The 72,089-nt window shown below is 45.7% G+C and overlaps 1 protein-coding gene across 3 annotated transcripts; it reads right to left on the reverse strand.

The window, feature by feature from the left end:
- Positions 1 to 3,448: 3,448 nt before the first annotated feature.
- Positions 3,449 to 51,497, reverse strand: NIPSNAP3A (nipsnap homolog 3A). Of its 3 annotated transcripts, none has more exons than XM_073542689.1 (6): positions 51,197 to 51,394; positions 42,759 to 42,966; positions 22,258 to 22,416; positions 17,176 to 17,325; positions 9,536 to 9,622; positions 3,449 to 3,739 (listed from the first exon to the last, which is right to left on the reverse strand). In XM_073542689.1, exons 1-6 carry the CDS (start codon positions 51,254 to 51,256, stop codon positions 3,663 to 3,665), a joined length of 741 nt encoding a protein of 246 aa, XP_073398790.1. In that variant the 5' UTR covers positions 51,257 to 51,394; the 3' UTR covers positions 3,449 to 3,662. The 3 variants fall into 3 exon arrangements, with proteins under 3 accessions (XP_073398790.1, XP_073398791.1, XP_073398788.1); XM_073542690.1 differs by having other exon boundaries at positions 51,154 to 51,278; XM_073542687.1 differs by lacking the exon at positions 42,759 to 42,966 and having other exon boundaries at positions 51,197 to 51,497.
- Positions 51,498 to 72,089: the final 20,592 nt, after the last annotated feature.

Genomic DNA, 72,089 nt, shown 5'->3' on the forward strand with positions numbered 1-72,089 from the left:
ACAGCTTGTGTCTGTGTAATTCTTCTCGACGGGGCAATCAATTAGAGACATGGTGTCCTACACCCAAGAACATCGGTCCTTTGGATGAAAGAAGTATCTGAGGGATCCCGACAACTGTGTTCACACTCTGTGCAGGCCGACTGCAATCACTGCGCTCACCGTTTGTGCAGGTCGTCTGCCATCTCTGCGTTCACCCCTTGTGCAGGCTGTGTTCATGGCATGCGCTGATTACTCACAAAGAAGGCACCTGCTCCTTGTGCTGGCTCCGTCCCTCTTTTGGGTCCATCTGCACAGATTTGAAAATCACATCCATTCCCTGTGCCGGCTACGCCCCCTCTGCTAAGCAGTGGCCGTGTAGACGTAGAATGCAACCAGTACTTAGTAGAGGAGGTGGCGCCAGAACAGGGGGTGGCTGCCATGTTATATTTTGAGCTCAGGCGCACACTTCACAACTGCTCCGACTGCCCCGTATGGAGAGCTGGTCGAAGCAGTGCTGAAGTGTGGCCTGACCTCTTTGGCTGTATATTATGACATGGCGGGCCTTGAGTTTGACACCTACGCTAGTACAGAGCAGACAAGTGCAGCTCTGAAGCTGGCTGGATGCTGCAGAGGCAAAGCTGCTTTTAATAGCAGCATCGGAGAGATAGCTGTTCAGGCCAGCAGCTCATTCATGCCAGTGTGAGGAGATTGACAGATGTAGTGACAGTCAAGAGGCAGATCAAGGGTTAACATTTTTTCCTTGACAGGATATAACTCCACGCAAGGAGAAAGGGAAAACGTGAGGTAAAATGCAGCAGTATAGGGAATACAGAGGTCTGGTTAGGGAAAAAATCAACGAAGAATAATAAAGCCGTTTTCAAAGAAGTTCACTTATCAATCGGACGTCTTCAGGACAGAAAAGTTCCCGGAGTAGATGACGGCGCCAACAGCCATCGGCACGACAAGGATCTGGTGTGATCCTGTAGGGGGCGACGGTACTTTCCCGGTCGGCATCGCTGAGTCTTTGAAGTGTCCTGTGAAGTCCTCAACACAGAGACGCCTGTGACCTGGCAGGGTACGGGCCCCTGTGCTGACAGAGTTAAGCGAGGCTCGACGATTATTCACCGAGGGTTCAAGAAACCATCCCCGGTAAAAGACATAGTCTCTATCAGGCATCAGGGAAGCACCCCTGACTGTAGCGGAGCAGTTGACACCTTGATAGGACGGAGTCAACCTGCACACAGCTGGCTTCTGGTCCGAGTCCCTGCGGTAAGTTCCTTTCACGGTCGGGCAAGAATCTGCGTCTAACGGTCTCTGAAGCAGGAGTTCTCACTCTCCTCAGCCGCACACTGCGCCTTCCCGCCAATTCTGTTTGTGCTTGCTTGCTGCGCTGCCCCTGGTAACGCTTAGCCACACCCCCTGTCAGCAAGTGTAAAGATCGGTCCAGATGCCTAAACTTTCCCCCGAACAACAGAGGAGACTGCCTCGACAGTTCCGGACCCGGCACAAGAAAGGCACCCCCAGCCCGGTTTCTCTTCTTACACCATCATCACAAAGTGTCAGTCAGCAGAATCACACCGCCCCCAAGCAAGCAGGATGGTGGAGGACTAGTGCGATACTGAGGATGAGATAAACCCTTTCAGAGGAGCCCTCATTTTGGCTACACACAAAGCAAACTTTTCCATTCTCATGTTACAAGCAGATCTGCAATGTAAAAAGTAATTAACTGATCTGTTCTAAATTAGGTATTCTGTAGAATGAAAAATCAGTCGCATGCCCTAAAATCAATTTTTTGCCGTGTCTGAATAGGTTTATATAAAAAACAATAGCACTGTACAGCAAAATGTGGCAGATTTTAGATTCATAATTATAGTCAAAGTCCATGACAAAATTTTCCAAACATCTTCATTTATTCAGTATTGAGTATGAGCACCACGCACAGAAGTACATGCACTTACACACCTTGGCTGGAGATATCAATGAGGTTATTAATGCTTGTCTCAGGAATGTTCTGCCACACTGAATGCACATGAGCACACAAATTATCAAGATCCACTGCTCGCAGCGCACTTTACAATCGCCGACAAATAACATCCAAGATGCTCAATGCGACACAAGTTAGGATAAGCTGCAAGCCATTGTTGCACATTTAGGCCACGCAGGCTGCTCACAATAGCACTGGCAATATGTGGCACTTGGCATTATCATGTTGAAAAATGGCTCCTGAGATACATTGAAGAAATGGCCATACCGCTGGTTCCACGATTGATTCATTTTGTACTGCAAGTGAAATTGGATGTCACATACCAAGCCTATGATGCCAAACAAGATCTACATAAACCATTAAAAGATATTTTCATGTGATTGGGCTATGAGCTATACGTCCTGCGTTAGTTGTTCTATTGACTTCATGCCACAGCTCTCGTAAACGATCATGGTGCAGAGCAAGATGGCAATTGAGGATGGAATGATGAAATATCCTTTTCAGTAACAAGGTTTGCTTTTGTATTGGACACGATAACAGCTGGAGATTAGTTTGGAGACCATGTGGGCGAGACCATGAAAAGGCCTTCACATGGCAACATCACCATTCATATGCCCGGGTTTACAACGTCAGATGAAAATGTACAGTGGCTGGACCCTTCTAGCCTTTATTCCAGGTAAACTAACGGCAAGCTGTTACATTGATTTGCTCATGGAAACAATGGTACAGCCATTTATCCAAAGTATAATAGGAACCACTATTCAACACGACAATGCCATATTGCACGTTGCTCGTGCTACTGTGAGCAGTCTATGTGGCCTAAAAGTGCTGCGATGGTCTACAGCATCTCCAGTTCTGGAATGTTATTGTTTGATAATTGCAAAAAGAACTGCCAGAAGTGGATCTTGATAATTTGTGTGCCCAAGTTCATTAAAAGTGGCAGAACATTGCTCAACCAGTAATGGCCTAATTGTTAATATACCTAGGTGTATAGGTTTGTGTATTTCTGCGTTCATACACAATACTGAATGAGGGTCTGAGCACATTGCAGATTTGTTACAAAACCTGAAGGGATTCCTGATGCCAGCAAAGTGAATGAGAATCCTGAAGTGTCATGCACACGCTGCTTATTTGTGAATTGAAGATTTGGTGCAGATTTAGAGCTGCAGAATCAATTTTTTCAGTGTCTTTTGCTGCAGATTTCTCTCATACTAATGTGTGAGGAAAAATCTGCACCAAAAACGCATGTAAAAAACACAACAAAAACATGTTTTATGAAGTTGTTTTCCTGCAAAGAAATGTAGAAATGGTGTCGAAATTTCTGCACATAACCCAATTCTGAAAATATATATATATATAGTGTACATAAACACACACACACTTGGATCTATTGAATTAAATCAGTTCCTGGAAAATACACCTTTTCTTCTGTATTTTTTTTTTTTTTTTTAAGTGATTGTAAAAAAATAAATAAATCAGCCAAAGTTCTACATTGTATAGTCTTTTTAATACAGAGATGCTTGTAAAGAATTGTAATATTGTACAGAGAGAGTATTTCAGATTTGCACAAATCGGTGACATAGATAAAATCTGGTATAAAAGTCGTAACAGACTTAAACGTGTACGCATTTGACAAGTGAAAAGTCCTTCATTGTGTTGTGGTCGACTACTTCAAAATATCAATGAGGAATGGCCAGCATCACTTCATTGGGGAGAATGGAGTTGGAACCATAAGGAAGTTTTGCTGTGACTCAAGAAAGGCCACGCTTTCCCTCACTGAAAAAGAAGGCAAAATATGTTTATTTTTTCACAAAGTTTGGATTAAAACATTTTACAAAGTGTTAAGTGTTTAGAACTGTAATGACCAATGAAAAGACAGTGACATACACAACTACCTCCGCTCCTGACATCTCATCACAAGCTTTAAGCTCCATGTTGACTAGGCAGCTTCTTTGGAGCTCAGGAGTCCTAGTCTGTTTTTTCTTTTTCTCCAAAAATGAGCATTAAATTCCCCTCTGTGCAACTATACAACATTAGTATCCATTCCTTGTTTTTTTTCTTTTTAGCTACAGTACCTACTCATAAACAAAATAGACTTCATCAAAGAAACATCAGGCCTCACCAAGACCTTTGCTTGTGAAGGATAACCCCTTTCTGATATCTGACGTACTATCCCGTCCAAGCCCGTATGCCCGGGGACGGGATAGTATGTCACCGCGATCAGCGGCGCTCACGGGGAGAGCGCCACTGATCGTGGCCGGGTGTCAGCTGATTATCACGACATGGTAAAACCAATGGTGTTGTTCAAAAAGTACAACTCGTCCTGGAAAAAAATAAGCACTCACATGGCCATATTGACAGAAAAATAAAAAAAGCTATGGCTCTGGGAAAAGGGGAGAAAAAAAAACGAAAACACAAAACCAAAAAAGCTTCGAGGGTTAAGGGGTTAAACACATCAGATTGTGGAAATTATTACAATTCAAAGATCTATTGATTAAAATGTACTTTATTCGTGGGAAAACCCCTTTAATGATCAAATAAGCACTTGTTAAAGGCCATTATATTTAGGTGCCAAGTGGTTTTTGCATCAAGTATACTTTTGAATTTCCTGTGAATCACTGGGGATATAGGGATGTAATCATCATCGCATGCGTGCCTATATTTTTGTTTAGTTTTTCCGATTTTAAGGCTATTTTTTTGTTTTGTGCTACAATCTTCTTTTATATTGCACCTAGTTTGATGTCTATTTTTTACTTGGTTATGGGAATAATTTTTAGAATTTTGATATTTGTAGCCAATTCATTATCAGCTATTTAAAAAGTCATAAAATTTTAAGACAAAATGCACTCTAGTACCCTCCTGGAGTGATTTTATTATACACCAGAATTTTTTTGCACAAATGTTAGAATTGTGTGAAACATATTAACGAATCATGTGACCTTTTGCTCTAAAAAAGGTGCCAAAAATGGTAAGAGACAAAAATAAAGAGCATTTTTATTTTGTGCAAAATTCATGAATAAACGTGTGCCATTTTGAAGTATTTGATGCAGCAAAGTATACCAGAAGTGAAAAAAGAAAAATATACTTAAAACTCCGTAAATGATGATGGATAAGGCCTATTTCACAGATCAGTTTTTTTGTTCAGTCAAAATCCGCTAAAATGGCGGATAGCGGATCCGTTCCTGTACTGACCACAACGTTTGGCACCGGACCGTTCTTTAACGGAAGAGAGAGAGAGAGAAAATTTTCAGCCCCCAGAACAGAGTTTAGGGTTAAATTTGCGGCTGAGTGAAGTCTTTCGGGCATGCGCAGTGGGAAATGCGGATCCTGCCGCCCGAAAAAACGTTGCATGGTCCGTTCGGGCATGTCGGCGGACGTCAAAATTTGGGCGGATCCGCAAAAAAACGGATCCAACGGATGGCCATCTGTCAAGATCCGCCGGTAATGCAACTCAATGGGAAAAAAGGCAGGTCTGTTTTTTCTGCAAAACGGCGGATTTTGACTGATGGACACAAACGGATGTGTGAAACAGGCCTTAGTCTTCTGGCTAGGTGACTATTGGCTGTTTTTCACATACTTAAAATTTTATCATTTATTACAACTTTCCCATTTTTTTCTCACTACCTTTTTACATCATATTATTTTTTTTTATAAATTACAAATTCTTCTAATATGTCAGAGCCCTCCATCCATCTTTAAAATGTAGCATGTTTTCTTGTCCACTACTTGAACAACCCACTCTCAATCACTACATCTCCTCCTTGCAAAATAACAGCTATGTGACGCGAACACTGCAGCCAATCAGAGGCCGCTTCATGCTCACCTCCTTTGGACAAACCGGACATCTGGAGGAAGTCAGATCTTGCTGCTGCTCTCACTTCTTCTGAAGGAAGTGGGAAGCAGAAGCAGAAGTCCTGCTCGCCCCCAGGGAGAAGAGGCGACAACATTGCTAGAACAGCACTTGCACCATATTACATGGGGCAAATATAGTGATTTAACTGAGCTATCATATCTAAACAACGGTCAATAGGATAAATCCAGAGGCTTTGTCACATGAACAGTTTCTACTGACGAGCATGTTATGTTAGGGGTCAATTCCTCTACTCCATGTTGGCGTCAGCATTATTCTCCAGAACAGCACATTGTAGGAATACACAATACCCTACCTTTTTCCACTTACTGCATAAGCTGAAAGTCATAGCTTCTTACGTTAACATCAGAAATGGCGGAAAAAAAAATGTGCCAGATTGCTGCACATACAAAATAAAATCTGTGATTGGTAGGCCACATGCACACTTTCAGTACTTGGTCAGTATTTTAAAACCAGGAGAGGAACAATCAGAGGAAAAGTATAATAGAAACCCGTCACCACTTCTGGATTTATCACCCACTTCTAGGCTTGGCTTACAGATACTGAGGTAAAATACCGACCAAATACTGAACGTGTGAACGTGGCCTTTCACTGTCTTTTCATTACACGTCTCCATAAATACCAATCCAAACAGATTGTATTGAACAGGGTTGTGCAACCTTTCCTTGTCTGAAGACCACAATCCCAAGGATTGCAAACAAAAATCTAAAGGTGTATTATCATCCAAAAGTATGAAAGATGCTGGTTGCACTTTCATGACTCCATCATATCCATAGAATAAAAATTACCTTTTCTCACATTTTTACTCCGGAAGCAAGAGACCATGCATGCAACTCTCCATTGTAGTGTATGGGATCAATGCACACGGTCACACTTCACTACTCCCAAAAACTTCAATAACAATAACTGCAAGCACAAAGGGCCACCTAGGCAGCTCATCTACAGTGCCTTGAAAAAGTATTCATGCCCTGTGAACTTTTCCACTTTTTTTTCGTTATACATGTATTTTATTGGGATCTTGTCATCAGCTCAGGTGGGACAATCTGTCGACAGGACAACTATTAGGGCTCGCTCACACTGGCGTATAACACGGAAGCGTACTATCCAATGTTTTATTGGATAGCTCTCGGACAGATGTTGTACTATGGAATCAATGGTGCTATATAAAAAAATAATAATAATGGGGTAGTGCAAATTTGTGATTTTTTTCTCGTGCCAATGGAGAAATTAAGATCTCCGTCTCCTCAGCGCCTCTGCTGTGATTCTTCCATGTGAGAAAATCAGATCAAAGTAAGAGGACAAACGGATCAATGTCTTGACAGAGTTTGAGCCAAGTGCCATTAGTATAATCAGCCCAATTTTCTTACATGAGAGTCCTTAGTCATATATTTCACAAATCTGGCCTTTATGGAAGAGTGGCAAGAAGAAAACCAGACATAGGGAAGATGGATGGAGCTAAATACAAGGCAATTCTGGTACAAAACCTTTTAGAGACTGCAAAAAACTTTATATTGAGGCTTTACGGTCATGTTCCAGCAGGACAACGACCCTAAACATACGGCCAGAGTTACAATGCAATGGTTTAGAACAAAGCATATTCGTGTGCTTGAGTGACCCAGTCACAGTCCAGTCGTAAATCCCACTGAGAATCTACAGCAAGACTTTGGAAATTGCTCATCACAGTCACACTATGTTAAAATCTCATTGAGATTTCAACATAGTGTGAAAAAGTGCAAAAAATGTCAGCCTCTAGGTGTGCAAATATGATAGAGATATACCCAAAAGGCTTACAGATGTAACTGCAGCAAAATGGTCAGGAGAGCTGAATACAAGTGCACGTCACAATTTTCAGGTCTATATTTTCATGTATCACTTCCTTTGTACTTCACAAATATTTGCTACTTTGTGTTGGTATACAACATAAAATCCTTCAAAAATACTTTAAGTTTGTGAAAGTAACGTAAAAAAAAAATCTGGAAAAGTTCACATTCAGGAAGCACATTTAGCTGAAGTGTATTGCGGTGCAGAGAGCCACCATTTCCCTGCACTATAATACACACCCCCGGCCAATCAGAGGCCGGCAGCTGATGTCATGCACCGCGCATGGCTGGCACACTTACATCAGCTGCAGGCTATCGAGGAGGAAGCCTTACGTTGTGTGGAGTGTTGGAGAATAAGAAGAATATATATTTTTTATGTGTTGGGAAAGAGCGGCAGAATGAACATTATACAAGGAAGGGGTCCATGACGGAGGCCATTGCTATAGGATGGGGCCCAGGGAGAGGGACATTATTACAAAAAAGAAGCACAAAACAGGGGACACTATTACAGGAAAGGGGCCAGGGCAGGGACATTATTACAAAAAGGTACCAGGACATGGACATTATTAAATGCAGGGTGAACACATGTCTTTATAGGAATTAGAGCACCACAAAGGCTAATACATCTGACCAACATGGAGGATGGGACTCAGGTCCAAATTTTGCATCGGGGTCCATTAGACGCTAGTTACGCCACTGAACATTAGTACTTACACGTCACTGCTCCTATACTAAGGGTCGCTCCTTTCTGACATAGAAAATGCAAGTGAGCAACCACCAAAAATTGATCAGAATATACAGAATCTGACCAGAAGGTACAGTTGCCAAGAATAGTCCTGCGGGCCAGAGGATGTGCACCCATGGTACAGAAGATGTGAAAGCTCAGAATGATTTTCAGCTTTGCCAATGCATCTTTTAGAGAGAGCACATTACTGCTGCTAATACTTGTCTTGACAGACAAAACCAAGATCTTCCAACAAAACTTAATTTTAGCGACCGGGCCAAATTTTTTAAAGGGACTCTGTCACCTCATTTTTCCCCTATGAGATGCGGCCACTGCCATCAGGGGCTTATCTACAGCATTCTGTAATGCTGTAGATAAGCCCCCTGATGTAACCTGAAAGATAAGGAAAACGAGTTATATTATACTCACCCGGGGGCAGTCCGGTCCGATGGGTGTCGCGGTTCAGGTCCGCTGCCTCCCATCTTCTAGCGATGACGTCCTCTTCCTTGCTTCTGTCGCGTTCCTGCGCAGGCATAATTCTCTGCCCTGTTGAGGGCAGAGTACTGCAGTGCGCAGGCGGCGGGAAAGGTCAGAGCGGTCCGGCGCCTGCGCATTCCACATACTGAAAACTTGTGTCAGCTAGTTTATTAACCCTTCAGGTGCTTTTCAGGAATTAATGCAAAGTGGCATAACAGGAACGAAAGATTATTTTTACCACCTAAATGTCACTAACATCTGAACAGGTGACTGTTGCCGGCAGACTGTAAGGCCGCTATTTGGTCATGAATTGCCATGGCAAACATCAGGAGCACACAATCATGATCTCAGGGTGCCTAAGGGGTTAAAGAGGGAGTCCCCACACTCTCTTAACCATTTATTTGATGTAGTCACTATTGACAGCAGCATCTAAGGGATTAAACAGATATGGACGGTGCCAACACTGATCTTTGCTGATGCAGCAAGTTGTCAGCTATAGTGTACAGCTATCAGCTGCTGGATTGTCACCTGTATGGGGATGCTATTCTTTTATATCTCAGGTCAGTAAAAAGACATATTGGCTGTCATTAAGGGGTTATATACATATATGATCCTTCCAAATGTAGAGAAGCCAATAACCCCCAAACCAGACATATACACGTATCACAAATGTAATTTACCTGCTGCCACTACCCTGGCATCTTCGTGAGCCACATGTCTTCCTGCAGCACGATTGTCAGAATTGTCATTCCACCACAAGACATGAACTGCGTACACACAAAACACAGTTGTTTCCTCACAACAACGCAATTTAAAACATTTTTCGCACAATTTTAAATTATATAATTAATTATATTAATCATATGAACAAGTGCTATTACAATAACAAACTTTCTGTCAGAGTGTGCATGAGGCAAGTATAAAGGGAAGACGGGGCCCATAATCAGCATTGGAGAAATCTAAGAAGTAATAGGCTGGTGTCACACTACTGTAGAATATGGCCAAGTGCTATGCGAGAAAACACCGTATAGCACTCTGCCCAGTGTTAATCTATGATGCAGCTCACATCAGCATTTATTTTCTCAGACGTATTGGATGTGCATGTGAAATCGAAACATACTGCAATTGGCACCGAGACTCGTCAATGTAAGCCTATGGGTGCGAGAAAAAAAAAAAAAAAAAAAATCGCACAACAAAAGGACCATGCGAGTGCTGTCCGATTTTTACGCAATTCATCTGCCGCATACAGTAAAATCACAGAGACATAACAGAATAGAATAAATATATGCACGTAGAAAACATAGATATATACATGCATTTCATTTTCTTAACCAGCAGAGGGAAAGCCGATGGCTGGGGGCAGATGTTTATAGCCTGGGAAGGGAGTAATACCCATGGAGCTTCCCAGGCTATTAGTATCAGCTCACAACTGTATACTTAGCTTTTACTGGCTGTTAAAATGGGGGACCCCCCAAAAAAATGACATAGGGTCTCCCTATAACTAATAATCAGACAGCTGTGGGCTGATATTGATAGCCTAGGAAGGGGCCAAGAATATTGGCCCCCTCAGGTTAAAAACATCAGCTCTCAGTGGCCCCAGAAAAGGCGCATCTCTAAGATGTGCCAATTCTGGCACTTAGCCTTGCTTTTCCTACTTGGCCTGTAGCAGTGGCAAGTGGGGTGATAGTAGAGGGGTTGATGTCACCTTTGTATTGTCAGGTGACATCAAGCCCCAAGGTTAGTAATGGAGAGGAGTCAATAAGACCCCCCCCCATTACTAATCACAGTCATATTTTATAAAAACACACACCCAGAAAAACGTCCTTTAATTAAAAGAATGACAGACTCCGTTAATAAAACGTAATTAAACCATACTTACAACATCGCCCATTCCACCAATGCCATTGTCTTCTGCAAAAGTTAAAATAACAAAGAACAATATTCCTTACCTTTCCGCAGAGAAGACGATAACCCATTTGTCCCACAACGGGTCTAGCTCTGCTACATCTAGATGGCAGGCTGCATGGTTGCATAATGCGACCATACAGCCTGCCATCTAGCAGAGACACTGAGCAGCGTCTGAGGCTGGAGTAGAATTTGGTAGCATAAATGTTGTCTGGAGAATCAAGGGAAAAGCTGCCTAGCAGAAGAATATCGATATTAAAAGAAAACTGATAAGCCGGGAAACATGGTGGATTTATCAGCTAAACACCAGGGTCCCGCATGGCATCAATATTAGACAGGATCTAATTTATCATTATGAATAAAAAAAAAAAAAAAAAAAAACCTATCTGATGTCATATGATTCCAGCCTATAAGGGGTTAATCGTCTATCAGGTTTCTCTACACAGCTGTCCCTATCAGGTAGCTGGATCTGGTGGGTGGGTTTGAACTGTGAACTAATCTAAAATGTTCAGTCTGCCACTAGATCTTTGTCAATGATCAATGATTAAGACACACGGTTTTGCGTTGAAACGCGTTTGATTTTAATGTCTGGACTATAACGTAATTGCTTTTATACTATTGGAAGTTATGGAATAAAAGAAAAATGTATTTTATGGACTTACAGCGCTAGACTGAATTTTTTCTAAGTTCTGAAAACTTGCCGCACAGCATGATCCGTGCGGTCCAGGAGGAGGTGAGCAGACACTAATCTTTTTTGTATATTTTCACCCTTGAAATTGCTCCAGAAAATGAAGTATTTCTCCCAGAAAATTACTGCAATCTTTTGTTATACACGTTTATTTCCTTTGTGTAAACAGAAAAAAGGCAAATTGAACATAATTTCACACAAAAATCCAAAAATGGGCAAGAAAAATGTTTTGGTAACCTCAGTTAAGCTCCTTCCCGACATGTACTGTATATATACGGTGCTGCATTCCCGAAAACCACTGTGCATATACACTGTGTGATGATGCTGTTGTCAAGCCCCCCCCCCCAAAAAAAAAGTACCCACTCAGGTCTGTCATCTATTAACGGAAATATAGGGGGCTACCACATTACTGGTAGTACAAAGGCTCTGGAAAAACTGGAAAAGTGCTATGGTTCCTGCCCCCCCCCCCCCAAAAGAAATTCAGCAAATTCTGCGCTACCAAATCCATATGGTCCCTCCTTTCTGAGCCTCACAGTATGCCTAAACCACATTTAGCGTCCACATGTTTAGCATTTCTGTAGCGATAACAGCCCACTTAATTTACAGGTGTATGTCTCCAGTAACATGAACTGGGCATTATAACGTATTGGGGACTACAACATACTGGCCACTACAATGTCAGTTTGCAGTTTTCACTCAGCAGCATCCACTCCTGCTTGTTTCTGGAAAACACCCATGGAGACAAAATTGCCACTACACCTGTAGATAAATACCCAAAGGGGGTTAATTTCCAAAATAGGGTCACTTGAGGGAGGATTCTGCCTTTCTACCTCTTAGGCGCTCTATATAGAGTCCGCAAACTACTCTAGGAATATCTGCACTCCAGTAGGCAAATAGCACTCTGTCCCTCCCAAATCTTGCCGTGTAGCTCAGGAGAACTTGCACAACAGATTTTGGGGTCCATTTTCGCCTGCAATCCTTGTGAAAATGAAAAAATGTGGGGCTAAAACTTAATTTTTTTGTGAGAAAAATAAGTTTTTTTCATTTTCAGAGATTAACATTGTAAAATTCTGTAAAGCACCTGTGGGTTTAGGCTGTGTGCACATGTTGTGGATTTTTATGTTTTTGCAGCGTTTTTGGACATGCGGAATTGCATCAAATACACAGTGTAGTGCACAAGCAATGTTAGTCAATGGGAATTACAGAATTGTTGTGCACATGCTGCAGAAAAATACGCATGGATTTGCAGTGTTTTATTTCCCACAGCATGTCAATTCTTTTTGCAGATCTGCAGTGTTTCTGCACCCATTGACTACCATTGAGTCAGGCAAATCCGCAGCAAAACCGCAGGTTTAAAAAGATCTGCGGTTTTGCTGTGGAGTTGCGTGCGAGAAACACTGTTGAAAGGAAGGAGGAAGAGTGTGTGGGCGGAGACTGTGTGTGTGGGTGGAGACTATGCGTGTGCGGTGAATATGTGCGGGTCTGTGTGTGTGTGTCTGCGGGTCTGTATGTAGAAACAGGCATCGTCCGATGGGACTACTAGTCCCATCCGGCTATGCCTGCTACAGTGACAGCTAGCCGATGATGGGACAGTAGTAGTCCCATCATCCGGCCAGTGTCTTCAAGTGTAAAAAAAAACGAAAAAAAAAAACAAAACACATACATACATATACAGCACATACTCACAATACAGCTAATCTCCGACACCCTCGATCACCTGTAAAAATAATAAAATAATAAAGCAATAGTATACTCCCTGTTCCGATGTAATCCATGTAATAATGATTGTCCCATGACGGTCTCCCGTGGAGAGCTGTCACATCAGCAGATGTGACTGCTTTCCAGGGACCTCCGGTGATACAATGACAGCAGGTATCCTCCCGCAGTATATCACTCTGCTGTATGGGAAAATTCTCATGCAGCAGTGCCGTAAAGTGAGAGCATGAACTCAAGTGGACCCTCAGTGATAACACTGCAGGAGCCATTACCTCCTGTCAGTGTGTCACTGTAGGCCTTGTAGAGAGGTCACATCGTGGAACATTAAACGGATTACGTGAGAACAGGGAGTATACTGTTGGTTTATTATTATTATTTTTTTTTTTTTTTTTTACAGGTGATCAATTAGGAAACGGATTAGTGTTTTATTTAATTAAAATACTTTATGCTGGCTGTGTGTTTATTTAACCCTTTATCAACTATAGGATTAGTAATGGATAGGTAGGTATCTTATTGACGCCTTTCCATTACTAAGCCGGGCTTGATGTCATCTTATAATCCCTTTTAGTAAATTGAGGTAAAAAACACCCCCTTAGTGCAATAACACAATTTACAAACTCTATACAATAATAACCTACAATAGCCCTACACTAGCCTGCTATCCCTTCCTGACAGTGGAAGAAGCCAATGCGAAACGTGCGTTGGGGCTGCGTGTTCCTGGATCCTGTATAGAGGGACTATGGGTAAGAGTGGCCCCTTTACTATGATTGATATTGTATGAAAGTTGTGGACATCTTGGTAGTGCCGCTAGCATTTATTTTAGCCATTAAGACCTGGTTACAAGTATCATTATTGGCCTCAGTGTTTTGGGGTTTTATTACCCTAACTACTTCTGCACTTTATCACCCTTTGGGTGAATTATTTATTGCTTACATTTTGTCATTTGTGCCTTTGCGCGGCAACCTTGATGGATTCTATTTAGATGAACTTTAGTCAGCACTCCCCCACCTTTGTATATATTTATTGTCAGTCCCGTTTGTACACATTTATTTGCTTATCCCTTTTCCCCTCTTATCTATGAACTCTGTAAATTACATGTTTATGTGATGGTATTTATATTCATTAAAATTTTGTAATTTTACCTATCATGGATTTACACTCTGTTCTTTCTGTAATGTGTGAAATGTTATTTATTAACTATTTTGTCTGACGTATTTATGATTTTAGGGCATAAAAATTAAAAATGGTAAAATTTTCACAATTTTTGCCAAATGTCCAATATTTTCACAAATAAATGCAAGTCGTATCTAAAAAATTTTACCACTTTACCACTATCATGAAGTACAATATGTAACAGGAAAACAGTCTCAGAATCACTAGGATACATTGAAGCGTTTCAGAGTTATTATTTCAAAGTGACACTAGTCAGAATTGAAAAAACTGGCCTGGTCAGGAAGGCGAAAACAGGCTTCGGGGTGAAGGGGTTAATATTAGGTTGCACACACTTTAGAATAAATAACTGAAATCATTACCTGATGAAGGCAGATTCACCGCCAAAAAGCTTTGTGAGGAGATAATGACCAAGTAAATAAGTTTATTTTCTATCTATAACAAGTGTCTGTCTTGGTCTGAGCGCCCTAATCAGCAATACTCTTCCTCCCTTACATTTTACACCCTTCTGGGTGAGCTGCTTGGTGCAGCACGGACCCAGTAGACTATCATTTGGAGCACTCTTTGGTAAACTGCTCCAGGTCTCTCATATTTAAACAGTGCCAACAACAATTTTAAGATCTCTCCACAGGTGTTCAATGGGATTAGATACAGACTCATTGTTGGCCACTTCAAAACTCTCCAGCAGTTTGTTTTCGTCCATTTCTGGGTGCTTCTTGGGATCATTGTCCTGCTGGAAGACTTATGAAGAAAACCCAGCTTTGTGACACTCGGCGCTACATTGCAACCAAAAGTCCTTAGGTAATCTTCAGATTTCATGATGCCTTGCACACAGTCAAGACACCTAATGCCAGAGGCAGCAAAACAACCCCAAACATTTTTGAACCTCCACAATACTTGACTGTAGGTCCGCTGTTCCTTTCTTTGTGGGCCTCATTTTGTTTTCAGTAAACAGTAGAATGATGTGATTTATCAAAAAGCTCTCTTGATTCCATCTGTCCACAAAATGCTTTCCCAGAAGGATTTTGGCTTACTTGCGTATATTTTAGCAAACTGCTTTCTAGCTTTTTTATGTCTTTGTGTCAGCAGTGGGGTCCTCCTGGGTCTCCTGCTGTAGACTTTCATTTCATTCAAACGTCGACTGATAGTTCACGTGGACACTGATGCACCCTCAGCCTACAGGACAGCTTGAATTTCTTTGGAACTTGATTGGGGCTGCTTATCCACCATCCGGACTATTCCAGGTTGCAATGTTTCATTAATTTTTCTCTGCCGTCCATGTCCTGGTTGATTAGCTACAGTGCTATGGGTTGTAAATGTCCTGATTATATTTCACATCATGGAACATCAAGATCTCTGGAAATGGACTTACAGTGCTCTTCTCCTCTTTCTGTTCTACATGCTTAATGTGCAAATTGTCTCTTCAGAGAGGAAGAGGACTAGAACTCTAGTGCCAACTATTGGAAGTAGCAATCCTAGAAGTCAATGTTGACCCTTTAACGAGCCTTGTTACATGACTTAGGATAAAAGCTAAGCCGGAATCTCAATTTGCTGACACTGCGTTTCGGGGCACTGCCCCTCGTCAGTGCAAAGTGTGAGATCTAGTTTGGCAGTGTGAGAGGCGTCTGACCGATATCCAAGTAGTATCATTTCTCCTTGCGGAGAATGACACACAGACACAGAATGCAAGTATTGAATAAACTTCTCCCCTTTTATTTGATTTCAGCTGTGATTTTCATATTACCCACACCTGTTACTTGCTATAGACGAGTTTGAATGAGCATCACTTGCTTGAAACAAAGCTGCTATTTTGGAAAGGTGACAACACATTTGTCCAGCCCATTTTTGAGAATTTGAGTGAAATGATGTCCAATTTGTATGTATTGGAACATAAAAAAACTGAGAAAAAAAGGCAAATTAAATAAACATGTATTTTTTGGACTATAAAACGCACCGGACCATAAGACGCACCTAGGTTTTGGAGGAGCAAAATAGAAAAAAAATGTGATCAAGACACACTGCTATAAAGAGGGGGGGGAATCTGCTGCTGACACTGTTATAGGGGTAATGTCCCCCAATTCTGTACCAATATCTCCCATCCTGGTATGTATATGTCTCAAATCCAGTTATACATGGCCCCCTCATGCCCATACTGGTATACATGGCCACCTCATCCCCATCCTGGAATACATGGCCTCCCCATCATCATCCTGATACACACAAAAAAAATTAAACCATTCTACTTACCTTCCCTGCGCTCCCTCGCAATGTCCTGTTCTGATGCCAGCAGCTGATTATAGCTTGTAAGCAGTGGTAGTGATGTCATGCACTGCTTACAAGCTGTCAAAATACTCACTACCACCCATGCCTAGGACTATGGGCGTGGGGAGCAGTGAATATTCATTCTCTTTAACAGCGGGCACACATGATCACCCAACTGCTGCAGAAAGATGTGCCTGCTATTAAAGATGAATACTGCTCCACAGCCAATAGTACCTCCCACCTCTTGGCGTATAGAGGTGGGAGGGACTAGGGTGTGGAGAGCAGTAAACATTTTGTTTTAACAGCGGGCACATGTATTAGCTGCAACAGCCGGCTCCTGCCTCCTGTGACTCATTCTTGCACCATTGCCGCTCCCCCATCCTCCACATCCATAGCAGGTACATCTGGACTATACAACGCACCCCGTATTTTCCTCCAAAATTTTGGAGGAAAAAAAAAAAAGCATATTATAGTCCAAAAAATATGGCAATTGCAATACTTTTCTGGGAGAAATATTTAGTTTTCTGGAACAATTTCAAGGGCTGTCATCACTGTTTTGAAGTAGGTTTAGTATATTACCTTGGTTAAGTAATCCATATTCAGTGTTAAAAACACCAACAAGTTTTGTGTAGCCACAATTAACGTGAGTGGAAATGGCAGCCCGAAATGATTTGCCCCAAACTGCTGGTCCTCCAGGCTTAAACTGAAAAGAGACCATTTCATAGACCCCTAGGATAAAGAATACACAGAATTATGCGTTACAATTATATCTTTTTATGTTTATTGTACCTAATGGGAGTAGATTATACAACATGATACTGCATTGATTGTTTGGTTTATCATTCTGTTCTTACTTTTAGAGGCTGAATCTATGCATCTATTGACATGCTAAATTTGTCTTCATTTACTTTACATTTTGTTAGTTGAGGAAGATTCTGCAGCATTTTTTCCACACCTGCTTAAAAATTTTTCATGCTGAACTGGACACAATGTAATAGTGGCTGCAGCGCAGAATAAAACAGGTTGCTTACCGTAAAATCTGTCTCTCGGAGCCTTCATTGGGGGACACAGGAACCATGGGTGTATGCTGCTGCCACTAGGAGGCTGACACTATGTAAATAAGAAAGTTAGCTCCTCCTCCGCAGTATACACCCCACCGACTGGCGCTCAATTACTCAGTTAGTGAGAAAGCAGTAGGAGAAGCAATAGATTATAGAGTAAACCAACAATTCAACTAGAACTATATTACATAGTACAAAGTACAGAAGTTGAAAACATGGGAGGGTGCTGTGTCCCCCAATGAAGGCTCCGAGACACAGATTTTACGGTAAGCAACCAAAAATCCTGTTTTCTCTATCGCTTCATTGGGGGACACAGGAACCATGGGACGTCTCAAAGCAGTCCCTGGGGTGGGAAACAAAACTTCCATCAGGTCAGCGGACTCACCACCGCCGCCTGCAAGATCCTTCTTCCTAGGCTGGCATCCACCGAAGTGTAGGTGTGGACATTGTAAAATTTTACAAAAGTGTGAACAGAGGACCAGGTTGCAGCTTTACAGATCTGCATCGCAGAAGCCCTGTGGTGCACCGCCCAGGATGTGCCTACTGCCCGAGTGGAGTGAGCCTTAATCCCAGAAGGGGGCACTCTGTTCTTTATCCGGTAAGCCTCTAAGATAGCCGATCTGATCCAGCGCGCAATAGTCGCCTTGGAGGCCGACAAGCCTTTTCGAGCCCCATCTGGGATGACGAAAAGCGAGTCTGTCTTCCGGAACGCATCGGTTCTAGCCAAGTAGACCTTCGTCACCCTGACCAGGTCTATTATGTTCAAGCAGCGTTCCCGGGGATGAACTGGAGCCGGACAGAAAGAAGGTAGAACGATGTCTTCATTCAAGTGGAAAGCAGATACCATCTTGGGAAGGAAGGACGGTGGAGGCCGTAGAACAACTTTATCTTGGTGAATCACTAAAAAAGGAGGTTGACAAGAAAGAGCTGCCAACTCCGAGACACGTCGGATGGAAGTAATGGCCACTAGAAAGGCCACTTTCCAAGAGAGAAGAGATAGAGAAACCAAACCTCCTTGAGAGGCTCAAAGGGGGAACCTTGTAGAGCCTCTAGGACTAAATTGAGATCCCAGGGATCCACTGGAGCCCGATACGGAGGAACTGCATGGGCCGCCCCTTGAAAAAAGGTCTTTACCTGCGGCCGAGAGGATAGCGTTTTCTGGAAAAGAATTGAAAGCGCCGAAACTTGCCCCTTTAGAGAACTAAGGGCCAGACCCCCGTCCAGGCCTACCTGGAGGAATGCTAGAATAGAAGGAAGCGAGAAAGACATTGGCGAAATGCGATTGGACTCACACCAACGAAAATATGCCTTCCATGTTCTATAGTATATTTTGGAAGACGAAGGCTTCCTAGCCCGGATCATTGTGTGAATTACCCGATCTGAAAACCCTGACTTTTTCAGTACCGCGGTCTCAATAGCCACGCCGTCAAATTGAGTGACCGAGAATTGGGGTGGTAAATCGGACCCTGAGACAGCAGATATGGTCTGTCTGGAAGTGTCCAAGGAGCGTCCGCGACAAGAGGTTGACGATGTCCGCGAACCAAGACCTTCTGGGCCAATCCGGCACGATGAGGATGACTGGTACCCCTTCTGCCTTGATCTTCTTCAACAGCTTGGGAAGAAGAGGAAGAGGAGGGAACAGATAGGGGAGCGCGAACTGTGACCAAGGAATGGTCAGAGCATCGGCTCCCACAGTGAGGGAATCGCGGGCCCTGGATACGAACTGTGGAACTTTCTTGTTCAGACGGGAAGCCATCAGATCCACGTCCAGAGTACCCGAACAAAGGCAAATCTGATGGAAGACTTCCTGATGCAAGGACCATTCCCCTGCCGCGAGGCCTTTGTGGCTGAGAAATTCGGCGGCCTCGTTTCCACACCCGGAATGTGTACGGCGAATATTGCTGGAACTGACATTTCTGCCCAATGAAGTATCTTGGATACCTCGGCCAGCGCCAGAGGAACTCTGAGTCCCTCCCTGGTGGTTGATATATGCCACCGCTGTGGCATTGTCAGTCTGAATCCGGATTGGCAGACCTCTGAGCAGCTTGTCCCAATGAATCAGGGACAGGAAAATAGCCTGTATCTCTAGGACGTTGATCGGAAGAGACGCTTCCTGCCTCGACCAACGGCCCTGTACTGTGAGATGGCGAAACACTGCACCCCAGACCAGGAGACTGTCGTCTGTCGTCACCACTTGCCAATGTACCGGAAGGAACGATAGGCCCTGGGCAATAAGAGATGTTAGCCACCAATTGAGGGACAGCTTGACCTGAAATGAGAGTCAGATTGGATGATCCAGTGAGGAGACAGACTTGTTCCACTGCGACAGAATGGCCCGCTGAAGCGGTCTTGAGTGGAATTGGGCGAAGGGAATCGCCTCCGACGTTGCAACCTTCCTCCCTAGAACTCTCATGGCTGATCGGAGGGAAATGATTCGGGGGCCCTGAAGCAAACGAACATCCCGCCGAAGAGTTACTCTCTTGTCGTCGGGAAGGAAGACCTTTGCCTGACGAGTGTCGAAAAGTATGCCTAGAAACACAAGGCGTTGTGTTGGAACTAGGCAGGACTTTTTTGTGCTGATGATCCACCCAAATCGAGCAAGAGTGTCACAGACAATGGTCAGACTTTCGAGAGCCTGGGGCAAGGATGTCGTCGAGGTACGGGAAGAGCACAAGACCTCTGATCCTTAAAACGGCCATCAACGCTGCCATGATCTTTGTAAAAACCCTGGGAGCGGTGGCGAGCCCGAACGGCAGGGCGACAAACTGAAAGTGATCCTGATGTATCGCGAAACGCAGGAACTTTTGATGACCCAGGAAGATTAGGACATGTTGATAGGCGTCTTGAATGTCTATGGAGCACAGGAATTCTTGTGCCTCCATGGAAGCGATTACTGAACGAAGGGACTCCATCCTGAAATGTCGCAGATGGACCCTTTTGTTCAGTAGTTTTAAGTCCAGAATGGGCCGAACCGTGCCTCCTTTTTTCGGCACTACAAACAGGTTCGAATAGAAACCTGTGAATCGCTCTTTTTCTGGTACTGGAACAATGACTCCTGACTTGAGAAGTCAATGGCTGTAAAGAAACCCGGCACCAAGGCGGGGTCTTTCGGGGGTTGGGATTCGAAGAATCGATCCCGAGGACGAGAAACAAATTCTATTTTTGTATCCTGAAGATACAACTTCCCTGACCCAAGCGTCTTCCACCAAGGCAAGCCAGACGTCCCTGAAGGCAAGACGACGGCCGCCCACCTGGGAGTATGCTCCGGTGTTCTGTTTCCAGTCATGCGGAGGAAGATCTTCCAGGTCTAGCTCTGGTAGATCTACCCTGGGACGAATGAGATCGCCAGGAAGGAGTGGTCCTAAAGGAGACTCTTTTTCTATCTTGGCACGGTTGAGGCTTCTGCTGGTGGGAAGACGTATCTGATCTCGTGAAGCGACGAAAAGACCAAAAGGGTTGATACTGACGTTTCGGAGGAGGCCGACGAGATTTTGACTGGGGAAGAAGGGAGCTTGTGCCCCCAGTGGCATCCTTAATGATCTGGTCCAGCCTATCGCCGAAAAGACGCGATCCCTGAAACTGTAAACTGGTGAGGGACTTTTTTGACGATAAGTCCGCTTGCCAAGCCTTAAGCCAAACTGTGCGTCGCGTCTAATAGCCACCAAGTTGCTTGATGCCTGAGCTGCGCAGGATGCGGCATCCAGGGAGGCCGAGACCAAATATTCGTCTGCATGCGAAATTTGGTCAGTGAGATCTGCCAGCTGCTCTGGCTGGTCTCCGGCCAAAATGCCTTGGCGAAGTTCCTTAGCCCATTTCGCTTTGGCCTTAGAAGCCCAAGTAGAAGCGAAGGCTGGGCTTAGAACAGAAGACGCCGCTTCGAAGGCTGACTTAGCAAAAGATTCTATGACTCTATCATTAGTGTCTCCTAGAGATGCTCCCCCAGAAATCGGAAGTCTTGAAAAAAATAGATAGTCTTGAAACCGGAGGGTCCACGGCCGGTGAAGCTGACCAGTCTGCAATGAGTTCCGTCGAAAAAGGATATAACACCCCAAGGCGTTTTCCTCTTTGAAAACGCCTGGTCGGATTTTCTCTCTCTCTGGAAAGAATTTTCAGAAAACTCCACTCACTCCTATAGGACGACTGGGAAGAGTGGGCAGGCCCATGCGACTAGCCCTCAGTGAAGCGATTTATGTAAAAAGAAATGAGAGGCGCAGATTGACACCTGAAGAGCCACAACTGCACAGACAGGCTAGCAAGATACTTCTTTAAAGGGCCCAAGGTGGGGTTAACAGTGATGTGCACTCTCTTCTGTGTCACCTGCTGGACTTGGGGTATCAACATTCAGAGATGGCATCTTGTGAACGCTGCAGTTAATGATCAGGTGACGTTTGGCTGCGAACATCACGTTCTGTAACCACTGATTGACTGCAATGGCCATGTGACGCCCCGAGTCTGGGGAGATGGAACACAGAAGAGAAACTGGAGGAGCGATGCTTGGAGTTGGGGGATAAGGATTTTTTGTTAGTACACCATTAACAATAACCTTTAATGTAATTCTATTTGCTTAGTTAGGAACGCATTAGAATGGAACGGTACTGACCTTCTTTTTCTGGTTTCTGAAGTTTACACCAAGGTACCAAATAAGCAACCTCATTGTCTTGCTTGTCCATCATGGGCAGTGCTTTAGATATGTAATTTTCCTTCCACGCTTTGTCTTGCGCAAGCTTGGAGCGTACTGCCGACCGATGTGCAAAGCTGTCTGTAGGAAGAGAAATAATTCGGTTAGTATAACAGATTAGAGGGTTGATCCTCTCGTTATTACATGGTCTCTGGCTGAGAATAAATGTATATAGCAGGGTGTATATACATGTATAATGTGACTACTACTATGACTACTACTACTTACATCCTATGGACACACGCTCAACTTTTATAACACACATGGTGAGGACAATTTCCTTACCATCTCTCACCTTAGTATGCTATTTATATTTTGTTCTATTATTTATTCTGTGACAAAGCTATCATATTCCTACATGGTGCTTTTAAAATTGTAAGGCATTGGTATCAATTTAGTCAGACTGCTGCTTTTAAGAAGCAGTCTCTGGCATATGGCATTGCCTGTTAACCAGTTGTCTTTGGTATATGGCATTGCCTGTTAAGTGGCTGTCTACGGTGTATGGCAATGCTTGTTAAGTAGTTTTCTTTGGTGTATGGCATTGTAGGGAGGAGGGCCCCCACAGAGTGTCCGGGCCGGAACCAAAGGGACCGCCATCTAGGTTCCTAAGGGAACTGTACCCGGGGAACGGAGGAGGAGTGTGGACTGCTGGGAGCGACAGGACAGCAAGGGGAGGGGCGAGTATTAAAGGGACAGGGAGCGCGCAGGGGAATCAGTTGGCGGAACGGCAGACACGAAGCAAGAGACTGGGGAAGTTTGAGAGAGCCAGGGTGACAGACGGAGACCAGGGGCAGAGGGGAGACTTACAGTGGCCTGCGGAGAGTAAGCGCCGAACTTACCAACAAGATACTGCCGCTTCACTCCAATCCGGGGTCACTACCTGCCCACGGTCGTACTCAGCTGTTACCGCTGTGCTCCAGCCTGTTGTGGCCTGTCCGCCACCTCTCGCAGCCGCTGCCGCTTCACTCCAGCCCACGGCTGCGGCCTGGCCGCTACCGCCCCGCTTCAACCCGCGGCTGCGGACTGTTCATCATCGCCCGCAGTTGACGTCACCCCGCTGCAGTCGGCAGTTGGGGCCTACTCCTCGCCTACAGAGAAACTCTTTGCCTAGGCCCAGGCCGTGCACGTGGCCTAACAACCGCCACTCCTGGGATCTGTGACACAACCCTGCTTGGGGACTGGAGTCTCATTGAACTCGCTTACGCTGGGGTGCCCGAAGACTACGACAGATCTTCAGCAGCTGGGCCCAGCGGCTGCAACACCAAAGCAGCCTCATCATAGACGCCGAGGGACGTCAGGACGGATAAGTGATACTATAGGAAATAATGACCCATAGTCGGACATATCGCGGCCCTATAGCAACCGGCCTTTGCCAAGTTAGTCGTGTTCTCTTTGAAAGTGTTTGTGCAGAAGTCCCTGCGAGGACAATAGCTGTAATTGTGCTTTGGTTGCTTAGCATAGCCCTAGCGGCTTAAATTTATAAAAGTTTTCATCTCAAGGTTCAGCTCAGTCTCGCGTCTCGTCACTGCATCCTGCGTACCTGCTGTTACCTACATTTGGCGTAGTCGACAGGATGCAGACTCCAAGCGCGGACAACGACGCCCTAGACCAGGGCAGGGCCGTAAACTCGACAGATAGCGAGGGCCCCAGCCTTTTGTTGGGGGCTATGCTGAGCAACCTGCCTAGGTTTTCTGGCTCTAATACCATGCTAGGGAGCTGGAAAGAACGGATGCGGGGGCTCTTTCGGATGCACCCGATGACTCCTGACCTGGAAGCCGAAGTAGCTCTCATGGCGTTAGACGGGGAGGCTCGGAATTCAGTAATGTTGAGGCCCCCGGGACACTGCAACACCTTTGATAAAGTTTTACAGATTTTAGAACAGACCCATGGGGACCCAACCAATGTGGGAGAGGGGGAGACCATCACCCAGTATATGAATGTCCTCCAAGAGTTGCATACGGCCATCGAAAGGAAGGACGGCGTAGGGGTAGGACCTATTGACATTACACTACACGACCTGTTGGTGACTGGACTGCGGGACCCGTTAATAAAGCAGGCATTACGGGAGCAGGTCAGAATGAATCCCCGTATAGACTTTTCAGAGGTGGGAAGTCAAGCACGCGCTCGAGAGCAGGAGCAGGTGATGGCGGTCCCCGTGGGGAAAGTCCGGAGTGTGGAGGCTTCCATGAATGCAGTTGAGGAGCCTCAATGGGTAGAGGCGATGAAACAAGAATTGAAGAACATCAAGGGCGAGTTGGCCTAAGTGAAGAGAAGGACTGAGTCTGGGACTGGACAGCCTAGTTTCAATCCCGGCCCCTGGGGGCCCCGCTCCACCCGGGGCGATCGGTCTTCGCAGACCCGGTGCTATGAATGTGGGGAGCCGGGCCACTTCGCCCGAGTGTCCACAGAGTGGGAAATACCCACCTCGGCTGCCATTAAACTAGAGGGCTCCGGGCTGGGGGGCCGCCACTCGGAGCCAGAAACCATGATTAGGGGTGGTGGAAGTCCGAAAGATTTGGTAGCAAAATGTCCGGTGGTAAGGGCAGAAGTAGAGGGCCATGCTGTCCAGTGCCTAGTGGACACGGGGTCACAAGTGACAACTATGCCTGCAACTTATTTCCGGCAGAATTTCCCCGAGGCAGCGAGACCCCAGTGGGGACCCATGATCAGACTAGTAGCCGCCAGTCAACTACCGGTCCCTGTTGCCGGGGTGGTGTGGGTACAGGTGACGCTGTGCGGTAAATCCCTCGGCTGCAGAGGAGTGGTTCTCACCCAAGGGGAAGCCGATAAGCAGCATCCAGTCATTCTGGGCATGAACATACTACGGGAGTTCGGCAAGCTGGTCCTCAATAATCCCACGCACAAGATCCTGAAGCAGTGGAGTTCCCGCACAGCCCAAGGACAGGTAGCCCAGCAGTTGGTGCGGGAAGCGCGAGTACATCAGGACTGCCGGGAGGGCGAGGCTCTGGGCAAAGTCATCGCGCCAGCGGCTCCCCTGCTTGTACTGCCCCCTGGGCAGACGGTGATGGCCCTGCCAATTCGAGCCTCGATACCCTTGGAGGGCGTAGAGATGCAGGTGGAGCCATGCTACTCGGAGCGCTTGCCTCTTGGCATACTGGTGGCCTGCTCCCTGACCACAGTGCAAAAGGGGACCATCCTGGTGCGCTGCATCAACCTTGAAGACCAAGACATCATACTGAAGCCCCAGACCGAACTGGCCAAGCTAGTAAAACCTTTGGAAGAAGTGCTGCCAGCCCCTGCAGTTCAATTGAGAGTGCAATCCGAGGACCCTTGGGAAGTAACTATCCGGACTCTACAGGCTACCGAAATCTCGACTCAGAAGGGTCGAAACATCCTGGAACAAATGCAGGCTGGGTTCTCCGGACTAACTTCAGCTCAGCTTTCCCAGATAAAAACACTGCTCGGACAGTACCACTAGGTATTTGCTAGTCATGAGGAAGTCATCAGGAAGATTTTGGATGTACCACCGCCATCACCCATGGAATTCCCTCAGCAGGAGTGGCCCCCATCCGCAAAAGATAGACAGATTCCGACACAGCTCTACCAAGAGGTGAAAACTTTGTGGGCCCAAATGCTACGGAAGGGAGTTATCCGAGAAAGCCAAAGCCCCTGGGCGGCTCCCATTGTGTTGGTCCGCAAAAAGGATGGCACCCTACGGTTCTGCGTGGACTATCGAAAGCTGAATGCTTGCACCATCAAAGACTCGTACCCACTACCCCGTATAGAAGAATCCTTGTCCACCTTGGCGAAGGCGACGTATTATTCGACTTTGGACCTGGCCAGTGGGTACTGGCAGGTGCCCATGTCAGAAGAAGACAGGGCTAAGACGGCGTTCATACTTCCTATGGGACTATTTTCTTTCAATCGAATGCCGTTCGGACTGGCCAATGCCCTGGGGACCTTTCAGCGGTTGATGGAGCGGTGTCTGGGAGATCTCAATTTCGAGGCCACGCTGATATACCTAGACGATATCATCATCTATGCTGCCACGTTCGAGGACCACCTGAAGCGGCTGGGGCAGGTACTCGGCCGGCTGCAAAAGTGCGGGTTGAAGGTAAAACCCCAAAAATGCCACCTATTTCGCACCCAGATCGAATATCTGGGCCATATCGTCTCGGCGGAGGGCATAAGGCCGTCCCGGGAAAAGGTTGCTGCCATTCAGGGATGGCCTACCCCCGAGACGATAAAAGACGTGCGGGCCTTCCAGGGGTTGGCCGGATACTACTGTCGCTTCGTAAAGTATTTTGCATGTCGAGCTCGAGCCATGCACGACCTGCTGAAGGGGGCTCCCGCTGGGGCAAATGGATGGAAAATCCAGTGGCTACAACCCCAAGAAGAGGTCTTCCAAGACCTTAAGGCTGCGCTCTCGGATGCCCCGGTGTTAGCTTATGCGGATTTCTTGCAACCGTTCATCCTGCACACTGACGGGAGTCTTCACGGGCTGGGGGCTGTGTTGTCACAAGTTCAAGACGGCCGGGAGAGAGTGATCGCGTATGGAAGCCGCTCACTTCATGATTCCGAGCGCAACCCTGACAATTACAACTCCTTTAAGCTCGAGCTCCTCGCAGTAGTGTGGGCCATGACAGAGCAGTTCGCAGAGTACCTGGTAGGCTCCGAAGTAGTGGTGTGGACCGACAATAACCCGCTGGCTCATTTGGAGAACGCCAAGCTGGGGGCTCTGGAACAAAGATGGGTGGCCCGGATGGCGAAATTCAACTATAAAATCATCTATAAAAGAGGGGCCAAGAAAGTACACGCTGACGCCCTCTCCAGGATTCGACACACAACCCCAGGGAAGAGTCGAGACGACGAACTGGAAGGGGAAGAAATACCATTCGCCCTCACCGCTGCCGTGCTCACAGCTGCCACCCAGAAAGTACTCCCCTTGGAGACCCTAAGTGGAATGCTGGAGCAATCCCGTGATAAATGGATACAACAGCAGCAAGAAGATGAAGAAATTGGGCTTCTCCGGAAATGGGTAGCCGCTGGCAAACTGCCCACTGACTCCCAGAGACAGATTTTGACTCAGGACATGTCGCTGATGTTACAACAATGGGAGAGGCTGGTTATCAGAAAGGGACTATTGTATTGTAAAATGACATCAAGGACAACATCTATGACGATTTGGTAGGTAGTTGCGCCCGGAGCCCAACTTAACGAACTGGCTCGAGAAGCCCACGAAAAGGGGGCTCATTTCGGAGCTCAAAAGACCTTGCAATGGTTGCAACAGATAATTTACCATCCACGCTTGCATGCTGTTGTGGACAAGACCTGCCGGGCCTGCCGCCTATGCAAATTAGCCAAACCACCCGCACAGCGAGCCCCAGTACAAACAATAGTGACCTCAGCACCCCTCGAGCTTCTGACGGTGGATTACCTGACCATTGGTCCCGCATTCCACGGGTACGAACACTGCCTCGTCATGGTAGACCATTTCACTAAGTTCGCTCTGGTCACTCCCACTCAAGACCAGATTGCGGAGTCGGCCGCCTCCGCAATTTGTAGAAACTTCATACAAGTATACGGCTGCCCTCAACGTATACATTCCGACCAAGGAGCATGTTTTTTGGGAAAAATTATGGAGGAACTGCACCGTCTCTATGGTATTGACAAATCCCAGAACACGCCATACCACCCGCAGGGAAACGGAGCCTGCGAACGATTTAATCAGACATTAATCCAAATGTTGCGTACTCTGGAGAGTGACAAAAAGATCCGTTGGCCCGAATATGTCCCTGAACTAGTATGGGTTTATAACAACCGGGTGCACGAGTTACCGGCTATAAACCCTACTCCCTGCTATTCGGACGAGAAGGCAAAGGGATCACGGAGGTAGAGTTGGACCCAGAGGAACCCCAGCCCTGGACCGGGGTATCATCATGAGTGCGAAATCACCGGCACCGGCTGCAAACTCTTCATCGAATTGTACATATCAAACTCCAAGACTTAGAACACCCAGGAAAGAATCTATCCCCACCTCCCAACCTCCAAATTGGAGACAGAGTACTCGTACTAGACCAACGCCCCCCAAAACAAATTAGAGCCACACTGGGAAGAGAGTCCCTATCGAGTCCTACGCCGTATAAACCCTGAAGGACCTGTGTACGAAATACGACTCGAGAAAGACGGAACGCTGCCCACTCGCATTGTGCACCGTAATATGTTACGCCCATGTACTTCCACCGACCCGGTACAACCTGAATCTACTCCTCAGGTCTCTGAACCCTTGCCAGTGTTCTGGGACCCGGACGACGAAGACTTCCCCACCATATCCAGGGGCTCTCCACTCAATGACAACCCAACTGACCCAATTAGCCTGCCCGAATCAGCTAGCCCACCACCATCCACCACCCCAGAAGACTCCACCCTAGTCGAACTAAGACGCTCAGAGCGGTCAACAGCCGTCAAACCACCCGAACGATACGAACAGGACCAGTTCATATGGCAACAAAAACTGCCATCTCCGCAGACCAACCCAAGTAGACTGAGGGCCTCGCCCGAGTACTCGCGAGCATACAGGATGGGGGAGTGTAGGGAGGGGGGCCCCCGCAGAGTGTCCGGGCCGGAACCAAAGGGACCACCATCTAGGTTCCTAAGGGAACTGTACCCGGGGAACGGAGGAGAGTGGACTGCTGGGAGCGACAGGACAGCAAGAGGAGGGGCGAGTATAAAAGGGACAGGGAGCGCGCAGGGGAGTCAGTTGGCGGAACTGGGGGAGCTTGAGAGCCAGGGTGACAGACGGAGACCAGAGAGGAGACCAGCGGCAGAGGGGAGACTTACAGTGGCCTGCGGAGAGTAAGCGCCGAACTTACCAACAAGATACTGCCGCTTCACTCCAATCCGGGGTCACTACCTGGCCTCGGTCATACTCAGCTGTTACCGCTGTGCTCCAGCCTGTTGTGGCCTGTCCGCCACCTCTCGCAGCCGCTGCCGCTTCACTCCAGCCCATGGCTGCGGCCTTCCCGCTACCACCCCGCTTCAGACCGCGGCTGCGGCCTGTTCATCATCGCCCGCAGTTGACGTCACCCCGCTGCAGTTGGCAGTTGGGGCCTACTCCTCACATAGAGAAAATCTTTGCCTAGGCCCAGGCCGTGCATGTGGCCTGCCAACCGCCACTCTTGGGATCTGCGACACAACCCTGCTTGGGGACTGGAGTCTTATTGAACTCGCTTACAAGCGGAACCCCGCTGTTTCTACAGGGGGTTCCCTCATCAAAGGACTCTCTCAGGGCCTGCTGTGCCCCAACTCCTCCTGGGCGCTGGGGTGCCCGAAGACTACGACAGATCTTCAGCAGCTGGGCCCAGCGGCTGCGACACCAAAGCAGCCTCATCAGAGACGCCGAGGGACGTCAGAACGGATAAGTGACACTACAGGAAATAAGGACCCGTAGTCGGCCATATCGCGGCCCTATAGCAACCGGTCTTTGCCGGGTTAGTCGTGTTCTCTTTGAAAGTGTTTGTGCAGAAGTCCCGAAGACAATAGCTGTTATTGTGTTTTGGTTGCTTAGCATAGCCCTAGCGGCTTAAATTTATAAAAGTTTTCTTCTCAAAGTTCAGCTCAGTCTCGCCACTGCATCCTGCGTACCTGCTGTTACCTACAGCAGTACCTCTTAAGTGGCTGTCTATGGTGTATGGCATTGCTTGCAAAGCAGTTGTCTTTGGTGTATGGCATTACCTGTTAAGCAATTGTCTTCAATATACTAACAGTACTGAGATTCTTTACATTCCGATCTCTATCCATCCATGCCAGTGAGGGCATGTAGGGGAAAAATATTTAGTCAGGGTAGGTGTAATGGTGATTTTTGCATTACTTCTATTGCCTACAGTGTCCTGCACAGGAGATGTGCCTGTTATGATGGTGCTCACACACTCATATGGGTATCTGTACAGACTAGAAAAGGATCTAGCCGCACAACTAAATATACACCTTCACGGACCAGGCTTCATAAAGGCCGTCAAGGGGTTTCTCTTACCTCATGAGGACCCAGAGGGGAGAGCACAACACAAATCCAATAAAAAGGTAGATGAAAGCATGCAGAGAGACATAAGAATCCAGGGTGAGAAACTAAAACAAGTTCACAAAAGTATAGTGTGAGGCAGTGAACTGAGTCATATGTGAGGGTCGCTATGTGTCCCCCAGGATGCGCTCAGAAGCATATTAAATCAGCTGGAGTGCCATGTGGTCACAGCAGGGTGCCTGTGAGTCACAAGGCAGAATAAAAGTAAGCTTGACCTTGGTAAAGTTATTTTGACCAAGGAGCTTGTTCAGAAAAACCCGGTATGGGCTTTTATTTTTTAAACGGACTGCAGGAAGGTAGTGGAGTCCAGTCCGTTTCCTCCAGCCCATATCTTACAAGTGCCTATGGCCACAGATTGGAGTGAAGGAAAGAAAAATCCTGCAGGAAGAGTTTGGGTGTGTCAATTTTGGTCATGCAAGCAGACAGAGCAGTTGGTCTACAGAGCCCTCCGTGTGAGGCATACACGGCAATGCGGTCGCTCACGGCAACTAGCCCTGGACTGTCTTTTTGTTTTCCCGGCTGCGATCCGGAGGATACAGCGTGCTGTGCACTGCGTGAGTTTTTGGAAATAAAACACGTTTTGTTTTGAACTTGCTTGGGTCACTGCCTCTAAAAAAGACATCAACAAACTGGAGCAAGTTCAGAAAAGAGCGACCAGAATGGTGACCGGTCTGCAAACCCTGTCTTATGAGGAAAGGTTGCAGGATTTGGGAATGTTTAGTTTGCAAAAGAGAAGACTGAGAGGAGACTTAATAGCTGTCTACAAATATCTAAAGGGCTGTCACATTGTAGAAGGATCAACTTTATTCTCATTTGCACAAGGAAAGACTAGAAGCAATGGGATGAAACTGAATGGGAGGAGACACAGATTAGATATTAGAAAAAACTTTTTGACAGTAAGAGTGATCAATGAGTGGAACAGGCTGCCACGAGAAGTGGTGAGTTCTCCTTCAATGGAAGTCTTCAAACAGAGGCTGGACAGACATCTGACTGGGATGATTTAGCGAATCCTGCTTTGAGCAGGGGGTTGGACCAGATGGCCCAGGAGGTCCCTTCCAACTCTACGATTCTATGATTCTATGATTCATCACTGCACAGCGTGGACACCACTGCTCAGAGGCGTATCTAGGCTTTCTGGCACCCGGGGCAAGAATTTGGTTCAGTGCCCACCCATATGCGACTTGCACGAAGCTCGTTGTCACAGGACCATAACTATGAAAATCGCATGAGTGAAGTGTCTATGTGATGACTACTGGAACCTGCAGAGCTGAGTCCTGACATTGCAGCTTCTGAATTCTCACAACTAATGCACTGCACACATTTAGGATTCTCCCTTGCCGATGTACAGTCACATCCGCACAAGTATGTGATTTGTATACTTCTGGCCACATTCCGACTAGACGTGCCCGGCCTCGCTCTGTTTATTTTCATTGAGTGAGGCCACACTTGTCTAGTCAGCATGTGACCGCATGTATGTAAATTACCGGCATGAGAGAATCCTAACAGCGTTCAGTGAGCACTGTGAGAATTCAGAAGCCTGCAGTCACATAGAATGACTGCAGACTCAGCACAAACATGGACAACCCCTTTAATGCTCCTAAAAAATAAAAACATGAGTATAAGTCAGTATCACAAATAATATTTACATCCAGGTACCTTATAGATGACGTCGTCTCTGGAGTTGTTCTCCTTTTCTTCTTCTTGTCCAGACCCCATGATGAGTTTTCTCATCCACAGCCGTCTCAGCAGACTTCCATCTTCTCCGGTCTTCTGCAGCAAATCTCCACACGACGTCCTTAAAGATAGAAGTGTCATTTTAATGCTCCTAAATAAAAATATCTGCAATATACTGTCACCTCACACTATTCCCCTCCCTCCTCCAACATCCCACCTGTTCACCATACTGTCTCCTCATATATTTACCCCCTCACTCTCTATACTGTCTGCTCACACATACCCCTGACTCCCCATACTGTGTCTGCACACATCCCATCACCCTCACTCCCCATACTGTGTCCACATACATTAACCCGTTCGCTCCCCATACTGTCTGCACCCATCCCCCATACTGTTTCCTCATACATACTCTTCATTTTGTGTCCTCAAATCTCCCCACACACATTAAATCCCCCCATCCCGACTCCAAATCCCCCCATCCCCAATTCCCCACACACATTAAGTACCCCCCATCCACACTCCAAATCCCCCCACACACATTAAATCTCCCATCCACACTCCAAATCCTTCACACACATTAAATAACCCCCCATCCCCACTCAATAACCCCCCGTCCCTACTCCCAAATCCCGTAACACATTATGTACCCCCACTCCAAATCCCCCCACACATTAACCCCCCACACATTAACCCCACCCACACATTAACTCCCATCCCCACTCATTAACCCCTTCCCCACATTAACTCCCATCCCCACTCATTAACCCCTTCCCCACATTAACCCCCAAACTCATTAACCCACTTCCCCACATTAACCCCCATAATGTCCTTAGGTTTCCCTCTCTTCCCCCCATATGTTCCTCATCTTTCTCCACCACACCACATGAATATGTCTGCATCCTGGCCTTGCTCCGAGTCCTCACACACTGTCCTCAGTAAATTTACTCCCCCTGCTCCCTCCCTATCCATTCCATGGGACTCTGCAGCCATCCCCCAATCTTCCCTTGCACAGTCGGTGGTGTCTTCAGCTCCACTACCTGTCTGGAGCACTTACCGCACCAACCGCAACGTTGCCTCACTGCCTGAGTCTTCGCCTCTGAAGAGCTGGCGTGTGACGTCAGCAGCGTGATCATGTGACCTGATCACGCTGTTGGCACATGCGGAAGTGCCGGCGGCGGTGAGGCGCCGCTGCACCGCTCTCCAAGTGAGTCAGACAGTGTATGTACTAACGTCTGAAGACGCTAGTACACAGATGCGCAGCACTTTCTCTGCGCCAGCTGTCAGTATGACAGCCGGCTCAGAGAACGGGAGAATCTGAGTGTGGGGGTGGCAGAATGCCGCCGACGGGGAGTCTCCTTCTTGGACCGCCGCATCAGCCAGCCCAATGGCGCCCCCTGTCGGCTGCGTCCGGGGCAAATGCCCCGGCTGCCCCCCCCTGGATACGCCCCTGCCACTGCTTTACAACAGACAGAGGAGAACCAAAAAAAACAGAAAATACAGAATAAGTGAAACCACCCAGACCCCCAAACTTTGAGAAGTGACAGGTGTTGGGGAGGAAAATTCACAGATCTGTAGCAGGAAAAACAAATGGAACTTCAAACACCAATCTATATGGAAAAATTAGCCAGTGAGGCAAGTGAAAGGTAAACATATGAAACCCATTCCAAAGAGTGATAGGACAGAGCCAAAATTGAGAATGGAAAACAACTGGAGAGAAGCCAACCAAGAAAGGAAAACCAAGACCAAAGAAACCATCAGCATTTGGACAGAGACTTAAGGGGGTTTTACACATAGCGATATCGCTAGCAATATCGCTAAAGCGTCACCGATTTTGTGACGCAGCAGCGATATTGCTAGCGATATCGCTATGTGTGATACTTACCTCCGACCGGCTCCCCCGCTGGTCATCACTGATCGCGCGAGATTGTCCACGTCCATTTCTCGTCGGTCGCTTCCTGCTGGCGCCGACGAGCGACGCGTGGACATCTTCATCGCCGCGTCTGAAAGGTAAGTAACGAACGCTGCTGCGTCGCTACATCGCTGTGAGATCTGCCTGTTGGGCAGCTCACTAGCGACCATTTAGCGATGCACCAGCGATCCTGACCGGGTCGTATCGTGGTCGGGATCGCTGGTGCATCGTTAAATGTAAAGGGGGCTTTAGGCTATGTGCACACACTGTGGATTGGTCGGCAGATTTTTCAAAATCCACAGGTGAAAAGACCTGCGGTTTACCTGCGGATTAGCCTGCAGTTTAGCCCTGCAGTTTCACACCTCTACAATGGAGCAGGTGTGAAACCGCTGCGGATTCCGCACAAAGCATTGACATGCTGCGGATTTGAAACCGCAGCAAATCCACAGCATGTGCACAGCGTTTTTGTTTCTTATTGTACTGTACAACACAGCAGAAACTGCTGCGGATCCGCAGGGCAAAATCCGCAGCAGAATCCGCAGCATGTACACATACCCAAAAAGGACTGTAGCTCAGCAGAGAGGGAATCCGACCACAAAGCAAAAGATCACTGGATCAAGTCCAGAACCCGAGCTATGATAGACCTGTGTGTGACAATGGGAGGAGTGGGCGGGGTTTAGGCAGAGTTACAGGTCTGTGCTCACTGCTGGCATGCAGCCCAGCACAGGAATTAATGGGAAATGTGGTAAGAAAGGAGCAGAGGATTCTGAAAAGATAGTGATCACTATGATACCAGAGCTGGTGCCAGGGCATCAATGCAAAAAGACAAAACAACTTGGCAGAAAAGGTATATGGGGAACTTTAGGGGCATTGTCCTTAAGCATTTATGGCAAAACCAATAACTGTATCAGGGTAGCGGACAATCTCTTTAACCCCTTCACAACATTTGACCTAAGTTTACGCCATGGTCGGGAAGGAGTTCCTGCAAAATGAGAGAGGAAGGGGGGGCTCCCTCTCCTTTCAGATCCCCCGCAACATCATTATGACGATATCCTGGTCACCCAGCTAGGGAAAGCGTGTTAGACCATGCTCAGAGCATGGTCTAGAGCAGGGTTTCCCAACTCCAGTCCTCAAGGCACACCAACAGATCATGTTTTCAGGATTTCCTTTGTATTGCACAGGTGAAGCAATTATCACCTGAGCAATACTAAGGAAATCCTGAAAACATGATCTGTTGGTGTGCCTTGAGGACTGGAGTTGGGAAACCCTGGTCTAGAGGCTCCTGTCAGTGCAGCACTGACTGTTATAAAGCATTTCTATGCTGGTTAAAGACCCATAGAGAGACTAGGTAAAAAAAAGCAAAAAAGAAATAAAATATTAACCCGATATGTAAAAATATTAGTTATCGCTGTGCCAGAATGACCCAATCTATGAAACGGTGATGCTATTTAACCTCTTCAGTCAACACTTAAAAAACACCAAACACACTTCCTGAATTGCTGGTTTCTGCCTCAAAAAAAAAAAAAAAAAAGAAATCGGAAAAGAAAGCCATGGAAATGGTACCAATAAAAACATCGCCTTGTTCTGCAAAAAACAAGCCCTCACTTAATTCTGTCAGCAGAAATATAAAAAATAATTATAGCTCTCAAAATATGGTGATGCAAAAAATTTATTTTGCAAAAAAAAAGTGCTTAAATGTGTGACAGTTGCCAAATATAAAAACCAATATAAATCTTGTATCGCTGTAATACTTATAGGTACGTCATACGTCGTGGTGCCGTATTTGACGTGGTCTCCGGCGCGGAACTTGCATCTTTCCCAGCACATGACAGCTGATTTGAAGAGCTGTCATGTGCCTCTAACAGCAACGGGTGGCATCGTGGTCCACCAGAGGATGTTAACATGCTAAATGTCAATCTCTGATACTCGCTCTATGAAGCCCTGCTATTTGTAACACGAGCGATCAAATAGTTTGAGGTTGAAACAAAATTTTTGTGGTAAAAATGTAATTATTTTTTCCTTCACTGCCCAATAGTATAAAATTCTGTGACACACTTGCGGTGTCAATATGATCACTGCACCCTTAGATGAATTCATAAAAAGGTGTAGTTTGTAAAATGGAATCACTTATGGGGGGAGGCAGTTCTGCCTTTCTGGCACCTCAAGGGCTCTTTTAGTGGGTCATGGCACCTGCAAACCATAACAACAGAATCTGCACTACAATATGGCGCTACTTCCCTTCTGAGCTTTTCACTTTGCCTGACAAGTATTTTCTGATTACATGTAGGGCATTGGCGTACGCTGAAGAAATTGCACACCAAACTGTGAGGTCCATTTCTTCCCATTAGGCCTTATAAAAATTAAAAACTTGGGGCTAAAACAACATTTTATTCTTTCTTCACCAACCAATGGTATGAAATTCTGAGAGGCACTTGTGGTGTCAAAATGCTCACTGCACCCCTAGATGACATCATTGAGAGGTGTAGTTTGTAAAATAGGGTAACTTATGGGGGTGGGTGGGGTTGTGCTGTTCTGGCACCTCATGAGGTCTTGTCAATGTGACATGGAACCCTCAAACCATCCCTGCAAAATCTGAACTCCAATATGGAGCTTATTCCCATCTGATAGCACTGTGCACTAGTTTTACACCACATATGGGGTGTGATACCATTCATTTTTTCCTAATATCTCTTTTGAAAATTAAAAACTTGAGGCCAAAGCAACATTTATGTGGAAAAAATGGTAATTTTCCATTCGTTCAGTCTAATGTTATGCAATTCTGTGAATTGCCTGAAACTTAAAAAATGCTCACTACACCCCTAGATGAATTCATCAAGAGGTGTAGCTTCCAAAACGTAGTCATTGCTGGGGGTTTTCCACTGATTAGGCAGAGGCGGGGCTCTGAAAATGCAAAATGGTGTCTGCCATCTATCCCTGCCAATGTTGCGCTCCAAAAGTCAAAATTTATTTTTTAATTTACACGGCTAAAGGTTATGCAATTCTGCTAAGCACCTGTGGGTTCAAAGAGGTCACCACAAACCTCTAAAATAAATTCCTTGGAGGGGTGTAGTTTCCAAAATGGTGTCACTTGAGGGGAGTCTCCACTGTTTAGGCACATCAGGGGCTCAGCAAATGGGGTCCGCTATCTATTCCAGTAAATTTTGCACTCAAAGTCAAATGATGCTCCTTCCCTTCTGAGTCCTGCCGTTCTCCACAGCCATAGTTTTCCCACCACATATGGGGTATTGGCGTACCCAGGAGAAATTGCAAACAATTTTTCTCTTGTTACACTTGTGAAAAAGCTAAATTTTGGGCTAAAGAAACATTTTTATGAGAAAAAGTTAAATTTTATTTTAGGTCCACATTGCTTTAACCCCTTAAAGGGAATCGGTCACCGGAAGTTGGCGGGCTACTCAAATGACCTGTGTCCAGTCCGTTGGGCGGTGTTTATTCTTTTTTTCTCCACCCCATCCGTGGCCCCTGTCCGCGATCTTTTCCGGAATTAGAGATGTTCTCCTCCATAGTTCGCGTGTGCACAAAGCAATCTTGCCTCGCGCAGTATGCTTTGCCCAACTGCGGGCAAAGCTGAAAATCATTACTGCGCATGCGCCGGTACACTATGTCCCGGAAGTATTTGGCTGTGTTCCGCAGTTGGGCAAAGCATAGTGCGCATGCGTGAGGCAAAATTGCTTTGCGCACGCACAAACTATAGAGAACAACTCTAATTCCAGAAAAGATCGCGAACGGGGGCCACGGATGGAGTGGAGAAAAAAAGAAGAAACACTGCACATCAGACCGGACACAGGTCACTTGAATAGCCTGCCAACTTCCGGTGACAGATTCCCTTTAACCCCTTTACTCCCAAGGGTGGTTTGCACGTTCATGACCGGGCCAATTTTTACAATTCTGACCACTGTCCCTTTATGAGGTCATAACTCTGAAACGCTTCCATGGATCCCACTGATTCTGCCCTTAAATCACAGAGATATGGCACACAAAAAACTTAAGTAACATTTCACATATGTTTACTTTACATCAGCACAATTTTGGAACCAAAATTTTTTTTTGTTATGAAGTTATAAGGGTTAAAAGTTTGACCAGCAATTTCTCATTTTTACAACATCGTTTTATTTTTACAGACCACATCACATTTGAAGTCACTTTGAGGGGTCTATATGATAGAAAATACCCAAAAGTGACACCATTCTAAAAACTGCACCCCTCAAGGTGCTTAAAACCACATTCAAGAAGTTTATTAACCCTTCAGGTGCTTCACTGGAATTTTTTGAATGTTTAAAAAAAAAATGAACATTTAACTTTTTTCACAAAAAAATTACTTCAGGTCCAATTTTTTTATTTTACCAAGGTTAACAGGAGAAATTGGACTGCAAAAGTTATTGTGCAATTTCTCCTGAGTACGCTGATATCTGATATGTGGGGGGGACCACTGTTTCGGCGCATGGCAGAGCTCAGAAGGGAAGGAGCGCCATTTGATTTTTCCAATGCAAAATTGGCTGGAATTCAGATCGGACGCCATGTCACATTTGGAGAGCCCCTGATGTGCCTAAACAGTGGAAACCCCCCACAAGTGACCCCATTTTGGAAACTAGACCCCCCAAGGAACTTATCTAGATATGTGGTGAGAACTTTGAACCCACAAGGGCTTCACAGAAGTTTATAACGTACAGCCGTACAATTAAAAAAAAAATCATAATTTTTCCACAAAAATGATCTTTTCACCCTCAATTTTTATTTTTACAAGGGTAACAGGACCCAAAATTTATTGTGCAATTTATCCTGAGTAAGCTGATACCCCATATGTGGGGGTAAACCACTATTTGGGCGCATGGCAGAGCTCGGAAGGGAAGCAGCGCCATTTGACTTTTATGGCTGGAATTGAGATAGAACGCCATGTCGCGTTTGGAAAGCCCCTGATGTGCCAAAACAGTGGAAACCCCCGACAAATGACACCAATTTGGAAATTAGACCCCCCAAGGAACTTATCTAGATATGTGGTGAGCACGTTGAACCCCCAAGGGCTTCACAGAAGTTTATAACGCCCGGGCATGAAAATAAAAAAAATCGTATTTTTTCCACAAACGTGATCTTTTAGTCCCCAATTTTTTTATTTTCCCAAGGGTAACAGGAGAACTTGGACCCCAAAAGTTGTTGTCCAATTTGTCCTGAGTACGCCGATACCCCATATGTGGGAGAAAACTACTGTATGGGCACATGTCAGGGCTCGGAAGGGAAGTAGTGGCGTTTGGGAATGCAGACTTTGATGGAATGGTCTGCGGGTGTCATGTCACGTTTGGAGAGCCTCTGATGTGCCTAAACTGTTGAAACTCCCCACAAGTGACCCCATTTTGGAAACTAGACCCCCCCACGGAACTTATCTAGATGTGTGGTGAGCACTTTGAACCCCCAAGTACTTCACAGAAGATTATAACGCCCGGGCGTGAAAATAAAAAAATCATTTTTTTTCCACAGAAATGATATTTTTGCCCCCAATTTTTTATTTTCCGAAGGCTAACAAGGAGAAATTGGACCCCAAGAGTTGTTTTGCAATTTGTCCTGAGTAGGCTGATACCCCATATGTGGGGGTAAAACACTGTTTGGGCGCATGGCGGAGCTTGGAAGGGAAGGAGCACCATTTTGACTTTTTCAACGCAGAATTGGCTGGAATTGAGATCAGACGCCATGGTGCGTTTGGAGAGCACCTGATGTGCCCAAACAGTGGAAACCCCCCAATTCTAACTCTAACCCTTACCCGAACACACCCCTAACCCTAATCTCAGCCCTAATGGGAAAATGGAAATAAATACAGTTTTTTAATTTTATTATTTTTCCCTAACTAAGGGGGTGATAAAGGGGGGTTTGATTTACTATTTATAGCGGGTTTTTATGTTTGGCAGCGGTCATACGCTAAAAGACGCTTTTTACTGTAAAATAGTTTTTGCATCACCACATTTTGAGAGCTATAATTTTTCCATATTTTGACCCACAGTCATGTGAGGTCTTATTTTTTGCGGGACGAGTTGACGTTTTTATTGGTACTATTATCGGGCATGTGACATTTTTTGATCGCTTTTTTTCCCCGATTTTTGGGACACAGAATAAACAAAACCAGCATTTCAAGAATTTCTTTTGGGGGGTGCATTTACACTGTTCCGCGTGCGGCGGTTTTATTCTTCGGGTCAGTACGATTACAGCGATACCTCATTTATGTCTTTTTTTTTATGTTTTGATGCTTTATGCAATAAAAACAACTTTATATAAAAAAATAATTATTTTTGCATCGCTTTATTCTGCGAGCTATAACTTTTATTTTTTCACTGATGACGCTGTGTGGCGGCTCGTTTTTTGCGGGACAAGATGATGTTTTCAGTTTTTTATTTTTAATTTTTAAGGGGTTCGCTAAAGGGGTTAACTAATGGGACAGTTTTATAGAGCGGGTCGTTATGGACACAGCAATACTAAATATGTGAACTTTTAATTGTTTTGGGTTTCTTTTATTTCCAAAAATTGAATTTATTAGGGAATATTTTTTTTTTTTTAATTTATTTAGCGATTTTTTATAAATTATTTTTACACTTTTTTTTTTTTTTTTTTTTTTTTTTAACTTTATTATACTGTCCCAGGGGGGACATAACTGTCATGTGACAGATCGCTGATCTGTCACATCACAGATCGCTGTGAGAGATCAGCAATCTGTCACAGGGAGTGCTGGAGGCTTCCTCATGCTGGCGTTTTGCAGGCATAAGGAAGCCGTCTCCCTGCATGCCCCCGAAGGTCACGGCCGCCATTTTGGATCCGGGGACCTGCAGGGAAGGAGGCCCCCGCAGCAGCGCTGCACCGGGGGGTTCAGGGAAGCACGGAGGGAGCCCCCTCCCTGCCAATGCTTCCCTAAACCCCCGGTACACTGCGATCGTGTTTGATCGCAGTGTGCCAGGGGTTAACGTGTCGGGGGCGGTCCGTGACCGCCCTTGACACATAGTGCCAGGTGTCAGCTGTGATAATCAGCTGACACCCGCCCGCTGATCGCTATGTCGTACTATCCCGTCCATGGGCATAGGGGCCCGGGTCCCATGGACGGGATAGTACGTCAGACGGCAGAAAGGGGTTAATGACCATGGGTATTTTTGGTTTTGCACTTTCATTTTTCCCTCCCCTTCTTTCCAGAGCCATAACTTTTTTATTTTTTCGTCAATATGGCCATGTGAGGGATAAATCGCGTAGCGGGAGAAAAAAAATCAAAATGCCAGAATTACATTTTTTTTGGTCGCTGTGACATTGCATTAAAATGCAATAACGGGCAATCAAAAGAATGTATCTGCACAAAAGTGGTATCATTAAAAATGTCAGCTCAGCACGCAAAATAAGCCCTCACTCAACCCCAGATCATAAAAAGTGGAGACACTACGGGTCTCGGAAAATGACGCATATTATTATTATTATTATTTTTTTTTTTTTACAAACTTTGGAATTGTTTTTCGCCACTTAGATGAAAGAGAACCTAGACATGTTTGGTGTCTATGAACTCGTAATGACCTGGAGAATCATAATGGCAGGTCAGTTTTAGAATTTAGTGAACCTAGCAAAAAAGCCAAACAAAAAACAAGTGTGGTATTGCACTTTTTTTTTTTTAAATTTCACCACACTTGGAATTTTTTTTCCCGTTTTCAAGTACACGACTTGGTAAAATCAATGGTGTTGTTCAAAAGTACAACTCGTCCCGCAAAAAATAAGCCCTCACATGGCCATATTGACGGAAAAATAAAAACGTTATGGCTCTGGAAAGAAGGGGAGCGGAAAAAAAAATTAAAAAAAATAGACGAAAACCGCTCTGGTCATGAAGGGGTTAACTAGTTAATAGGCGGAGGTGGATCGTGATTCCACCTGCGCCTTTGCAGGCTCACCGCCGGAGCCCTCATCAAAGCAACAGAGACATCATTGGACGTTAAGGGGTTAACACCTGTGAAGCACCTGAATGGTTAACAAACTTCTTGAATGTGGTTTAGAGAACTTTGAGGGGTGCAGCTTTTAAAATCGTGTCATTTTTAGCTATGTTCTTTCATATAGGCCCCTCAAAGTCACTTCAAATGTGATGCTCATAAATTTTTCACCCTTTTAACTTACTAAGAAAAAAAATTATGTTTTAAAAATGATGTTGATGTAAAGCAGACCTGTTATCAATTTTATTATTTTGTGCGACATAACTATTTGGTTTAGGGGGGAATAAAAATTTAAAAAAAAAAAGTTTGAAAATTGCAAAATTTTCTAAACTTGTCAATATATCAATGTATTCACAAATAAACACAAAAAATATTGACCTAAATTTACCACTAACAAAAGTATAATGCAGCATGCAAAAAAATAAATAAATAAACCTCAGAATCAGTGGGATACATTGCAGCGTTCCAGAGTTACTACTTCATAAAGTGACACTGGTCGGAATTGTAAAATTTGGCCTGGTCATGAAGGTGAAAACAGGTTGGGGGATGAAGGCGTTAACTTTAAAATGGGTTGCCTAAGACAACCACTGCTCATATGCCCTATAAGAACCTCTATCTATGAGACAAAATAGAGAGTGCTCCAGTGGATCCACCACATCCATCGGGTCCATGCAAGAGAAATGTATAGACAGAAGTAGCTTCCCTGGTGATATTGTCCAATTGCCAATGTTTAGACAATAAGGACCCCAGTGACAGGCTTATCACCTTTTTTGAAATGGGGTTAGATAATCGGTTAATACCATCAAGCAGCAAATCTTCTATGTTTTGTTAGTTAGCATCATACCATATTTCCATATGTGGAACACCTTATTCAGTCCACCTAATTCATAGGTCCAGTAGCCCACCAACTCTGAGTGAGCAGTGCGCAGATGGAAATTCTCCTGTGTGAGCTGCATGAATGAACTCATCATAGACGGCTTGATAGAGTAAGTGCGGAATTCATATAAAGTAGTGTCGTGTTGGCGGGGACCTGTAGCAAATGGAGCTGTTGCCTAGAGAAAAATATTTTATGTTAGTTAAGCTAATGAACAGAAGAAAAAAAAGAAAAAAAAATATGGATGCACCCTAGTGCAATAAATTCATATAGCATATAATCAAACTTGTGTGGCGAGCGTCCATAGAATGGGTAACGTCATTCCCACCATCCATTTACATGTAAGGAACACATCAGTATATGGCAGTGGCTAAATGCAGAAATACTCTTTATGAACCTGACGAAGGCGTAGAAGCGTTGTTTCAATAAAACAATTGGATTATCCCACTACTTCATTCAGAACAGAGCAGTACCCGTCATATTAAGTCAGGACCTTCTCTCATTGGTGATATATTGTGAACCAGAGCACAGAATATCTTAGGGACCAGGAATTAATATTGGCCTAATAGTCATCATTTTTACTTCAACAAGTAGAAAAAGGGCCAGTCTGTGACAAGCACCATTCTGAATGCAATGAAGTGGTTGTACATAACCATAAACTCCGGTGTTGCTCACCCTCCCCAGGTCCAGTTCTTTATCTCAGCTGCTGCTCCAGTTTTTGTTTAGTAGTGACATCACTACTGCAACCACTCTAAGTAGCTAATCACTGGGCTCATGATGTCTACATGGAAGCACCATTCATGATAGCTCTGTGGCAGCCTGTCATGGAAGAGGAGGCAGTTCTGGATTTGGGAAAGTTAAATAACAGCTAAGTTTACCGTTTTAACCTAGCGGAAGCCAATTAAAGGTCAGTCTCTCCGATAAGCTTCATTCACAACTACAAGGACTCCGAACACTTCTGTACCTGACCTCAGATGAAGAACACTGAAGTCACTGGCCCAGAGTCATGGAGGCAAACCTCAGCTGGAAAATAGGGGGCACAGGTCATATTTCCACATAACTTACACATCAAGCGCCAGATAACACTTGTATTACAGGAGCTGTAGAATGGTGGGGTAACTTCTCAGCCTCTACAGTAACCCACCTCCATCGCTCAGTAAAGTAGTGTGTATCAAAGGAAAGAAAAACCCAAAACATTCCCCTATCAGAACCACCTACTTCAGTCTTGCAACAATTTCATAAATCAACCTCCACTGAAAGGTAAATTATCACCTTTTACTGATTCAACAGTTCAGCCTCATTCTTACTTTTTGCATTTTTATCAGTGTGCTGGATTCGATTTTCACCCATTTTTGGTCTGTGGGTCCATTTTTTACCTTTTACCATCAGTGAGCCATCCGTTTTCAGGCATGCAAAAGAGAGAGAAAAAAAGATTCCAAGTGCCCGCTATTTGTTAAACAGTATATTAAAAAAAAATGGGAGCGACATTGGACTTGTCGGGTTTTCTTTGCGGACACTAGGTCTGCAATATCTAGTGTGTGTGTTTTTCACACCAGTCTTGATTTGATGAGGGGGCGTGCTGAAGTTAGACGCTCCTGATTTATGTAGAGGTGCACACCTCTTCATAAATCTGGCGAGCCTGCATAGAGTATAGTGCGTGCTTCACAACAAATCTTTCTCCAGTTGGGAACTGGACTAAAATTTGCAACATAATAAATGCTGAGGCTTGCCATATATTTGACGAGAAAGGGTTGCCATGCCCTCACCCCACCCCGGTTCCAATTGTGTCGGAGCTGGCCGAAAATGGCACAAGGCCGCCAAAAATCACAAAATTTATGCACAGTTTCAAATTGCACTAAAACTGAGCTACTTTTCAAAGCTTTTTATGCAAGAAATCTGAATTGATGAATTGGACCCAAGTGATCACACTTTTCCTACATATCGCTGGTGAAGTGTCGTTATGTAGCCTTACAAGTACATGAACATTTACTGTCTGTTCTGAGAGGGAATTCTCCAAAAAGGGTGTCTGTAGATTGACCAAGATCAAGTATGTGGCAGTCGTACCTAAACTCTTCATAAAGAAGTGTCAACTTGTTTAATATATACCGAGGCAGATGTGGAAAGCTGGGCAATTTAATGACCCATGAATGGGAGTTCTAGTTAGCAGTGAACAGTGTAGTAGCACTCGCTTGTACCTTTTACATAGGACATCCACATTATTTAAAGGGATAAGTAGCATATTTACCCATCATACAAGACAAGTTATTCTCTAAGTAAATATTAGTTTTAAAGCACCACTCCAGTGTTGTTTTATTATTTCAGTAATGGAGTGGTGCTACTAATGTAAGGTCCCTGCCCCTAGTAATACACTTTCCTCCCGATGTCTTCAACTCTTCCCGACACCACTCCGGTCCCACCCCGCCCTCTTGTGATCACAACTTCTGACTTGTCAGAACACACCTTCCTGCAAGTGGAGATTGCCATTTTGGAAAATTGCTGCGTAATCATTCGCCACCTAGCCCAAAATGTCAAGATTAGTGTGGGGTCCATGGAAAAAAATCATCCAAGACCATCTTCAAATGCAAAAGGTATCCACTCACTGGGATCCTCGGCTGCTCACACCTTTCTCAGGCTCCATTGACGATGTGCCATGGAAACCAGGAGGACTTTTTCAACAGACTGATCACACAGGATGAAAGCTGGGTCTATCACTCTGATCCTGAGACTAAAGACCAGTCGGTGCAATGGAAGCATTAAGACTCACCACCTCCAAAGAAGGCACGTACCCAACCCTTAGCAGGCAAGGTCATGTTCACAGTATTTTGTGTCCAGCATGGAGTAGTATTGATGGATTTCCTAACAAAGAGGTAAAGGGGATGACCGCACCGCGGGTACCTGCGTGCCGGGGTCGGAACTGATGAGGCTGCGTCCCCTGTTCCCGAGGGGGGAAGCTTTAGCCGGCAGGACCTTCCTCCTGTCCGAGGGGGCGTGGCTAAGCGTTACCAGGGTCAATGCTGGGCGCAGGAACAGACTGAGTTGGCGGGAAGGTGCAGTGCGTGGCTGAGGAGTGAGAGCTCCTGCTTCGAGACTGTTAGCAGCAGAGGCGCACACCCGGCCGTGAGAGAGACGGACCGCAGAGACTCTGACGAGAAGCCCGCTGTGTACAGTTTGGCTCCCAGACATCGAGGTGCCAATTGCTCTGTAACAGTCAGTGCTGCTCGTGTGCGAACTGACATAGACTGAGACGTTAACCGAGTCCTGCTTCCTGAATCCGGGGGGGTGAATATTCATCGAGCCTCGCTTAATTTTGGCAGGACTGTGGCCTATACACTGCTGGCCACCGGAGTCTCCTTACTGAGGACTCCACGGGACGTTTCAAAGACTCAACGTTGCCAGTCGGGAATGTATCATCGCCTTCTTCAGGACCCCACTGGATCTACATTGTGCCGACGGCTGTTGGTGCCATCATCTGCTCCGGGACCTATTCTGACAGGAAAACGTCTGCTTCATAAGTGACTATTTTGAGAACAGTTTCACTCGTTATCCCTACGTTGATTTCCCCTCAACCAAACCCATGTATTCCCTGTACTGCCCGTTATTTACCTCACGTTTACCTACCTCCCTGTGTGGAGTAGCTCACTGTTTTAATAAAAACTATTAACCCTTGATGTGCCTCCTGTCTGCCACTGCATCTGCCAGCCTGCTCACAAAGGGTACCACGATCACTGGGGCATACTATGCTTCACTGCTGCAAAAATTGCAGGAATCCATCAAAACCAAGTGACATGCTCACCAAAGGTGTCCGCCTTCTGCAAGACAATGCACCAGTTCACAACTCACATGTTGCCCAAATGGAAGCATGCTCCTGTGGCTTTGAAATTCTACTGCATCCCCCTTATTCACCCAACTTTGATACTATCTGACAGCCACTTCTTTCCAACAATGAAGTTATTTTTGAAGGGCAAGCATTTCCCAGATGATGAGACTCAAATTTCCAAAGTCACAAAGTAGGTTTTGGAGCAACCTGTCGACTTCTACAAGCAAGGTGTTTAGTTTTTTTTTTAAATAGATGGGAGAAGTATATGTCCCTAGGTGGCACCTATGTAGGGAAGAACTGATAACTGTGCCAAGTTTCATTACTCTCAGTCCACAGGAAGTGGGTCAGGGGAAATCTTTAATGAACACCCATCATAAATAGTTTAAATAAAAAAATAAAAAACATTGTGGGGTCCCCCTTCATTCTACTAAACAGCTGAGGGAAAGCTGACAGCCGGGGGCTGATGTTAATATTTTGGGAAGGGGCCAATAGCCATAATGGTTCCTATGTTATTAATATTAGCTCAAAGCTGTTTGCTCAGCCTTTAATGGCTATTATAGGAGAATCCCCCACCAAATTTGCAATTTTCAAACTTAATTTTTGTGCCCTTAAATCAGAGAGTCATATCGCACAAAATAGTTAATAAGTAACATTTCCAACATCTACTTTACATCAGAACAATTTTGGAAACAAGTTTTTTTTTTTTGTTAGGACGTTATAAGGGTTAAAAGGTGATCAGCAATTAAATTTTTCCAACAAAATTTACAAAACCATTTGGACCACCTCACATTTGGAGTTTGGGGGGTCAATATGACAGAAAATACTCAAAAGTGACACTATTCTAAAAACTGCACCCCTCAAAACCAGATTCAAGAAGTTTATTAACCCTTCAGGTGCTTCACAAAAACTAAAGCAATGTGGAAGGAAAAATGAACATTTTACTTTTTTCACAAAAAAATAACTTTGGAACCAAACTTTTTTATTTTCACAAGGGTATCAGGAGGAAATAGACCACAAAGTTTGTTGGGCAATTTCTTCTGAGTACGCCAATACCCAGTATGTGGGGTCTATCACAGTGATCAAAATAAACCAATAGATGAAATCTTCTATTCTTGCCGGCTGACAGATCACGGCAGGCGCACTGCCATTTTTTTCCCGGAAGAAGACGCCGAGGGCCAGGGGACACAGCTGGTACCGGGGTGGGGGGGCTCCTAGGACCCCATTTCTCTCTCCTCTGATGTGCTAGATCACATCAGAGGAGAAATACATGGGAAATCTGACCTTTTTTTTATTTTTTGCGGTCGCAGTTATTACGTGAATAACGTGATCGCAACACTGGGGTCGGTAAAAACCAAACCAAATCATGTTCTCTGGGGTCTTAGCTACCCACCGGTAGCCGAGACCCCGGAGAAATTCTGACGCTGGGGGGCACTATACACTTATTTCTCAGTGCAGTTAAAAAGCAGCGCCTTGGAATAAGTACCCTTAACTGCCCCCGTTAAAAGGCGTATCGGCGGTCGTTAAGGGTACGTCAAAATCCGCGCTTTTTTATGCGAAATTCCTGCGGATTTGGCATGCGTTTTTACACCTGCGGATTCCTATAATGGAATGGGTGTTAAAACGCTGCGGAATACGCACAAAGAATTGACCTGCTGCGGAAAATAAACTGCAGCGTTTCCGTGCGGATTTTTCTGCAGCATGTGCACAGCGGTTTTTTTTCCATAAAAAAAGCATTGTATTGTAAATCTCTTGTGGATCTGCAGCGAATCCACAGGGCCAAATCCGCAACGTGTGCACATACCGTAAGGGGTTAATGTCTATGTCCCACAACGACTAAGTGGGAGTTAGATGAAAATGGCTTAAGAAAGGCAAAAAGAATTCTGATGTAAAAGCTTTGATGATTTGACGCCATTGTCTGTGGGCCTCGAGGGGAAAGAAGGGGGTAAAACAACCTAAAAAAGATTTCTGGTGCACGGAGGATGAATCAAGAGTGTCTGACTCCAAGCAAGCCTTCTCATTAAGACCGGTGAGGAAATCACCGGTCTTGATGAATCGGGGCCCACGGGTCTTAAATAAAGAGTCACAGAAAGCACACAGAATTTTTTCTGCATATGAGAAAATCTGATGAAACACTGATGGTAAAAACTGACATATGACCAAACATTAATGATGAGCAGTCCATTTTCTTTTACGTAAAAAACTAAAAAAAAACGACACATCTGAGTTTGACCTAAATTAATATTATGATACGCGACCGGTTCCTTTAAAAGGAGTTACCTGGTCTTAAGGTGCAAGTCTGCAGTCACTATGTGACTTACACACTAGTAAATCCTCACATTGCGCACCATCAGGATTCTCTAGTGCCGGCACCAGGAGCGAGAGGTCATGTGGCTATAAGTATGCAATTTGCATACTCCCAGCCACATTCCGACTAGATGTGTTGCATTGAGCAAGGCTGTCTAATCATCATGTGTCCAGATGCATTGGCATATCACTCTTGGCAGCAGACCACGTGGCTGCTATGAGGCCCGTGAGTTGGGGGTACCCAGGGCCAGCTCCAATGGCACAACCCCCCACCCCATCATACTTCTCATTCCCCCTCTGCGTCTGAACTCGGTGGTATCTCAGTGCAGAGGGCTACTACAGCACGCCCTCTGTATTGAGCAGTGCACAGGGTCAGACGACACGATGCAGAGCCCAGAGCAAAGGGGGAATTCGGAGAGGCGAGTATTTATTAATTTTTTTTTATATATGAACACAATGTGGTGTCCATATTACTGTATGGAGCACTATATGTTGCCCATAATTCTGTATGGAGGACTATGGGTTGCCCATAATTCTGTACGGAGGATTATGAGTTGCCCATAATTCTGTACGGAGGACTATGTATTGTTCATAATATTGTACGAAGGAGGACTATGCATTGCTCATAATACTGACAACATCTGCAAGGAGTTTGTATGTTCTCCCCGTGTTTGGGTTTCCTCCGGGTACTCCGGTTTCCTCCCACATTCCAAATACATACTGATAGGGAATTTAGATTGTGAGCCCCATCGGGGACAGTGATGATAATGTGTGCAAAACTGTAAAGCGCTGCGGAATATGTTAGCGTTATATAAAAAATAAAGATTGTTATTACTGTATGGAAAACTATGCATTGCTCATAATACTGTACAGAGGACTAGTATGTGGGGCCCACGATACTGGAAGGAGGACTAGTATGTGGGGCCCACGATACTGGAAGGAGGACTAGTATGTGGGGCCCACGATACTGGAAGGAGGACTAGTATGTGGGGCCCACGATACTGGAAGGAGGACTAGTATGTGGGGCCCACGATACTGGAAGGAGGACTAGTATGTGGGGCCCACGATACTGGAAGGAGGACTAGTATGTGGGGCCCACGATACTGGAAGGAGGACTAGTATGTGGGGCCCACGATACTGGAAGGAGGACTAGTATGTGGGGCCCACGATACTGGAAGGAGGACTAGTATGTGGGGCCCACGATACTGGAAGGAGGACTAGTATGTGGGGCCCACGATACTGCACGGAGGACTAGTATGTGGGGCCCACGATACTGCACGGAGGACTAGTATGTGGGGCCCACGATACTGCACGGAGGACTAGTATGTGGGGCCCACGATACTGCACGGAGGACTAGTATGTGGGGCCCACGATACTGCACGGAGGACTAGTATGTGGGGCCCACGATACTGCACGGAGGACTAGTATGTGGGGCCCACGATACTGCACGGAGGACTAGTATGTGGGGCCGACGATACTGCACGGAGGACTAGTATGTGGGGCCCACGATACTGCACGGAGGACTAGTATGTGGGGCCCACGATACTGCACGGAGGACTAGTATGTGGGGCCCACGATACTGCACGGAGGACTAGTATGTGGGGCCCACGATACTGCACGGAGGACTAGTATGTGGGGCCCACGATACTGCACGGAGGACTAGTATGTGGGGCCCACGATACTGCACGGAGGACTAGTATGTGGGGCCCACGATACTGCACGGAGGACTAGTATGTGGGGCCCACGATACTGCACGGAGGACTAGTATGTGGGGCCCACGATACTGCACGGAGGACTAGTATGTGGGGCCCACGATACTGTATGGAGGACTATATAGGAGGAAAATGACTTTGTAAGGGCTGCAAAGTTGTGAGCTATGCTCTTCTGTGACCCCGCCGAATATTAAGGTTTGATGTTTGTTTTTTGGAGGGGGGGGGGGCTAGAGATGTTGAGGCAAGTCAAACTTCTGCCAAGTGGCCCCATGAATCTATGTTTTGCCCCTAATCACATGTATGCAAATTGCACGTGCCCGCCGGCCGCTGGCACTGGAGAATCCCGATATGGCACAATGTGAGCATTCACAAGTCTGCGGTCACACAGAGTGACTGAAGACTTGCAACCTATGGCCGGACAACCCCTTTAACACTGCAGTGTTTTACCTTCATCCCTATTACAGAGAGTTTTACATTTTCTTCATTTGTGCAAAATTAAGCAAATCTATGATCTGTCAGAGCGGTCCATTACCGGTAATAGTGGCTCCAGAGCAGGCTGTAAGCAGTGACCTCACCTGTACACCTCTCAGAGTGTGACTCCCCTTTAAGACCAAGGTCCGCAGTGTGCACAGCATCGTGTCCGCAGCTGTAATGGGGGCTTCCTACAGCCTGAGGGTACTGCCTGTCAGTGACACTGCCCCACGGTAATGCAAGGGTCCGGGTCACAGCCGTGCAGCTGTACAGGAGCCTCCACCCCCAGGACTGTGCCACTGCAGCGCAGATACGGGGAGAGCGGACTGTACCAAAAGCACCAGCAGGAAATAATGCCAAGATCAGAGAAACAGCCACGACCACAGCTGTAACATGCCACATATCTGTCGCACCGCGCCGCCTACACTACAGGCACCATTCTTTATGCTATTATTTTGGCTTTAGTAGAAGATTGTTTTTTGCAGCAATCTCTGTTGCTGGTTTGTGTTGTATGTAAGCTGTCCCTCTGTTCTAATTTCTGCCACTATGGTGCCATAATGTTGTATATGGGACCGTTTACCGCTACTCCTCTTTATTATATATAGCGAGCCTTTTGGACTTAGGCCATGTGCACACGATGCAGATTTGCAGCGGATTTTACCGCGCAGAAATGTTGCATATCCGCATTGTGATGTACAGTACCTTTAAAATGAATGTAAAAAAAAAACGCTGTGCAGACGCTGTGGATTTTTCCGCGCGGTTTTCCTGCGGTACAAAATCCGCAGCATGTTACTTCTTTTGTGCGGTTTTCTATCTCCCCTGTCACCAAATCCGCAGGGGGAAGACCGCAATGGAAAACCGCACAAAAACTGCATGAAAACCGCATGAAAAATGGAAGAAATCCGCAGGAAAAATTCAGGTCATTTGACCTGCGGTTTTCTTCCATTCTGCGCGGAAAAATCCGCAGGGCCAAAAAGTACGTCTGCAATCAGCCTTACTGTCCTTTTCAGACCTACTATGGTGGTGATTGTTTATGAATATAGGCAGTGATGCTATTTTTACATGCCACCTGAGCTCTTCATAGAGTGTGGTGTACTCTTCTTTGGTGCAGCAGGTTATGTGCTATCCCCCTTTTGCTTCCCCTCCTGGGGTTTGGTGTCGTCCATTTATGTGCTATTTTGCTATGGATATTTATTGTACTTATTTGTGATAATAAAGTTTGATATTTTTCTAATTTGGTCTGGATTCAATCACTCTGTGTTTCTCTGTGCATATATATATGCTTATGGAGTGGAACTACTTATTGCTATGGCGGGCTATGACTGCAGGTTACCGCCATTAATGCTGTATAAAGGATTGGGCTTTCTTGTGTTATTATGTGCACACGTATGCAGAAAATTTCTGCATGAAAATCAGACTCCTTCCCATATAACGCGTGTTTTTTTCTGCGCGTTTTTTGCGCAAAAAAAGTGCGTTTTTTATGTGTTTTTTTCTGGAGCGGTCCGAGTCTCATAGAAAATAGCTAGAAATGTGGAATTTTCCGCAAAATTAATGAGCATGCTGTGTTTTTTTCCGCGATGCGTTTTTTTCGAGTAAAAAAATGCATCAATATGCACAAAAAGTGCGGAATTCATTAAAATGAATGGGATGCTTCTTTTAAGCATTTTATTTAGTAAAACCGCAAAAAAAACGCTTACGTGTGCACATACCCTTATTATTGTGCGTGTAACTTTGGTGCGGGGCAGGCCTTAAATTCAATGGATGAGCAAATAGTATGGGAGTATCAAATGAATACTGGGAACTTTGATTGCATGTGGTCATCCAGTACCTCAGTTCTAAGGCTTATTGGGGTGCGTGTAACTTTGGTGCAGGGCAGGCCTTGCATTCAATGCATAAGCAAACAGTATGGGAGTATCAAATGAATAATGTGAAGCGGGTTTTCCTGTGGCCATCCAGTACGCGGGTTCTAAGACTTACTGGGGTGCGTGTAACTTTGGTGCAGGGCAGGCCTTGTATTCAAAGCATAAGCAAACAGTATGGGAGTATCAAATGAATACTGGGAACTATGGTTGCATGTGGTCATCCATGACGTCTGTTCAATGGGTTGTTGGGGTGTGTCAAAATTTTGGGCAGCCCTGCCACTCACTGCATGTGCAATAATAGTATAAGAGACCCAATGTTTAATAATGGGAACAACAAAGCATAGCCGGCTGATGGCTCCCTAAGAATAGCGAGGGCCGACTACTGGCCCTCTAAAAATAGACTTTGTGACTTTCAGAGTCCCTTCTTCATAAATGAAACAGGATGTGTCTGATGATGTGTCACACACCACATGGCCATAGAAGGTTGTAAACTGTTAAAATGATAATGCATACAAAGTGAATGCATTTGTCTTGGCTGAAAGCAATGCTAAAGTTGAAAAATGCAACATGTGAACATAGCCCAAGTGGTGGAGGAGCATTTTTGTTTTGGGTTAATTATTTTGCCTTATATAAAAGTCATTACTCTTGAAAGGATATTCCTTAACATATTTCCCAGGAAAATCCATTTTGGTTTAGTTTTGTATGTTTTTTGGTGCGCCTGTAAAAATGGCACAAGACTCTGACAACATTGTTCACAGCTGTGACCTGGGAGTCAGAAATGCTTCCAGGGGCATTCCCCATGATGTTCCCATGGCATTCGAGCACTGTTTCCACCATTTTCAGATGTTTTTAGACCCTAAAAGGACGCCCGGGGTGGGTCGCGGTAAAAATACTAGGTTTTTCCATAGACTTACATTGGAGTCGTTGCTTGGGTCGAGCACCCGAGTATTCCAATTTGCTCAACCCAAGCATTTTAGTGCTCGCTCATCACTAGTCACTATGTGATGGTAATATGGTGTCTGGTCATGGTGCAGTGGTATTTGTCCCTTGTATGTGATATTATTGGTAATTTTAAAAATTGAAAAATAAATAAAAATATACCTAAATTGTATTGCATATTATAACAAACTAGATTGAGGCCCGATGCTATCGCATCGAGAGGATAGTGACACACCTCTTGCCATGTTAACCCTCAATACACACACACCTCCTCAACACACACTCCTCTCACCTTTCACCATCTCCACTCACTCTTTCACTCCACATACGACCCTTTCTCTCACTCCGTCTCTCATACTCACACTGTCATCGTCGCTGCTCCATGATCCCCGACATCTTCTTCCGCCGGCGCCATCCTGGATCCCGACGTTGTCCACGCCGGCGACATGTTCTTGCGGCCATGCCATCTTGAGTATTCTGAAATCCTGCGAGTGGACATTAGTGGAGATAGTGAAAGGTGAGAGGAGTGTGTGTTGAGGAGTGGTGTGTTGAGGGTTAACATGGCAAGAGGTGTGCTGTGACGTTACCAGTTACAACTGGACGGAAGTTGTTACAACCCGGAAGCTGCTTAGCGCATTTATTATAGTAGATTAAGGCCCGATGCTATCGCATCGAGAGGATAGTGACACACCTCTTGCCATGTTAACCCTCAATACACACACACCTCCTCAACACACCACACCGCCTCAACACACACTCCTCTCACCTTTCACCATCTCCACTCACGTCCATTCACTCTTTCACTCCACATACGACAATTTCTCTCACTCCGTCTCTCATAATCACACCGTCATCGTCGCTGCTCCACGATCCCCGACATCTTCTTCCGCCGGCGCCATCCTGGATCCCGACATTGTCCACGCCGGCGACATGTTCTTGCGGCCATGCCATCTTGAGTATTCTGAAATCCTGCGAGTGGACATTAGTGGCTCACCATTGTCATTTTGAAACACGACTGCTACTTCACTGACAGTGGGATTATTGTAGCGTCGAGGGTCTTGAGTACGATCTTGTTTAATAACCATAGTGATGTTTGGCATGACAGTTCCGTTTTGTAGAGATTTAATTTTTTCTTGTTCTTCCACATCACGTAACATTTGATAAGCTTCCACAAAAGGATTAATAGTTTGGATTTGAAGGGCAATAATGTTCATCAATGTAGGATGACATTTTTGATTTTCTTTACATCGTAAGCGTTGTTCGTTTGCGGTAGTGGTATCGAGAATGTAAAGTTGGGCAAATGCGCGTTGCTGGTCATCTGAGGGATGTAGTGTTTCAGTTCTATGATAGATCTGGCCATGTATGCGGAAACAGTATGGGCCATATCCAGGAGGTGGTGAAATATTTGCACCCATGGAGGCAAAAGCAAAGGAACTGTTAATACTTCGAATATTATCCATGAAATTTTTGCTAAATTCACTTTGCCCTTTCAGCAAACGTGTAAAGACATCAGGATATTGTAGTATGGGTACATGGACTTTACCCTTCTGACAGCAGAGCGTAAAGTTGTTATCAGAAGGTATCTCTGCTACAAAATGCAAAGCTTCGCAATGCTCACATACATGGGTCATGTCACCACAGCTGTGTTCGGTAATACTATTTTCATCATTAGTGAAAATGTGAGGTTGTAGTAGAAGTGCATGTCCAACCGATGGTGTGCGCCTAGTTTTGAGACCAACGTATATTTGTCTTGGTTGCACTTTCTGCGGGCTAACTGCAGCTTGTATGTGAAGAAACTGTGCGTTGGTATTGACTAATTGTGGTATTGATAGGGAAGAAACAGATTGCTGATTAGTTATGTCAGTGAACGGCATATAGGATGAAGTGTGGTAGTAACTTGTTCCACATGCTGATGTGGAAGCATCCTGTTGTGAGTCTACTAATAATGATGAGGAAGAAGCCGTCTGTTGTTGGCGGTGATGGCGTGTAGAGGCTTCTTCAGCCAATGTAATAGATTTAGAGTTAGGGGATTCGTGTGTGAGACGACGGCGTTTATAAGCCTTAATCTTGTCAAGTCGATGCTGTTTTTCCTCAGGAGTCTCATTAGCACGGCGTTGTTTTTGTCGTAGTGCTAAAGCTGCTTTCCTTTCACTGGCATTGGCATACTGTGCATCGGTATTGAATGGTGGTATTGATAGGGCAGAAACAGATTGCTGATTAGTTATGTCAGTGAACGGCATATGGGATGAAGTGTAGCAGTAAATTGTTCCACATGCTGATGTGGAAGCATCCTGTTGTGAGTCTACTAATAATGATGAGGAAGAAGCCGTCTGTTGTTGGCGGTGATGGCGTGTAGAGGCTTCTTCAGCCAATGTAATAGATTTAGAGTTAGGGGATTCGTGTGTGAGACGACGGCGTTTATAAGCCTTAATCTTGTCAAGTCGATGCTGTTTTTCCTCAAGAGTCTCATTAGCACGGCGTTGTTTTTGTCGTAGTGCTAAAGCTGCTTTCCTTTCACTGGCATTGGCATACTGTGCATCGGTATTGAATGGTGGTATTGATAGGGCAGAAACAGATTGCTGATTAGTTATGTCAGTGAACGGCATATGGGATGAAGTGTAGCAGTAAATTGTTCCACATGCTGATGTGGAAGCATCCTGTTGTGAGTCTAATAATAATGATGAGGAAGAGGCCGTCTGTTGTCGGCGGTGACGGCGTGCAGAGGCTTCTTCAGCTAATCTTATGGATTTAGAGTTAGGGGATTCGTGTGTGAGGCGACGGCGTTTATAAGCCTTAATCTTCTCAAGGCGATCGTGTTTTTCCTCAGGAGTCTCATTAGCACGGCGTTGTTTTTGTCGTAGTGCTAAAGCTGCTTTCCTTTCACTGGCATTGGCATACTTTTTGTTATGACTCATGTTGGCACAGGTAAAGGAGTCTATTTGGCAGTTATCTGGCAGTGAAGAAGGCGTCCTGGAGTATTGTAGAGTAAACAGATTGTAAGCATCGTTCCTATTCTGCTGTGTTCCGGACTTTGCCCTTACTGTTGCCCTTAAGCCTGGCTTCGTTCGGCCATACTGGTTCCTGTGACATCACCGCCTGTTGGTCCCGCTCGCCGGGTTTAAATAGCTTTCCTGGACGTGACTACCTTGCTTGTATATCTCGTCCTGTACCTGATCTGCTAGCTGGGAGTTGCACGCTGTGCTACCTCCTTCCTTCCTGCTGAATCCACCTGGATTACCTGCTGCCTACTGCCGCCTGGACCCTCTGACGGTGTCTGCCTGAAGGCTCCTTCCAGCTCTGCCTCCACCGCTCACCGCTACTACAGCACTCACGGTATGCGCTGAAGATCTCTACTGCTGTGTGCGTTCCACCTGAGAGACTATCCCTGCTACCTTTGCACATCCAGTATCAATTACCTAGTGACTTTCTCTGCCACTGCACTGTGCCCGAAGATTCCCCTCCCGCAAGGGAGAGGGCTAAGTGACTGTCCTTGCCTTCATTCTTCAGACCGTGTCTGCTTACATCTACACAGTGCCGGTGTACAACTTGCTATCTACTGGACTGAGTTCTGCTGCTGTTACCACTGCTGTCATTATCTGGCTCCGCCAGCACCTGTGCTGTTCTGTGCTGCTTGTTTAATACAAACTACTTTCACGTATACCTGTGTCTGTGACTCTATCATCTAGCCACTGTCTTCATAGAAACCTACTATACATCATTACAGGATATACAAGCCACCAATATGGAGACCGCAGGTGTAGAGTCCCTGGAGAAACGTGTAAGCAAGCAGCTTGCTTTGATACGGCAGGATGTGGCAGGCATTAGGACCCAGCTGGACACGCTGGAGCAACGTATCGAACACAACGCCGGGGCAGCAGAAGCACAGTTGCAACGACTGGCAAATCGGATTACGGCGCTGGAACAAGCAGCTCCTCTTCAGGGTGATCGTGTTCTGGCGTTGGAGCAAGCGATTCCTATGCAGCTCGATCGGATTGCTGCTCTGGAACAGGCCCCAGCCGCGAAGGTAGCAGGGATAGTCTCTCAGGTGGAACGCACACAGCAGTAGAGATCTTCAGCGCATACCGTGAGTGCTGTAGTAGCGGTGAGCGGTGGAGGCAGAGCTGGAAGGAGCCTTCAGGCAGACACCGTCAGAGGGTCCAGGCGGCAGTAGGCAGCAGGTAATCCAGGTGGATTCAGCAGGAAGGAAGGAGGTAGCACAGCGTGCAACTCCCAGCTAGCAGATCAGGTACAGGACGAGATATACAAGCAAGGTAGTCACGTCCAGGAAAGCTATTTAAACCCGGCGAGCGGGACCAACAGGCGGTGATGTCACAGGAACCAGTATGGCCGAACGAAGCCAGGCTTAAGGGCAACAGTAAGGGCAAAGTCCGGAACACAGCAGAATAGGAACGATGCTTACACAGATACTAATTGACCCTGTAATTGCCCAGCAGTAGTTATGAAGTGGTAGTGGCAAATTGGCCCTGTAGTTAGACACCGGCAGAGGAGCAAGGCAGCAGTAGTTATGGCGGTAGAGGCAAATTGGCCCTGTAATTAGACACCGGCAGAGGAGCAAGGCAGCAGTAGTTATGGCGGTAGAGGCAAATTGGCCCTGTAATTAGACACCGGCAGAGGAGCAAGGCAGCAGTAGTTATGGCGGTAGAGGCAAATTGGCCCTGTAATTAGACACCGGCAGAGGAGCAAGACAGCAGTAGTTATGGCGGTAGAGGCAAATTGGCCCTGTAATTAGACACAGGCAGTGAACAGTCAGAGGAGCAAGGCAGCAGTACTTATGGCGGTAGAGGCAAATTGGCCCTGTAATTAGACACCGGCAGAGGAGCAAGGCAGCAGTAGTTATGGCGGTATTGGCAAATTGGCCCTGTAATTAGACACCAGCAGAGGAGCAATGCAGCAGTAGTTATGGCGGTAGAGGCAAATTGGCCCTGTAATTAGACACCGGCAGAGGAGCAAGGCAGCAGTAGTTATGGCGGTAGAGGCAAATTGGCCCTGTAATTAGACACCGGCAGAGGAGCAAGGTAGCAGTAGTTATGGCGGTAGAGGCAAATTAGCCCTGTAATTAGACACCGGCAGAGGAGCAAGGCAGCAGTAGTTATGGCGGTAGAGGCAAATTAGCCCTGTAATTAGACACCGGCAGAGGAGCAAGGCAGCAGTAGTTATGGCGGTAGAGGCAAATTGGCCTTGTAATTAGACACCGGCAGTAAACAGGCAGATGACCAAAGCAGCAGTAGTTATGGCGATAGAGGCAAATTGGCCCTGTAATTAGACACTGGCAGAGGACAAAGGCAGCAGTAGTTATGGCAGTATAGGCAAATTGGCCCTGTAATTAGACACCAGCAGAGGACAAAGGCAGTAGTTATGGCAGTATAGGCAAATTGGCCCTGTAATTAGACACCGGCAGAGGACAAAGGCAGTAGTTATGGCGGTATAGGCAAATTGGTCCTGTAATTAGACACCGGCAGAGGAGCAAGGCAGCAGTAGTTATGGCGGTACAGGCAAATTGGTCCAGTAATTAGACACCGGCAGTAAACAGGCATAGGACCAAGGCAGCAGTAGTTATGGTGGTACAGGCAATGCCAAGCGTCCGCACAGCAAGTCGGCGTGAGGTAAATGACGCAATTTCACGAATGCAAGATGGCGTCGGCGAAATCTCGCGAGATTTCGCCAACGTCGTTAACACCTCTTGCCATGTTAACCCTCAACACACCACACCGCCTCAACACACACTCCTCTCACCTTTCACCTCCACTCATGTCCACTCACTCTTTCACTCCACATACGTTCCTTTCTCTCACTCCGTTTCTCATACTCACACCGTCATCGTCGCTGCCCCGACATCTTCCTCCGCCGCTGCGATCCAGGATCCAGACGTTCTCCAGGCCGCCGACATGTTCTTGCGGGACGCCATCTTGGATTTCGTGAAATCCCGCGATATTCAAGATAGCGTCGCCGCAACAACATGTCGCTGGCGTGGACGACATCGGGATCCAAAAAGATGGCGTCGGTGAAATCTCGCGAGATTACGCCGACGCCATTTTGGATCCCGATGTCGCCCACGCCAGCGACATATTCTTGCGGGATGCCATCTTGGATGTCGTGAAGTCCCGCGATATTCAAGATGGCGTCGCCGCAACAACATGTCGCTGGCATGGGCGACATCGGGATCCAAAATGGCGTCGGCGTAATCTTGCGAGATTTCGCCGACGCCATCTTTTTGGATCCCGATGTCGTCCACGCCAGCGACATATTGTTGCGGCGACGCCATCTTGAATCTCGCGGGATTTCACAACATCCAAGATGGCGTCCCGCAAGAACATGTCGGCGGCCTGGAGAACGTCTGGATCCTGGATCGCGGCGGCGGAGGAAGATGTCGGGGCAGCGACGATGACGGTGTGAGTATGAGAAACGGAGTGAGAGAAAGGAACGTATGTGGAGTGAAAGAGTGAGTGGACATGAGTGGAGGTGAAAGGTGAGAGGAGTGTGTGTTGAGGCGGTGTGGTGTGTTGAGAGTTAACATGTGCGTGTGTGTGTGGTGACGTCACCGGTTACAACTGGACGGAAGTTGTTACAACCGGAAGCTGGTTAGGGCATTTATTATTATAGATGTTTACTAGGTTAGAATAGAGTAGAGTAGGGCCCGGCCAAAAGAGTCTACCTTGTCGTGGTGGCAGATTAAAAAAATCTTTTGGCCAAAGCAAAAGCTGCTAGTTATATGTGTGATCTGGTGATGGGAACTGTTAATGTGTGATTGGTGAGAAGTGGAGTTTTTCCAACAGAGAGTCTTGGGACTGTGGACAGTTCGAGGGGTGGAGGCGAGGCTGGGGTGGAGCCTGGGTGGAGTTCAAGGGGACCCTGAAAAGGTGACAGGACAATTGTGTACAAGATAATTGTGTACGGACTATTGTGTACAGACAATTGTGTACAGGCCAATTGTGTACAATGACAATTGTGTACAAGGCAATTGTGTACAAGGCGATTGCCCTGTACACAATTGTCCTTGTACACAATTGTCCTTGGACACAATTGGCCTGTACACAATTTTCTGTACACAATTGTCCGTACACAATTATCTTGTACACAATTGTCATGGAACCACCCTGAAAATGTTGCCAGTATGAGGCCCCGAAATTCCTAGTGGCAGCCCTGCTTGGACATGCACATCACAATTTGAGCAAGCTGCAAAGAGTGAGGGAAGCAACCAGCATACAAGTGAGTGGCTTCATTTCTCAGTGGGGAGCACCAGAGGATATACTTTGACTTTGGTGAGCATGATGCTAGGCACTACACCAAACTAAAGGGAGAAATTCATGCTTGCTTAGGGATCACACCCGCGGTTAGAACTCAGTAAGTTCACAGGTCGCCCTTCCAACAGGATAAACCGGTGAGATCCCATATATACGATCTTTTCCATTTAGACTAAAAGTGACTGCAACCAGAAGTTTTAACTGCAGGCCAAGTGGTGAAAAGGATAATCCTGGACCGATTTGTTCAAGCCCTGCCAGTTCACTTACAACGCTGTGTGGGACCCCAATGATGACGTTTATCAACTAGCTGCCCTGGCAAAGGCCATTAAATCCCGTTGGCTCTAAAAGGTTCTTGTATGAGAAGGACATTGTTTGCTGGAGTTGTCAAGGACTGAGTCATGTGGCTTCCAATTATCTACTAGTGCATGAGCCCATGGAGTTGGGTTGTGGGTGGAAAACGTCACTGTATGCTAGTCCTGCCTACTCGTCTTGCTGTGTCATAACCCGGAGAAACAAACCTGCCATGTGATAATAGAAGATCACTCTATCAATGCTCTGTTTCATGCTGGTGACTCTGGTCCACACCAGCTTGGAAGACAGCAGAAAACTTTAGAGTGGATTAATGTGAGTCACCTCTATACTAAAGCCCCCGTCACACATAGCGATTTCGCTAGCGAGATCGCTGCTGAGTCACAAGAAAAGATATTAATCTTACTAGATATGCTTTACCCGGACAACAAACTCAAGTTGGAGAGTTACAGGAGGACAAATAAACACGTGCATCCCATGAAATACACAGAAGAAAATGGCATCTTCCTCATCCCAGAATACATTGCTTCAATCCCGCAATGCAACACTCTGTGAAAGACACAGGCTGTAAATGCTATTTAAGACAGCTATACATTCAGCCACCACTAGATGGTGCTATAACAAAACCAGCACATAATACAAACATTTTTGCCCTCTATTCAGAAGGCAGAACACTCCCCGCTTGGCATCAACTGATGACACTTCATTTTCCAGGTTTGGAGCGGTAAAGGCGTTCTTACAGTGGTGCCAACCTTTACAAGACTTCTGACTGGTGGGTGGATGTTGACTTGTAAGACTGAGCCACATGAATTAAACAAGCAATAGCACGAACAAGCGAGTTCCAGGTTGAAAACCTGCTGAAATGGTGACATTTGAGGTGATTGTCTGGTCACCATATTTAGAGCGGATACCTGAGGGCGGATATCTTCATCTGCATTTGGCTCTACGAGTTCAAAGGTGTCTGATTCGTCACTGTAAGGTGTTGAACGGTATAAGAATGCAGGGCCCATAAGCCAGGTTGTGTCCTTAAGGTGTCTAGATTCAACAGATCTAGTTGTGTGGACTACAGGATTGTGGTGTGTGGACACATAGCGCCACTGTTTAGGGCCAGTGGATCTCCTGATCCTTAGCACCATATTGCTGATGTAAACATAAAAGCGTCGAGTTTCGTTGCAAATGTGCCCAATCACTACCTTGCTGTCTGAGTAGAACTCAACGTCCTTGATTTCCAGGTCAATCTCTGTCGAGATAAGTTCAGCTAACTCTACAGCTAGCACAGCTGCACAGTTCCAGTCTGGGTATTGTGTGCTCCTGGACTGGCTCATAATAAGCCTTACATGGCATTGCTCCTTGATGTCAGTAGTTTTCAGATACGCTACTGCTGCAATCGCTTTAGTTGAGGCATTGCAGAAGATACAGAGCCTTTGCGTCTTGACTTCTGTTGATGGCACAGAAGCGTATGGTTGTGCCATGTAAAGATCTGACAAGGCTTCTAAAGATTTCTTCCATCTTACCCACAAATCTCTCTTCTCCATGGGAAGCGGATCATCCCATTCAGACATCTTTTGAGTGAAGTCTCTCAACATCATTTTACCTTGGATAGTTACAGGGGATACAAATCCTAGAGGATCGTACAGGCTGTTTATCATGGACAGGACGCCTCTACGTGTGAAAGTTTTTTCTTCTTTGTTGATCCGAAAGGTAAATGCATCTCTTCAAATGACAGAGCAATCCAAGGCTCCGTTGCATGGGAAGGGAGTCCGGGAAAAGCTGCTATCATTTTTTGGCTGTTGGAAGCAATTTTGTGCAGCCTCAAATTGGACAAAGAGAGCATTTCTTGTGTCTTCTTTAGGAGACTGACTGCCGATTCATCTGTGGGTGTGGATTTCAAGCAGTCATCCACATAGAAATCCTTCTCCACAAACGATCTAACATCCAACCCGTACTTTGCTTCGCCCTCTCTGGATGAATGTCTAAGACCATAGATGGCGACAACAGGGGAAGGGCCGTTCCTGAAGATGTGTTCTTTCATCTGATACTCCACGATGTCTTTGTAGGGGTCATTATCCCAGTACCAGAAAAACCTCAAATAGTTTCTATCTTTTTTGACTAGGAGCAATGAAACATCTGTTGTATGTCAGCGATGAATGCCACTGCATCTTTGCAGAAGCGAAGAAGTACTCCTAGAAGTCTGTTGTTGAGGTCTGGGCAAGACAAAAAAACATTGTTTAGCGAGACACCTTTATATCTGGCATTTGAGTCAAATTCTACTCTTATCTGACCAGGTTTCTTAGGATGATACATGCCAAAAATGGGTATTCAACCAACATTCCTCGGAATCTTGGAGTACAGGTGCAATTTCTGCATGGCCATTCTGAAGTATTTTCTCCATGAAGGCAAAGAAGTGCTCTCTCATTTCAGGTGCCTTCTGAAATTTGTATTTGAGGGAGACAAATCGACCGTAGACAGGTTCTCTGTTGTTGGGTAAGCGTTGCCTCTGTGGTTTAAATGGTAGAGGGGCCATCCAACTCTTTGACTCATCTCTTACCATCTCTCAATCCATGATGTCGAAAAACAGTCTGTCTTCTATGGACATTGCTACTGTTATGTCCTCACTAAATGAACGGGATTCATATAGCTTAACAAGCAGCTAAACCGCTATACTGGGGTCCAAAAAGGGAGACTGTAGTTGAATCTGTGATTTATTGAACGTAGATGTAGATGTGTATGGTAAAACTACAAATAGAAACAGATACATAGAATCAGTATAGGATTCATGGAAATATACATTATACATAGCATACAATCTGAGCTACTAGCTGAGCAGGGGTTGTATCTAAGCTAGCTAATATAAGACAGAATATACAGGGAGAATAATTACATACCACCGATGCTAACGCAGGAGAAAAGAAAGCGATGAGGTGCTTCCGATCTGCAGGCCGACTGAAGGAAAGAAGGGGGATGGGATAGACCATGATCCCTTGCAAAGTTACCCAGAATACATTAGGTATTGGAGGGAAATAATACAGGAAGTACAATACATAACATTATGCAGTAATATCTTTTGGCCACTAGATGGAACTAAGGAAACAAGAAACATTATCTAAGGAAAAACTGAATATCCTGTACATACAGCAATATGGTTATATGTTATCAGAACAGATGATTAAGAGTCATTTCTTATGTTGGAGACAGAACAGCTACCTTGTTGACTTCTCTTGTTCTGTGGAAAACTGTGAGCCCTATGTGATCTTGGTCGCCATCACATGTGTGGTCTTCACAGGAAGGATCAGCTAACAGACAAGGTAGAGGAGCATTGCGTGGCAACTCTTTAACCAGGAAGCTACTCTTACATGGCTGGTGTCATGATCTGAATTTGATCTGACAGTTTTAAATTGTACTGGGTGAACTTTTTTTACTTTGGCAAGTGCCAAGTGACTTGACTGTCCCCGGTGGTGGTTAGTGGTATCACACTTTAGGTTTAATGTGCACGTAATTATGAATCAGGTGTGGGGCTCTATAAGTGAGTCTCAGGGTGTGCAATCACTGCTGGTGATATTGATTGATTGATTCATTCTGAGTTTGTGAAGCCTGGGTGAACATGGAGCTGAAGAGGAGTCCTGCGCAGTCAGCCAGAGGAGACGAGTGGCAGCTAATGGTGTCTGCAGGAATTGCTGGCATGGCGTGGAGGAGTCGCAGTTCATGGTGTCGGCGGGAAGTGCGTGCATGGCTTTGTGGAGTGGCGACTATGGAGAGAGTTGCACTCGGCATGCTCGACTTGGTGGCCGAGAGCTGGACTCAAGCATGCTTAGAATTTTGGCAGAGGCTGACTCATCCTTGGGACTCTGTTATTGGACTGCTGCAACTGGAGATGGACTCTGCTCCAAGGCTGCACTATGGTGTAGGATCCAGGATGGTGATGGATCCGGGTGGAGGAGAAGACGCACGCAGGTGGTGGGGCTCTGTTGCAGGAGCATAAGCACAGAGCATAAAGCTAAGTGGTGTTTCCCCTGTATTGTCTTCTTTCCTCATGTGTGTTGTTAGTGCAGTGGTGGGATTAGTCTCCGCACCGACCAATTCCCTAGTGAGGGTTTAGGGTCAGGGCGAGCAAGGGTTTAAGGTTCGCTTGCGGCGACAGGTGCGGAGCCTGTATAGGGAATGTGAGGAGTGCAGGGACACTGGCTCAGCGGAGTGCAGGAGGTCTCCATGTCCCCATTCCCTATCGCAGGGCCCACCATTGTTAATGTTATCCAGGTTCCCCCTTATTATTTAAATTCGCCGTACTGGAGGCGGGGTTTCCAGAATTTATATTAACGTGTAATACCTTAATTCGCCAGGTGGAGGCGGCGTATCCATCTGCACGTTTTATTATTTAAATTCACCCCACTGGAGGCGCTGTATCCAGGGTCACGTTGTCGTATGGGTTCGCCTTGCGGTACCCGCTGCGTCCAGAGACACGTGACCGTGACAGCTGGAAGAGAGATGGATGTCCATTTTCAAGAGTATTGGTAAGCATGCTGTCGACTAAGGCTGGCTTGTGTGCTCCTCCTAGGCAGACGTCTCCTATGATGACCCATTCAAGGTCGTGCCTCTGTGCCTACGGAGCGTTCCTGGAGCTGTTTATACATTCTCTAGCCTTGTGGACTTGTAGTATATCTCTTACCAGAAGTAGAGCTATTGGGGTTCCTGGATCCATCTCAGGTATCAGGTGGGCTATACGCTTCAGATGGGGGTGATGTGTCGCCACTTCCCGTGAAGGTTTTTCTGACCTGTTGTCAGGAATCTGGTTGCACTCCAGGATGGTCGGTAGCGATAGGCAGGTTTGGCCATCTATGGACTCGACCTTGCATCCGGTTGCTTTTCTCTCCGCCATCTCAACGGTACCTGAACATGTCCTCAGGGTGTAGGGAGAACCAGGGTCTACAATGCTGAAGTTGTCAAAGAAGATGGACCTGGCTAAGGACCTGTTACTTTGGTCATCCAGGATTACGTATATCTTGAAGGCTTTGTCCTTGCAGCCTGCAGGATAGACTCGGACAAGGCAGATTTTTGAACAGGACCTTCCTCCTGTGAGTCCCTTACAGATCTCCATACATTTAAAGCTGACCACAGGGGTATCTTCGTTGGTGTCCTTCTGCTTCTCATCATGCTCCTCTGCTTGTGACAACACTCATGGAGTTGATCCAGGGTGCTTGGCTGTATTGTGATCCGAGCTGCTGCATTCTGCACATTTCACGCTAGCTTCACAGTTCCTGGTGAAGTGAGAGGTTGTGGCACAACATTTGAAGCAGATGTTGGTCTCCTTGAGGAAATCTTTGTGATCCTCTAAAGACTTCTCCCTGAAGGCTCTGCATTTTAGTAGAGGATGTGGTTTCTTGTGTAGAGGACAATGTTTACTGACATCCTGAGACTTGCTCTCGTCTGGAGGAGGTTTATTGACGTTGTGAGGAGGACCTGTGCAAACAATGTTAGTTTTGTGGACTGCCACGGGTGTCCTACTGGGTTTGACACCAGGGGCAGTTGAACACGACAGATTAAAGTCAAAACTAGGGTCATTTCTTATCCTAGATTGATTGGTGACAAAGTCAACAAATACAATGAAAGGAGGGAATGATACATTATGATTTTGTTTATACCGTGAACCACACATAATCCACTTTTCTTGTAGGTTGTAAGGAAGTTTCTGTGCTATCGAATTGACACCCTTAGCGGTATCTAAGAATGCCAATCCGGGCAAGTCTCCCTCCTCCTGGGCAACCTGTAACTCAGTCAATAAATCACTCAGTTCTCTAAGCTTTTGTTAACCTTTAGGTCCTATATTAGGAAAATCATCAATTCTTTTATATAAAGCATTCTCTATGACTTCTACTGTCCCATAGCATTCATCAAGTCTTTCCCACACTTTACATAGACCTGTGCGAGAATGCTTTACATTAATGTCTCTCAGCCTTTTGGCATGTTCGACCGACTCACTGTAACAACCCTGCTGGCATCACTGCATGGCCTCCCATACTCCACTCACCAACTTGCTCACAGCTCCAGGCCATGCTGTGATTTCTGTATAATGCCAGCTCCATGCTCTGTCCCTCTTATCTCCAGTCTGCTGTGTTCATGTTTCTTGACTGTGTGTATAGGGGGGCAGCGCCTGAACTCTCTGCTTCTTATGGAGTCAGGGTGCACCTGTCTAAGGTGTCCCTGAACAATTACCGAGAGCACTTTACTATTTAGGGTTGCTCCACCCACTGGAACCTTGCCTGAGCAATGTCTAATCTCAGTGTTTTGCTGCTGAGTAAGCCAGGCCCTGTTCTGTGTTTCTCCTTCTCTGGAGGCTACACTCCTAGCTTTGTCTTGTGCCTGTCTGTCTGCCCTCCAGGAGGCTGAATATCCTGGTCTCTGTGCTATAGCTCCTGACTTTGTCTTGCCTAGTACCTCTGTCCTCCTTCCAGGAGGCAGTATATCCTGGTCCTTGAGTCTTTGTCCCTGTACCTTGTCTGAACTCTGTCCTACCCCTGCCTCCTTGTCTTTGGCTTCTGTCCCTTCTGTGTCTTTCCCTATGTCCTCCCTGTCTGTGCTCTGCACCCTTGCAGCTCTGCCTGCTCTGCACCCTTGCAGTTCTGCCTGCTCTGCACCCTTGCGGCTCCGCCTGCACTGCACCCTTGCAGCTCCGCCTGCTCTGCACCCTTGCGGCTTCACCTGCTCTGCACCCTTCTGGCTCCACCTGCTCTGCACCCTTGCGGCTCCACCTGCTCTGCACCCTTGCGGCTCCGCCTGCTCTACACCCTTGCGCTTCCGCCTGCCCCCGCACTCTTGCGGCTCCGCCTGCTCCGCACCCTTGCAGCTCTGCCTACTCTGAACTCCTGTGGCTCCGCCTACTCCGCACTCCTGCGGCTCTGCCTACTTTGCACTCCTGCGGCTCCGTCTACTCCACACTCCTGCAGCTCCGCCTACTCTGCACTCCTGCGGCTCCGCCTACTCCAAACTCCTGCCTGTATCCATACCTGCTCCTCCCATGTGAACAGGGCCAAACCTGTCCCGTCATATTCCACTTCCTCCTATCAGTACCCGTACCTGCACCTCGGTACTTGTGACTGTATGGCGGCCGCTGTAGTATCTGCAGGCAGCGCGGTGTGGGTACAAGTGGCTCCTTAAGTCATATTCGCTCTCATATTCGCAGGCGTCTAGCATCTGATTTACTGTTCTGCCTTCATACACATTGACACGGTGTGCACTCTAGCTTACAGCATAAACCACCTTCTATTTTCCAAAATAAGCAGACTGTTTTCTGTAGTCTAGCTTGTTTATTGGTGAAGAGTATAGAACATGTGATAAAACTATAAAGAATACAAACAACATGGGTAAGTATTGGGCAGATGATCACACAGCTAAGACAATTACAGGAAGTATAACAGTGTGATGCAAACTTTACATGGAAATACACAGGTGTCTAATTACATCTGCTGTGCGTTGGCTGCTATACAGTTAATAACATCTCTGTTCAACACTGCATTGCAAGAAAAGATATTAATCTTACCAGATATGCTTTACCCGGATAACGAACTCAAGTTGGAGAGTTACAGGAGGACAAATAAACACGTGCGTCTCATGAAAAACACAGAATAAAATGGCATCTTCCTCATCCCAGAATACATTGCTTCAATCCCACAATTCAAAACTCTGTTAAAGACACAGGCTCTAAATGCTATTATAGACAGCTATAAAATCAGCCACCACTAGATGGTGCTATAACTAAACCAGAACATAATACAAACATTTTTGCCCTATATTCAGAGGGCAGAACATCTATTGTCCTCCCATAAAGTAATAACAATACAGCATCAGGTGGTGGAGTACTCCAAAAGACATGCACATAAAAGAGAAAGAAAGAGGCGTAGCCATAAACCACAATAGCAAAAATAGCATTAAAACAGGAATATTTATTTGAAAAAAATTAATTAAAAATTAACTAAAAGGTAATATAACAATATATAAAAAAAAATAAGGAGGATTAACTTGCAGAGATCCACTGAGTCAGTCAAGCATAATAAGTAGTGTATAATATGTACAAAAGTAAAAAAAATTTTTTAAAAATATAAAAGTTAAAATCACCCCCCTTTTCGCCCCATTCAAAATAAAACAATAAAAAAATCAGACGTATGCATATTTGGTATAGCCACATTCAGAATCACCCAATCTATCAATAAAAAAGTATTAATTTGATCCCTATACGGCGTAGCATGAAAAAAAGTCAAAATGCCAGAATTACGCTTTTTTGGTCACCGCGACATTACATTAAAATACAATAATGGGCAAAAGATTGTATCTGATCCAACATGGTATCATTAAAAATGTCAGCTTGGCTCGCAAAAAATAAGCCCACACACAACCTGAGATCACAAAAAATGGAGACGCTACAGGTATCGTAAAACGGCGCTTTTTTTTTTTTTTTTTTTAAAAACAAAGTTTGGAATTTTTTTCACCACTTAGATAAAAAAGAACCTAGACATATTTTGTGTCTATGAACTCGTAATGACCTGGAGACTCATAATGGCAGGTCAGTTTTAGCATTTAGTGAACCTAGCAAAAAAGCCAAACAAAAAACAAGTGTGGAATTGCATTTTTTTTGCAATTTCACCACACATGGAATTTTTTTACCGTTTTCTAATACATGGCATAGCAAAACCAATGGTGTCATTCAAAAATAAAACTCGTCCCACAAAATATCAAGCCCTCACATGGCCATATTGAAAAATAAAAAAGTCATGGCTCTGAGAAGGGGAGCAAAAAACGAAAACGCAAATCCGAAAATACCTCCCGTCATGAAGGGGTTAAATGAAGATCCGTGACCTTAAGCTGAAGCGTACTTGAGTTATGCAGCAGAACAATGATCCAAAACACCCCAGCAAGTCCACATCTGAATGGAAAAACAAAATTAAGACTTTGGAGCGGCCTAATCAAAGTCCTGATCTTAATTGAAATGCTGTGGCATGAGCTTAAAAAGGCATTTCTTGTTTGGAAACCCTCCTATGTGGCTGAAGTACTACAATTCTGCAAAGAGGAGTGGGTCAAAATTCCTCCAGAGCATTGAAAAAGACTTATTACCAGTTATTACAAACGATTAATTGCAGTTGTTGCTGCTAAGGGTGGCCCAACCAGTTATTAGGTTTAGGGGGCAATCACTTTTCACACAGGGCCCTGTAGGTTTGCATTTCTTTTTCCCTTAATAACAAAGACCTTCATTTAAAAACTGCATGTTGTGTTTACTTGTGTTATCTTTGTCTAACATTTGTTTGATGATATGAAGCATTTAAGTGTGACAAATATGCAAGAGAATATGAAATCAGAAAAGGAATAAATACTTTTTCACACAACTGTATAAATACTGTATATTGATGAGGAAACCTATGTGAAAAGCTTTAAGAGAAACTCAAAAGGTTTCACACGTTTGCCAATTTTGATCACATCAGGGAGTCAATCAGTCAGAGGCAAGAACACACAGCCAGTATGTCAGTGTACCAGGATTGTCTGAATCTCAGATGCGCAGCCACAAGTTTTTATTACAATCACAAAGATAAGAAAAGGGGACTGGCTTAATACATTACGTAAGAAAGAAGATGGTAATCAGAAAGTTGTAAATTATGGATTGTGATGAATTCCTTTTGAACTACAGTAGCTCTATCCAGTTTACTATACTTTTAGAAACAAAGTAAAGTGTGGCGCCCCTGAGGGTTCAGTCGCCTCAGAGGTACTGCACCTCCTCCTGAGGTGTGGTACCCCACCATCCAGGTAAGGTGGAGACACCTGACCACGCCCCAACACCTGCACCCCACACCACAAAGTATTGAAGCAATGCACCTTCGGCGGCTCCCTGCTTGGAGTGTAGCATAGCACCCCTTGGTGGATCCCTGCTTGGAACACGAAACGTGCTGGGAGGTGGGTGGAGTTTAGTACACATAAAAGAGCGGGAAGAGTTGATTGAGTCGTTCAGTTCAGGCATTCATTCAGCCAGTGAGTGAGGCTGTAGAAGGACAGAGTGTGAGACAGAGAAGATCCCTGGGAGAGGGATGGAAGAAGGAAGTGCTGCAGCAGGCCACAGTGATCTGGGTCTGCTGGCACAGGAGAGAGACAGAGAAAGGAAGCTTGATTCTCCATTGGGAAGAAGGATTAGCACGGAATGTGAGGAGAATAAGAGAAAAAGGACCAGGGTTAGAGGAGAACCCTTTTCAAGTTCTGAGCACAAGGCCGGGGTCCGGTCTCCGAGGTTGTACGGATACTAATGGTCCTGCAGCAGACACCGGAGGAATAGAAGTAGTGACCACTTTGTTCCCACACAAGACTTGGGGGCACAACAGCAACGAGATAGTGAGCCGGGACTTGGTAGCAGAGTCCCCGAAGCAGCCTACAGCTTTCTGCCGTACAAGTAGAGTTCATAGGAACATCTGACAGGATGAACTCCAGTGTAACTCAGTACTAGGAGTACTTCATTCAAAAGCGCTATAAGAGGAGACGTTCAGAAAAGGCACATATATTGGTGGAGTGTGGGAAAGAAGTACTTCATCTTGCCTGTAGGTTGGCTGAGCTCCTGACCCGGAGGACACGGCACGGATGCGGGCACCTGTACCTGCAAC

The sequence above is a fragment of the Dendrobates tinctorius genome, unplaced genomic scaffold (genome assembly GCF_039654945.1).
Source record: "Dendrobates tinctorius isolate UK_male_01 unplaced genomic scaffold, ASM3965494v1 ptg000128l, whole genome shotgun sequence".
NCBI lineage: Eukaryota > Metazoa > Chordata > Amphibia > Anura > Dendrobatidae > Dendrobates > Dendrobates tinctorius.

Excerpts from the sequence above, each read along its gene's own strand:
- NIPSNAP3A (XM_073542687.1), bottom strand. The coding sequence starts at position 51,494 with ATGTGGCATGTTACAGCTGTGGTCGTGGCTGTTTCTCTGATCTTGGCA. Across the intron at positions 9,623-17,175 it reads ATATGGATTACTTAACCAAG|TTCATGTCTTGTGGTGGAAT; the intron begins GTAATATACTAA and ends GTGTGTACGCAG. Across the intron at positions 3,740-9,535 it reads TGCCAGGGTAGTGGCAGCAG|TGAGGGAAAGCGTGGCCTTT; the intron begins GTAAATTACATT and ends CTTCTTTTTCAG.